This window comes from Toxorhynchites rutilus, chromosome 2, assembly GCF_029784135.1.
Source record: "Toxorhynchites rutilus septentrionalis strain SRP chromosome 2, ASM2978413v1, whole genome shotgun sequence".
Lineage (NCBI taxonomy): Eukaryota > Metazoa > Arthropoda > Insecta > Diptera > Culicidae > Toxorhynchites > Toxorhynchites rutilus.
The window spans coordinates 93700406-93772494 of NC_073745.1; the positions used below are offsets into that span (position 1 = coordinate 93700406).

The 72089-nt window shown below is 38.3% G+C and overlaps 5 protein-coding genes across 5 annotated transcripts; 3 read left to right on the forward strand and 2 right to left on the reverse strand.

Moving 5' to 3' along the window:
• Positions 1-12133: 12133 nt before the first annotated feature.
• Positions 12134-13225, forward strand: LOC129765944 (serine-arginine protein 55-like). The gene has a single exon (XM_055766400.1). It carries the CDS (start codon positions 12134-12136, stop codon positions 13223-13225), a length of 1092 nt encoding a protein of 363 aa, XP_055622375.1.
• Positions 13226-18105: 4880 nt separating this feature from the next.
• On the forward strand, positions 18106-19206 carry LOC129765945 (serine-arginine protein 55-like). The gene has a single exon (XM_055766401.1). The coding sequence runs from the start codon at positions 18118-18120 to the stop codon at positions 19204-19206; it is 1089 nt and encodes a 362-aa protein (XP_055622376.1). The 5' UTR covers positions 18106-18117.
• Positions 19207-23882: 4676 nt separating this feature from the next.
• Positions 23883-25019, forward strand: LOC129765946 (serine/arginine-rich splicing factor 5-like). The gene is made up of 2 exons (XM_055766402.1): positions 23883-24712; positions 24788-25019. The coding sequence occupies exons 1-2, from the start codon at positions 23883-23885 to the stop codon at positions 25017-25019; spliced, it is 1062 nt and encodes a 353-aa protein (XP_055622377.1).
• Positions 25020-31814: 6795 nt separating this feature from the next.
• Positions 31815-32996, reverse strand: LOC129765947 (serine/arginine-rich splicing factor 5-like). The gene has a single exon (XM_055766403.1). It carries the CDS (start codon positions 32994-32996, stop codon positions 31815-31817), a length of 1182 nt encoding a protein of 393 aa, XP_055622378.1.
• A 9372-nt stretch (positions 32997-42368) lies between these two features.
• Positions 42369-43523, reverse strand: LOC129765948 (serine/arginine-rich splicing factor 5-like). Its single transcript, XM_055766404.1, has one exon. The coding sequence runs from the start codon at positions 43521-43523 to the stop codon at positions 42369-42371; it is 1155 nt and encodes a 384-aa protein (XP_055622379.1).
• Between the last annotated feature and the right edge of the window lie 28566 nt (positions 43524-72089).

The window sequence follows — 72089 nt, forward strand, 5'->3', positions numbered from 1 at the left end:
GATCGAAATACGATCTGTAACAATAACAAATGCGGAATCCGCGTTAGCATGCTATCTTTTGTTTAGCTTACTAAGATAAGCAACGATCGCTAACCATGGGTGCGCGAAGAAATAAATTGAACAATAAAATCAGTTGAAAACGGTCACTCATGAAGTCTGGTTTGAATACTAGATAATTGGCGCCCGAAAGTGAAAGTGTGAACATTTAAGTGCAATCTGGAGGAACTGCAATCCAGATACAGTGCAATTAAAAAAATACTGCATTGTTCTAATCCCAATCGGAAGCCGGGTGAAGGTCTCGTTAGTAGCAAGCCAGCGAAAGAGACAACGACATCACTCTGAGAGGAACAATGAAACTCACTTGGATATTCCTAATAACCGCCATCCTAGGAATAGAAATAATCGACGTCAAGGATAAGGCGTATCTACTTTATGAAGAAAAGGAATGTATCGTCTCAAATGGTGAAGTTATTCTAATCCATCAAATCAACATTACACAAATAAAACATGTAATCGGGGAATACGAATACGTAACAATGACACGAGGTATTAATTCAACATTTAGTTATGAACTACAGGATAAACTTTCAAAATTAAAAGATTTATTTTTCAAAATATACACCCCAAGATTCAAAAGATGGGAAATTTTAGGACAAGTTTAGAAATGGCTATCAGGTTCACCTGATGCCAATGACCTAAGAATCATCAATAATACAATGAACAACATAATAACAGAAGAAAATAAACAAGTTATAATCAACGATCAATTGACGATAAGAATAAATGGCTTACAGACACAAATAGATGAAGTTATACGAGAAAAAAACATGATATATTTTTATCTCAAGCTGAGCCACAATCTGGAATATTTGATACAGGAATTAGTTTATATCACACAAGCAATTTCATTCGCAAAACAAGAAATAATATATCCAGACATATTTACAAAAAATGAATTATTGAAAATAGAAAATAAGAGTAATTTATCAATCTCAGAGATAATTCACTTTGGAACAGTCAAAATTACTTCTAACAACATAAATATGCTCTTTATATACAAAGTTCTAAGGGAAATAAATAAAATTCAACTTTATAGAATTTTACCTATCGAAAATATGAAAAGAGAGTACAGATTGATTGACAAAAATGGTACACTATGGAATAGTTGTACACCACAGGAAAAATATGAATGTAACCAATATTTACTAGCCCCTAAATGTACTGAGGATGAAGAAATCAATGAAAATATTTATACTGACACATTGATTATTATAAGAAAACCTACAAACATTACAACCATTCAAGGTCAAATTACAATTTTTCCACCTAAAATACTGAAAATAATAGAAGAAATGTGTATTGAAAACAAGACATTTATCGTACACGAGGCACAATATCAATTTAAAATAATACAATCGAACAAAAACACAACCTATAACAAAATAATCAATGAAAAAGAAATTGAAAGAGAGAAACTAAATTATATTAAACTTAAAACAGAGAGCCTTCATTTTAAATTTCACATCGTATCATTTAGTTTGACAACCATAATAGTGTGTCTAATCGTCACAATTATTATAATTAAAATAAAATTTGGACGCACAAAAATAGAGACTACTATAAAACTGAAAGATCTAAATACAAAAATTAGACGAATAAGAGGAATAGACGAATGCCAGGAGGATTCGCCAATCTAAATGGGGAGGAGTTAGAACACACACACACACCTATAGATTACACATACATATGAATCCCTACACTGTATATCACACACATACATCTTTAGATTTGTATTTACAAATTATAATGTACCGAATATCAATATAACGCCACCCTACGGTAGAACGGTCAGACCGAGATCGAAATACGATCTGTAACAATAACAAATGCGGAATCCGCGTTAGCATGCTATCTTTTGTTTAGCTTACTAAGATAAGCAACGATCGCTAACCATGGGTGCGCGAAGAAATAAATTGAACAATAAAATCAGTTGAAAACGGTCACTCATGAAGTCTGGTTTGAATGCTAGATAATTTTAACACTAGGTTTTCGATATCTCTTATATCAGTCAAAGTTGAATGAAATTAATCCGACATTATCCGTGCCGTAAAGTTTACAATTTTTCTCTGCATGCTTCAGGTGTACATTTACCAAAAGCATACTTTTTCAGAAGTTTCGCTTATTTTCCAGCCAATATGAATTTTAACACATACATTATCAAAATTGTAACCTAAATGTCATTTTTTAGGTGCACGTTCCTTCGATACAATTGGATTGGTTTTGCCCAATATACGACCAATAAAATCATGGCAAAAACCGCGAATACTGTTAAAATAACCCAACCTATTGTTTTCTATTTGATAAAACTAAAATAGTTGAATATTAATTTATTTCATATTCATTTCCATTTCCATGCGAACCGATTCGGATCCAAAGTCACTGATGGGTGAATACTACTGGAGAAAAATTTCACTTATCGACCTTTGATATTTTCTCGCGCTCATAAGGATTTGATAGTCTAATTCCGTTCACTTAAAATGTGATCGTAGGATATAATCAACAACATGCTTCGCTTAGTTTTCCTGTTAGAAGACGTTAGTAGTAATAAGCAAGAATTCGCTAGTAACTAGCATTGAAAGCCTAATCCTTTGGGTATTTATCAGAACGTCATTAATTTCTATGATCAACGGCGCAAATTCGATGAATCGTTTTTATAATACAAACTTCTGCTACTCTGGAAAGTTTTTTGGTGACTTATACCTTCCGAAATGTTGTGCCGAACGGTTTTTTGACATTTCATTTCCTTGTATAGTTACAGCAAAAACTACAGGGAAGTTGCACTGCTGTATGCGATTTTCTCCAAACCATGTTTTTTAGTTATTGATTAGTACGTATATCTTAGAATCTCGATGGACTGCTATGGCTGATTTTTTTTTCATCATGTAAAAATAAATTATCGGAATTGTTCAAATCGTTCGAAATTGTTCGAATCGGTTCGAAAATCAGCCAGATCGGCGCGCTAGATTTTGAGATAAACGTAATACCTGCAAGGAAATGTTTTAGAGAGAGAGAGCAACCACGCGTGCAGCTGCCAACGGCATAACATCTTAACATAATAACTACATCTTCGAATATACCTTAACCAATCACTAAAATGTCCCAACACCCAAACTTCAGGATAACACCCGAAAAAAAAATCAAGGAAATCCGTTGTTTTTCCACCTTCCAAAGTAGGGTCCCTCTCTCAAAAATACCTCAATACCTCATTTGAAATTAATGAATTCTAGCGTGAAATCTACTGTTATCGAAAGCATACAATACAATTAAATGTGCTCTGAGAACAAATTTATTTCAAAACAAATGTACTTCTGAAAGAATGTAATGTTTGCAGCGTAACGATGATTTCTGTGGGAATTGGCTCCAGAAACATATTTCTAACCTTAGTGTGTCTCAATATTTAACACATACATGTGATGCATTTTCTGGTTTTCTGAGAACAATCTTGTAGTGAATCAAGTAAAAAAGTAAAGTGAATCAAGAAAAATGCAAAACTGTTCATGCTATGGATAAAAACAGAATCAGGGGAGAGAACTAAGGGCAAGACTCCCGTCGAGATTATTTTGCTTGCTACAATCATACAGCAGGTTCATCAGATCACGACAGCATCTAGACGAAAAAGAGAGAGCTGTTTTTCCGTCTTGTTGTGCTGTGATCTAATCGTCTGCAATGTTACGTTTACTACTTAGTAAGACGATCATTCCTTATATGGTGTGATGATGATATTAGATTGAACTGATCATCACGATGAGAGGGGCTGAATTTTCAGAGCGGTGATTCAACGGAGGCTGATTTAAAATAAAGCGCATGATTAAATGTGCTGATCACATTACTGTTGGTCCGCAACTACACCTTTCTCAATCCAATTAGTGGGTTAGAGAAAGTGTATCATTCCCGTGTGCGAATCACCTTTAAAATTCAATAACGCCAGCCGAACATATGTATCTAACATTCCTCGTCCTCTCGTCGAGACCAGCAATGTTTCACCTGCTTTTTTGTTTTGTTTATTTTGGATGTTCACTCTCAAACATGTTCCATTCTCTCCCCGGGGGGAGAGAAAAACTCGCCTCAAAGAAAAGCGGAACATAAGCCAACATCTAACACTGCGTAAAGGTGAATGTCTCTATATATGGCGATGAATTGCTGCTGGCTAACCGACGAAGAAGAGAGCCAGCGTAATGCAGGAATATGTCGTTGGCAACGGCAGTTCATGAAATTCATAAAGTTCATCGAGCGATGTGTGTGGGGCAAAGGTGCTATAATTAGTCGAGCAGTCGGGTAAAATTAGATCCATAACAAAAGTTGTGCACCGATCTGGAACGTTACTAACGGACGTGAGAGACCTGCAGCGAAAAGTATCTCCGATTTGGTGGTGCTGCGGCTCGATGCCTGGAACCGAAAAGACGTTTATGTTTCTGAATACGCTGATAGCGGTGATAATGTTGGCCACGTAATTTGCGCTTGCAGTAAGTAAGCGGTAAATTCTGCACGTGCACGTGGGTAGCAAAAGTTGTTAATTTCAACCGATGGAATATACTGAATTGCGAATAAGTTCACTTTTACTTACGCTCAATGCCATAAAAGTGTGAAGAATTTTCCTGTTCAGTTAACGATAATTGTATGTAACGCAACATGCCGCACGCAGATCTATATATATAAAAATGGAGTGATGTCTGTCTGTCTGTCTGATTCTTATAGACTCGGAAACTACTGAACCGATCGACATGAAAATTGGTATGTAGGGGTTTTTGGGGCCTGGGAAGGTTTTCGTGATATTTTGAGACCCCTCCCCCCTCTCTAAGGGGGGCTGCCATACAAATGAAACACAAATTTCTGCATTACTCGGAAATTAACCAAGCAAACGAAACCAAAGTTGGCATGTGAAAGTTTTAGGGTGCAATAAATGTTTCTATGATGGTTAGACAGTCCTTCCCCCACTCAAAGGGGGGGGGGGGGGTCTGTCATACAAATGAAACACAAATTTCTGCATTACTCGAGAATTAATCAAGCAAATGAAACCAAATTTGGCATGTGGAGGTTTTAGGATGCAATAAATGTTTCTATGGTGATAAGATACTCCTTCCCCCTCTCTTAGAGGGGGCTGCCATACAAATGAAACACAAATTTCTGCATTACTCGAGAATTAATCAAGCAAATGAAACCAAATTTGGCATGTGGAGGTTTTAGGATGCAATAAATGTTTCTATGGTGTTAAGATACTCCTTCCCCCTCTCTTAGAGGGGGCTGCCGTACAAATGAAACACAAATTTTTGCATTACCCGAGAATTAATCAAGCAAATTAAACCAAATTAGGCATATGGAAACTTTAGAGTTCAATGAATGTTTCTATGGTGGTTAGATACCCCTCCCCCCTCTCTTAGGGGTGGCTGCCATACAAATAAAACACAAATTTCTGCATTACTCGAGAATTAATCAAGTAAATGGGCGGGACGAAGTCTGCCGGGTTAGCTAGTATATTAATAAAATATATTTTTTAAAAATACGCTTTGGAGAAAAATGAATTTTAATTTTTAAAATAACTTTTTTTCCAGTAAAATGTTTTTTCCAAAAAAACTTTTGGTATTTTTTGTGAAAATTTGAACAATTCCCTACATTTCATCCTTTGACAAGAATTTTGTAGGTATCATAGTTTTTAAGTTATATTTTTTTCGAATATTTCAAGTATGCAATGTTGCTTAAATGACCCATGTCTTTACACCCACAACGTTTCACTACTATCTGAGATGGTGCTGCCAATGGCCAGTCGAGTTGGCATTAAATTCGTCACATGCCTCCAGTTCACGCAGCGCATTCGTTTTTATGTCTTCAATGCTCTGAAAAGGGTTCTACGAATCGGTAAACTGGGTCATTCGCATATTATCATCGTACACCCATATCTTGTATGTTATAAAACCATAAAGTTGATACAAGATGAAGATTTCTTTGCTGGCTGGCATAACATGCGATACGCGCCCTTGATGATCATTCGATCAATGATTGTGCTAAGTGACGACACCACAAGCACTTTAGTTGAGTTGTAAATGAATAAATTAGCTGCAGGGGTGGAAAGCAATGGAATGGAAGCATGTATCATTTTTATTTCTATTTATGGTTTTATGGTCGATGAAATTTTGGAAAATAGAGTCAGAATTTAATCTCATGTTGTAAAATATGAAGCGTTCGTACGTCTGTACAGAATAGAAGCTAACACCAAACGAACTCTTCCGTTTGGTGTTTGAGCCACAAATTCCATCAGCACGAAGCTAATTTACGACGATTTATGTTGGATTTTGTTTTTCAAAACTATTTTGATGTATGTATTCATGTATCTATCAGAGCTTCAATAATTTTGGCTGTTTTCTAATTGATGACATTAAGAAAACTCCATACGTGTAGTTTGAAATTTTGTTATGTATCTGGGGGTGTACAGGGCTTTGACCAGAAGGTCAAAGGTCTAACGCGGGACACAAAAAACAAAACGTTATGTGAAAATAAATCATAGTTTAGCGAGTCTTATTTATTCGTGAAACACCTAACATGTGTCCTTGCAATTAAACCTGATCTGTATTATTTCTTTCTAAGTATCGTCATTCAGTTGTGATTTTTCGGTGGTTTAGATTTTGTTTACGCCTGAAAATCAATGGCTCAGTTAGAGCATTAAAACCTGACAAGCACGATTCAAATTCAAAAATTTTCTTCAAATTACCGAATGGAATGCTCGAAAATTTCAATCCATTTTTCATCCAATTTAGTGTTAACGTATGCATTAAAAAAATGGACTATTTTCGGATGGCGATGAAAGAAAAACTACAAAAAATAAATTAATGGAACAAATTTTCCTTAAACATTAAGTTTATTAAGCCTACAACAAAAATTATTCAAGGCTGTTGATAAGCTACTATCAGCTATACTATCAGTTTCACCCCACAGCAAAGGAGTTGGACATCCTGAGACACTTTGTGTCTGCCAGACATAGCCGATCTGGTATTTACAACATCCTCTCCCTGTCGCTCCTTAAGCCGGGAGATCGAAACAACCGGCCAAATGGTGAAGGAGAATCTGGCCAAAATGGACATTTTTATGCGGAAGCGTCAGACGAGACCGGCAGAATCTGAGCAGAAGGCAATCACCCAGAAGGAATAGCTTCAGGTACTGGTGAAAAACTTCTTTCCGGCGAAAGAAGTGAAAAACTTTTTTTCGTGCTTTTTCGTGGAAAACGAGACGTGCTTGATGCTAGAATTCAACGAATGGCCGGGGACCGGGTACTTTACGTTCCCCAGGTAAGCGATGACGTCGAATATATCATCCACATCAAGTTCTCGAAGAAGGTCCTTCTCTGACAGACGAGAAGGGAATGTCCAAGCCGCTCTTCTTTCGAGTCATATGGTGAACGGGGAACGAGTACGAAGTGCTTGCTGAAACTTGCGAAAGTGACGTGGTCTTTATGCCGAAACGGGGATCAGCCCATTATGCCAAAAGATCACTGGAGAATGGATAATGGATCGGCTGGAGATAAACATTGTCGCGTAGACCGCCAACCTTCCCAACATACCCTAACTGCGGTCTATAGAAAACTTTTAAGCGAATGGACAAAATGGGGAGATAGCTGACTACCAAAGCCACGGAAAGGTAGAAGAACATGTCGATATACATATTTTCATCAGCCATGATTGAGGTTCCGGCCAACATTTGCTATACTTCATCAAACAACCCTGCCTCTTCCTGTCCAGCATACGCTAGTTCTTCCGGCTTATTTAACACGTTAAGTCCTGACCGAGCTAGGGGACCAAAGTTGAACTTTTCGTTTGACTCACGTTGGTCCCTGCGGATCAATAGGGGACTTTCATAAAAATCATGATAAATCTTTATAAAAATCTTAAAAATAAATCTTTACAAAAATCAAATCTCTATAAAAATCAATTTTCCGATTTTGTTGCTATCGTTTCCTGTTGACACTCTCTAAACAAAAAGTCCACTGTCGGTGCGATGAAAATCGTTGAATGCATTGGAAGCGCTCTTGAACAGTTTGACAAATGAAAGTTTTATTTTGAGGTTCATCCATTTAAGAAAATCAACATGATCAAATTGTGATATTGAAATATATTGATATCGCGGGACATTTTCGTGCCTTTGCCAAATGCGGGACGTTTTGCGGGACGTAATCCTACGCGGGACATTTTGTTGAAATGCGGGACGTCTGGTCAGTTTATATTTATGGTAGAGGAGATGTGGCTAAAACGCGCCTGCCAGGCAATTTGATCCGCCTGATTTTCTCGTAAACCAGCAAGAATAGAAATGCAATGGTTATAGGCAATCGTGCTAGCCAATGAGAGAATCCTACCATGCAACTTTTGCATTTGTAACATGCTTTAAAAAAATAAGAAAAATACTTTTCTTCGGAAGCGATTTTCGATGTAATTTCCTACATCATTTCGATAAGGTTTTTGTTGCTTGAAACCGATTCAGAGGCGATAACTGTGAGTCGTATTTATTGAGTCCAGTTCCCAGGGGATATCTCAGATGAAAAAAGAGAAAGAAAGGATTAATTTCCTTCTCAATTTGGTATTTTCCGCATCAGCTTATCGTCGGGCAGTACGGCATACCCTCGATCGAGGCAATTTGCTCGCTTTCGGCCGGATAACATTCTCACGAGAGAAATAGCGTGTATATGAGGGATGCCAGATGATTTTTTCAAATATCTCTGCATGACACAAATAAATGTCTTCAAATGTATTCTCGCGTAACTTTTGAAAAGGTCCAATGTAACATTTTCGTCAACTCGAGAAAAACGAAGTTGAAGACCCGAACATTATTCCGCGAATTGTCTTAAAAGTTATCGATCTTTATCGCTCCTCTCACCACTAGCGATCAAGAATAGCTCTCCAAAACCAATTGTAGCTGTTGTTCCGTGATTTGAGTTTAAAGTTGGAGCCAAGGAGCGAAAAATGTTACATTGGACGTTTTGACTGCCCGCGTTTGCACATTGGACATATTACGTTGCACGATAAGAATTTGAAACTCACTACTAAACAACAATCCAAAAATCAGCATTTCGTTCTAAAGACAGATTATTATTGTTATCACCCGTTGAATTGAACTGAAATCGATAACAACTACTGTAAGAAACAAAAACTCAAAACGACCCAAGTACGACTTCGTGTTGTTTTGACTGCTTTGTTACTTCGGACGTTTCGGGCATCGGAGGAAAGTGGCGTCCGAAGTAACAGCCGGGTGCTTAAAATCCGAATCTGTACATTGGATATTTTATGTATCGGCGATAAAAAGATGAAGAAAATAGATACGTGAACGATTGTTTTTGTAATGCATTCAATGATTGAAGACTAATAGCGTGCATCTATTAACTCGATTTGTTTACATTTGTTACATAGGACCTTTTCAAAAGTTACGCGAGTATTCATAATGACCAAATAATGAGAAAACCATCGCGATATTTCTAAATCATGTTCGATAAATCACACAAACAATTGTTTTCAAATACTTTGAAATGTACTTACATATTTATTTCACAAAATTAAATGTCTTCAAAACGAAAACATATCTTCACATCTGGCATCATGTGCTCAGAGCAGGGCTCTGCATAGTCATAGTCAACTGAGGATAATCAGCTGACTATCTGACTGACTATACCCGTATTCAGTTAGTAATGACTTTTGGCTTCTTCACGCAGTCTCTCCGCCAAAACGACTAAGGGCATCCGCGCCAATGCGTTACTATTCAAGGCTTCTAGCCTCGAGTTTTAGCCGTTGCCAATTTATTAACTCGTCGATTTGCGCACCCGTCGTAGCTATCGCGGTTGCTATAGTATCGCTTCTTTTTCGCACCGCAGTTTGCTAAATACGATAGCTATTACCAGAAGAAATGACAAGTGTCAGTGAAACCCCTTTTCGTCGCGTTCATTTTTTGATCAATAAATGTAATATATACACATTCGGAATAATAATTGAGAGAAAATCACAAAAACGAGCACAAGTCGAATGAAACCCACAACAGATGTTTGACGTTTGTTGAAAATAGCAACGCTTGGCTCGGTTGCTATCGCGTTGCCAAATTCGTTAACTCACTATTCGCGACATAGGAGGTATGGTGTCGCCGTCTAGCGGATTTTATGGATGTATGAGGAAAAAATAAACAAATCGTGTGTTTTTCAACTATACTTTGAGTGCTATTTTTTCTCGAATTCTTTTGTAGTTTATAAAAAAAAGAATACGTAATGATAGAGTGGAGCTTTGTAAAGCAGTTTTCACTTCAGGAACCGTTCATTTATTCCGTTCATACACAAGACAGAATCGAATAAAAGTACCTTCATTGGGATTAGCATACTCAAAGGCAGTTGTAAATTTTAAAACATTGAATGAAAAATATTATGAAATGTTGTTTGTATGGTCAGGTTACATAGTCCGGAGCCGTATATAATCATTACTAAAAGAACTGCTCAATCTTTTCACCAGAACCATTCAAAAGTGGACGCCAAAAGTTGGACGAATTGCCCTAACAATAAGAATATTGCTGAAAAATATGACCGTAGCGCTGAACCTAACTGTCGCTCGATTTGTATAGTCGTTACTGATTATAAATTAATATATTAGCAAAATAATATCGTAATCTTTAATCGAAAACTAATAAAACCCGGTATCTCGAACAGTATCAACGAATAGATTCAGCCGTTGATAACCAACCGTGCCTGAAATCTTCATATCAGCGCGATCCATTTCCTTCCATCTCGTATGTAAAATTACCCTCGACGACCAAACGACCTCCTCCAGCAGCGACATTGAAATATCGCCAGGCCCACAAATACATTGCAAGTTAGGTTTCCTCTCAATAATGGCTCCTGAGAAAACGCGAAATAAATCATTCCTAGACACTGTTTTCGCCTACGATTTTTTACCACTTATACAAAACCCGTTAAACTTTTACTTAGAATATTCATTTGATGTGGATAATATGATTTTCTTTGATAATTTTGGCTCTGAATATGTGTTTATTTTCCCCGCCGCAGAAAGGGCGTTATCTTCTCCAGCAATAAAAAGATGTTTCTAATGTTGCTAATTTATTTATTTCAACCTAATTAGCTTTGCAGAACACTATTCTTTCATTTAACACTTACAATTATCAAAATTAAATTCATTACTCGTGTGAAATTGCATGTTCAAATCTACTACATTTTGTTTTGCGTTTTGTTTATATTTGCTTCATATAAAGTGGCTGTCAAACTCAGCTTCGATGTCCCGCATTCACCGAGAGGTAGATTACTATTTCCCACACCTGAACCGCAACCACCAGTGGGGTTGCTGCGTTATGGTAAGGGCCACGGATTTCGATATCCTGAAAGCATTTTCTCGGAGTAAATTCCAGTGATTATTAATATTTACTAACAACACAACGCGTGAACTTCAATAAGAGCAACATCATTATAATTAATTTTGAATATATTGTTTTAGAAAACAACTCCACGCACAATAATCTGTCTGCATCTCCGTTGCTATCTGATAACGAATTATTCTCTTTTTTTATTTTGAATGTAATAATATTTTTTCATTGAAAAAAACACCTTTTTATTCACGAAACTATAGTTATATGTGGAAGTGTTCAACAAATAATACCGAAAAATAACTCGACATGATAAACTTGTCTTCATAGAGTTTTTCAACATAAACTAGGTGTTTTCCGCCATTTCATAAATCTTTGCGACCTATGCTCATGTTTATTAGATTACACAAAATTTCATGAAAAAATGCATAACCTGCTAAAATTGCACTTTTGTCGAATACGTGGGTAGGTTTTTCGGTCAACCCAGCAACTCAAGGGGCAACTAAACAGAAAAAAAACGATACCTGGCCTAGTGTATTCATTTAAACGATTACAATATACCGCAAACTTTGAAAAATCTACCCGACCGTAGGTAATAATTAGAGATAGTATTCCATATAAAAACCATGCACTGTGGTTAGATTCATCAGACAGTTCCTGAATATCCAACAGATTCAATCAACAGTTATCAGAGACTTGCGTTATAAAAACGTTGTACCGAACCGAACAAAACAATCAATTCGAAATGGTTGGCTCACGAGTATACGTTGGTGGTTTACCCCGTGATACACGGGAACGTGATTTAGAACGGTTCTTCAAAGGCTACGGAAGGTTATGTGACATCATGATTAAAAACGGCTATGCTTTCGTGGAATTCGAGGACCATCGAGATGCGGACGATGCCGTCTATGAATTGGACGGCAAAGATCTATTGGGCGAAAGGGTGTCCGTTGAGCAAGCTAGAGGGAAACCCCGTGGAGGTGATGTACGACGGGGTGGACGCTCTGAAAAGGCCCGGGGTGGATCTCGGTACGGGCCTCCGAGAAGGTCCAAGTATCGTGTGATTGTGAAGAATGTCTCATCAAGTGTAAGCTGGCAGGATTTAAAAGACTACCTTCGTCAAGGTGGGGATGTCATCTATGCCGATACCCATCGGCCAAGGAGGAATGAAGGAATAGTCGAGTTTGAAACGAGGAGAGATATGGAGAAGGCGATCGATAAAATGGATGACACCGAATTAAATGGCCGTCGTATTCGATTGATAGAGGACGATGGAGGTCGCAACAAGCGTGGACGATCTCGTTCATTGGACAGTCGCTCCCGATCACGATCGCGTTGTCGTCCTCGATCACGATCTGGCAGTTCTTATCGCACTCGCTCAGAATCAAGGAGCAGATCAGTGTCGCCGAAAAAACCACGCTACGAACGACAGAAACGTTATCGTGACGAGTCTCGTTCACGCTCCCGATCGCTCAATGGCGATGCGAAGAAATATTGTTCTCGATCTCGTTCAAAGTCAGAACGTCGTTTTCGCTTGCGATCCAACTCAAAGGATAACAAATCACGCTCTCGTTCGCGCTCGTCTGTGCATCTTAAGGAATCCAAGAATGAAACACTACGCCATCGTTCACGATCACGCTCGAGTAATCCTGATATAAAACGTGATCAAAAACAAAGCAAGGATATGGCCCGCTCTCGTTCTCGTTCCAAATCGGAGCGTCGTTCAACCAGTCGATCAAAATCAAAAGACAACAAAGGTCGTTCTCGTTCAATGTCTTACTCACGCTCTCGCTCGCGATCCTCTTCACGTTCCCACTCTGGCTCTAAAACTCGATGAAGAATCTGTCCCGTTCACATGGTAAATACAACGTTTAGAGGAGAGGAGATTACATAGCAATAGAACTGCTGATAAAAATGGAGAAAATTGTATATGTTTTTAGTTACTTAATTATTTTAATTATGGCAAATAAAAATTAAACAAAAGAAAAATGAAAAAAGCTGCGTTTAGTCATTTTGAGTCACCCTTCTCACATTTTTTTTTTCTAGAAATGAAACATTGCTATTTGTTTCAAATCTGATTATATGATGTTTGTGGTTCCCGTTGCCAAGTGGTTAGCCTCAAGCATATCATGCCGGGAGCTTCGGGTTCCATTCCTTTGTTAGCTGAGGGATTTTTCGTCATAGAAAATTCTTCAGACATGCACTAGACACGTGTAGACCTCATTAGATTCTTAGCAAACCAAGGATTTAACTTTCAAGTGTAGAAAACGCGGGTTATTTCGTGATCCATCCGTAAGGCCAGGCGCAAATTGAGACGCGTATAGTGCGAGTAACTTGCCGCGATATAGCGCCTGTTTTTGTGGCTAATGAAAACAAATAGAACGGCGCAAATTGGCCAGATGACGTGAGATTGTGGAGCGCTCGTGAGACACGACTCGCGTGACGCTGTGGCTGAACCACAGTTTCTCGTGCTGGTCGCACCGGTTGTGGTAGTTGTGTTGGTGAACAATCATATAGTGCGGTGAGTTTGGCACTGTGTGGTCGTACCGGTCGGGTGATTGTGTTAGTAAATAAATATATCGCGCAAATCTGTGTGAATCAGACATTGTATGCGAGTGGCACGTTATTTACACCAAACTGTGACTGAATATGCGCTCCACCACGCTACGTTTGTGGCACGTATGAGTCGTGTTGGTAGTCTCATGTTCGTTTACGAGCGCTATACGCTTCTCAATTTGCGCCTTGCCTAACAGACGGAACACGAAACACTAGAAATCTCGTGAGCGTTCCGCAATGTGTTAATAAACTGCTCTCCGGTGATGAGCATACCTAACTCAGCTGTATCAAAGATAATGTCGCCAAATTCGGGAAGTTCGGGAACGAGAGTACTGTTCATCAGAAAAGGTGGACTAAATCTGCTTCTTTCAATATGATGATGATGATGATGTTCCCGCCTCCTTCCTCTACAGAGATTTGAGCAAGACGAGTTATCTAAAAGATAATTTAGTTATTTTTTCAGCATTAAAAATCAGTTAGGCAAACAAAAAAAAACAACTGATTTTATTTATAGATATAAGTTAAAAAAAATTGCAATGTCAAATGACAAGCCAATACTCAGTCATGTCCGCAACAGAGCCGATACGGTCCCGACGAGGCCCTTGCAGCCGAATGGTCCACCAGAGCACAAGCCCAACCACCAGTCTTGTATTGGATTGACTATGAATATCCTCATCCAGAGAAATCGAGAAAATTTCCTTAACGAAAAATTTATGGACCGGCACTTAGAAAACTTTCAATTTAATATCCTTTATATCTGTGCTACGCGCGCGACGCTCAAACTTATGTAGACTACTTTTATTTTTTTTAACTAATATAATATAAAACAACAAAATAAAAATAGTCCATCATCACCAGGATCATGACGGATATAATAGAGAGGACATAAATACAAATTAAAAAAAAGATAATTTAAAAAATTAAGTAGTTTGCAAAATATAATCCGTTCAAAAAAAAACTTCGTCAGGTTAATTGAAAATATTAAAAACAAACTGCAAAAAAAATGCCACATTAAATTATCCGTTCGTATCAGTAACGTCAGTAACAATCGTTATAAAATTTAAAAATAAATCGGTTGGCTGTTAATGAAACACAGCTTTCACGTGTGAAATACAGTGCCTCTTAAATTCTGTAAGTGTTGTTGCACGTTTAATATGTCTTGGCATCGAGTTGAACACATTTATACCTTTGAAATACAACGAATTTTGTGAAGCACATGTCAAGAAATTGGGTGTTCTCAATTCATTCGCGTTTCTTGTGGTATAACTGTGAAAGTCACTTCCTCTTTCAACTCGATCACACAAATATCGAGGCAGCAAACCTTTAATTACTTTGAAAATGAACACCGTAGTTAAATAAACAATCCTTTGCTTCACGCATAACCATTGCAGAGCGTCCAACATTAAAGATGAGGAAGTGAATCTGTTACAATTTAGTATCAACCGCATAATTTTATTTTGTAAACGCTGTAATCTCGATATTTGTGTTTCATTGGCCAGAAATAAAATGGAAGAGCAAACGTCTAAATGAGGAGAGATGATTGATTTGTATAGCTGTATTTTGCTGCAAATAGTTAAATCGTTTTTCAATCGGCATAAGATTCCATACTTCTTGGCAATTTTCTTGATGACATTGTCAATGTGAGTGTTGAACTTGAGTTTGTCATCAATAATCACGCCAAGATATTTAATTTCCCGTACGCGATCAATAGTCTCATCATCAATAACAATAGAGACGTTTTCATTTGAACGATTTCGCGAGATTACCATGTATTTCGTTTTACTTATTTTCGATTTTAATTGCTTATACTTCAACCATCTACTTAAAGAATGCAAATCTCCATTTAAATGTGACGCGACCTGGTTTAAATCATTAGCTGCAATGAATAATACAGTATCATCTGCAAAAAGATTGATATCACAAAATCGTAAAACTCGTCGCATGTCATTAATGTACATAATAAATAAAATGGGCCCTAATACACTTCCCTGAGGTACTCCAAGATTATTCCCTACGGGGCTGGAAATGAAACATTAAAAATAGTCCGTTGAGTTCTGTCATACAAATAACTTTCCAACCATTTATATGCAGTACTCGTAATTCCAAAGCGCTTAATCGTGTTCAACAACAAGGGCCTAGAAATTGTCTCGAAAGCGCGTTTTAGATCCAAGAAAACAGCAATGATGGTCTCTTTACATTCTAAATTATCTTTCCATTTTGCCAACACCAAGTTCAATGCGGTTTCACAGGAATGACCTTCCCGATATCCCGATTGTTCTGGTATTAGCAAAGTAAGTGCAAAGTGCAGAACTCTGTTTTGAGCAGGTATTATAGAGATTTGGATAGCACTCGTTTCGCTAAGTCCTTCATTTCATCAAGTTATTAACATGGGATGTTGCGGATAAAAATGTATCAGCAGTTCGCCATGTTAAATTTACTCTCGTGAACACCTGGACCTAGAACACAGAGTTCTGTTTATGCTTAAATATGACGTAGCTTAGAAGTTGAAAACGATGATCCTCCACTACCAATGGAAGCTTGATCGCTAACCGTTTATGTAAGTTTCATTCAGAATACATATTTCAGTGAAGAAATTCGATGATATGGAAAAATATTCGACATGACCATTCTATGGATAAATATGGAGAACTCAAAATGGGCGGAAAGTTTCAACACTCGCATCAACTCACATTATGAGCTAACGCCCGAATTTAGGCAAAAAGATTGCTCGTTGCGTCGGGGAGGAAGCGACTGGATAGTGCAATTGAAAGAAAACATACTCAATTAAATCGTCAAATTGTTAACTTTTTTTTTACTATATTCACTGTTCATGTTTCAAGCAAAAAAAAATTCTGGATAAATTTTCTGTATAATCATATATAACACAACATATGTCGCAATAACCATTTTGTGTAATATGCGTTTGAAAACTCCTAATGAATCGTTACATTTTTCTTAGAGTGACTCCCTATATAGAAATCAAACACATAGTCCTATGTCAAAATTATTATCATGATTGATTCTTTAGAGTAACCCTTTAGTTATATCATCAAGGAATTAAGCATTTCAAGTAATTTATAAGGAGTGTCCGAAATATGATTCAGAACCGTATCTAAAATACAGAACGTTTACGGATGACACAGGGTTAACTAATCTATGTATTGACGTAGTTGTAACCTTAATTGTTAAGAGATCGGTCAGGATGAATCCATTCTCGCTTAGGGAGTGCGTATCACGCACTTCTCCTATACAAACTACCTAAAATCACAATTTTCATGATAATATGACCAATTTTAATTATGACTGATTTTTTAAAAGTGCGTATTCCAAATGATTGATCTTTCTTTCTAGGAAACGGAAACGGAAACGGAAACGGTCAACGGTCAACGGTCAACGATCAACGATCAAACGACTAAACGCTAACGCTCAACGCTCAACGATCAACGGCCAACACGCAATCAAAAACGAGCATTTGTACAAACATTAATATTTCTTCCGAATACACCAAAAAACTCGTAGATAATGCTAAAGGCAGCTAAAAATAGTTGCAATGAACAGAGGATACAATACTAATGATGGATTAAGAAAATTGGCCAACGCCTTCGAAATCGAGTAAAGATTACAACCAGCGTACGAATATGAGTTTGAGTAAATTTTCATACATTAGTACATACATTCGCCACTTTTAGAGAAATAAAAACCATTATTCTGAAAACAGATAGCAAACCTTTTAACTCTCATATGACACTATGATTTTATCTAAATAGAATGTTCCGAAAGCTTGTTTTCGACTTTCAAAAGAAGGGAGAAGAGATCTGCATGGTAGAGTACGATTACGGATTTGAGTCACTGTATATTAAATTACACAAAATTTCACAATAATGTTATGCAATACCTGATATACTTGCGCTCTTCTCGAATACGCTATGAGCGCGCAGTCTAGGTAGATTATAAGGAGCAACAAAACAAAACAAAAAAATGTTACCTGATCTAGTGTATCCATTTGAATGATTACAATATACCGCAAACTCCAAATAATCTACCCGAGCATGGGTAGTAATTTGAGATATTAATCGATATAAAAGCTTGTACTCTGGCTAGATTCATCAGACAGTTTCAACAGATTCAATCAACAGAACGCTGTGATAAAGAACCAAAAAAAATCAATCGAAAATGGTTGGCTCACGAGTATACGTTGGTGGTTTACGCCGTGATACACGGGAACGTGATTTAGAACGGTTCTTCAAAGGCTTCGGAAGGATATGTGACATCATGATTAAAAACGGCTATGCTTTCGTGGAATTCGAGGACCATCGAGATGCGGACGATGCCGTCTATGAATTGGACGGCAAAGATCTATTGGGCGAAAGGGTGTCTGTTGAGCAAGCTAGAGGGAAACCCCGTGGAGGTGATGTACCACGGGGTGGACGCTTTGAAAAGACCCGGGGTGGATCTCGGTACGGGCCTCCGAGAAGGTCCAAGTATCGTGTGATTGTGAAGAATGTCTCATCAAGTGTAAGCTGGCAGGATTTAAAAGACTACCTTCGTCAAGCCGGGGAAGTCATCTATGCCAATACCCATCGGCCAAGGAGGAATGAAGGAATAGTCGAGTTTGAAACGAGGAGAGATATGGAGAAGGCGATCGATAAAAAGGATGACACCGAATTAAATGGCCGTCGTATTCGATTGATAGAGGACGATGGAGGTCGCAACAAGTCTGGACGATCTCGTTCATTGGACAGTCGCTCCCGATCACGATCGCGTTGTCGTCCTCGATCACGATCTGGCAGTTCTTATCGCACTCGCTCAGAATCAAGGAGCAGATCAGTATCGCCGAAAAAACCACGCTACGAACGACAGAAACGTTATCGTGACGAGTCTCGTTCGCGATCCCGATCGCTCAATGGCGATGCGAAGAAATATTGTTCTCGATCTCGTTCAAAGTCAGAACGTCGGTTTCGCTCGCGATCCAACTCAAAGGATAACAAATCACGCTCTCGTTCGCGCTCGTCTGTGCATCTTAAGGAATCCAAGAATGAAACACTACGCCATCGTTCACGATCACGCTCGAGTAATCCTGATATAAAACGTGATCAAAAACAAAGCAAGGATATGGCCCGCTCTCGTTCTCGTTCCAAATCGGAGCGTCGTTCAACCAGTCGATCAAAATCAAAAGACAACAAAGGTCGTTCTCGTTCAAAGTCTTACTCACGCTCCCGCTCGCGATCCTCTTCACGTTCCCACTCTGGCTCTAAAACTTGATGAAGAATCTGTCCCGTTCGCAGGGTAAATACAACGTTTAGAAGAGAGGAGATTACATAGCAATAGAACTGCTGATAGAAATGAAGAAAGTTGTATATGTATTTTAGTTACTTAATTACTTTAATTATGGCAAATAAAAATTAAACAAAAGAAAAATGAAAAAACTGCGTTTAGTCATTTTGAGTCACCCTTCTCACATTTTTTTTTATAGAAATGAAACATTGCTGTTTGTTTCAAATCTGATTATATGATGTTTGTGGTTCCCGTTGCCAAGTGGTTAACGCATATCATGCCGGGAGCTTCGGGTTCCATTCCTTTGTTAGCTGAGGGATTTTTTGTCATAGAAAATTCTTCAGACATGCACTAGACACGTGTATTTTAGTATAGAAATCTCAACCAAGTAATGTTAATAATTGACACAAGTAACACTATCACTGGTACTACTTTACGGTAAAGTTAAGGGGGACCACGGTCAGGAAAATCGAATTTTGTTTTTTGCATTTTTGGGAATCTTATACCCTCAGAAATGTTGTCATAAAAGGACATTTTGATATTTGTTTTCGTTGGAAAGGTACAACCGAAAGTACAGGGTCACTGGTAACACTGCATTACCCGCTTCGGGACGATAATATTCGGTTACTCGTTTAGTTTTATCGGACACCAAACACTGACACTGACACTAAATAAGATGTACAATTTACAAGAACGTGTATTTTTAGTCAAATCGTATTGCTCGAGCAAACGAAGCCTTAATGAAACTTTGTCCTCTTATGGTAAGGTTCCTCTGGGGGTACGTGAAGGACCGTTGCTTGTTAATAAGCCACAAAATTTGAAGGAAAAAAAGAAGGAAACTCGGATTTTCAACAGCATCGAAGTCGTAATGTTAGAGTTGTGCATGAAGAATTTTGTTCACCGTTTAAAACGCGTTATCGAAAAAGGAAGGTCACATTGAAAATGTCATTAAAAAAGCTTTATTTTCGTTTATTAAAAATAAAAATCGGTTCACTTTTGTAGAAGTTATTAAAATTTGTTGCGTGAGCGTTAAATCTGAAAGACCCTGTATGAAGTCACTTCAAGGGATATACACAAGGGTGCCAATTGAAATGATCATCTCGAAATTCAAATAGATACCCCATTAAAAATGTTCACCACCTCAAAAAAAACACCCTTTGCAAAATATCAGCTCAATCGGACCTAAGCGAGAGTGTCGCAAAGTGGTTAAAGTTTGAGTTTTTTGAAAATCGAAAAATCATCGAAAGAGGAGTAAAGGAAATTGGGGTTTTAAAAAAATGGTTATTGGTTCCAATAAAAATAGTTTTCTCGATTTTTCGTTCGGAACTCGCTGCGAATTGTTTATTAGCACGATAATACCACTAATACAAAGTATTAGCTCAATCGGACTTCATTTACTAGTGTTGCAGACATTAAAATTTAAGTTTTTTTTAAACTGATAAAAAATCGGAAATCTGTGTTTTCAAAAATTGTTTTTGATGCCAAATGTCTTATAATTGCAATAAACATCGATATTTACGTTTATATAACTGTAAATCTTCGTCTTTTTTTCTAGATAACTGCAAATTTCAATGTGTCATGCAATTTTAGGACATTTTGCATCAAAAAAAAATTTAAAAAAAATTGTTTTCGAAACGACAGTTTTCGACGTTTCATGCTATTTTCAGACATTTGCATCATTTTTTTTTAAAACCCCGATTTCCTTTAATTGGGTGATATTTCGATTATCAAAATACTCAAACTTTGACCGCTTCGCGTCACTCTTCCTTTAGTCCGATTGAGCTGAAATTTTTGTATGAGGTAATATTTTGAAATTTTAGGATCGTTTTTTCCCATACATTCAATGGCACCCTAAAAAACACTCTGTCCAACGTCTATAACACCTTGCTGCTTTGTGTCATTGTAAACAAACAATGATTCAATTTATATTCTAGTGTTATGGTATTGGTGACTGCCATACATATGTTTGTGTGCAAGCACTGAGCGTAAACATATGTTTTTGTATTTTTCAAGTGTCAAGTTTTTATAAGACCAGTTACATTTTTCGTTGTTTTAGTAGTTTTGATCAATAAATCTCGAAAAATCGGAAGAGAAAAGTGCACACGGAGAGAGAAGAGAGACAAATCGATGTATTTTTTGGCAGTACAGGACCGAATTGAGCGTTTGGCCATAGGGAAGCAGCTCATAATAGATTATTCCTTGACAATTCCTTGACAAAGCTCTCTGACCGAGATAAGCGGGAAATAGTTAGAATAGCTTCGAATATCTCAAAATAGCTTATGCAAATAAATCAATATTTGAATTTAAATGTTTTTCGTGAGACAATTCATCAAGTTTTGGTAAAAAGTCCTTACATAAAGAGGGCTTAAAATGTTAAAGCTCCTAATCTCACACCAATTTAAATCGGAAGACTTCTGAGTTTTGTCAAAGCTCAACATTAACCGACGCTTCTGGGATCCTCTCTTCTACCGATTTTGGGATCATCGACGTATTAAATTATACGGGAAAGGGTTAATGAGCTCAACTCCGCAATATCAGCGGATATCGAGAAATCCGGTCTGCAGAATTTGGTAACTAGTTTGCCAACACGAATTTTCCAGGTTATTAATCGTAATGACAAGCTTACCAATTATTGACATGTAGATCTGTCGATTGTTTTAAATTTTTCATTGATAATACGTATGAATTTCGAAATGATCTTATAGAAACTGGATAGCTGAAATTATTATATTTAAGCCCAATAAATGAACAAACGACTCTTTTGAACGAAATTGACAACAAAAGTATACTTTATTCTAAGCGTTCAACAATGTATGAAAATATCTTGTTGAAATTCCAACTGTTTGTGTTACAACAAAATATATTCAGGATGGTCTTATAGAAGTTGGACAGTCTTGGTTCTCAGAAACATGTACATATGCGACGCACATCAGTTGAAAATAAAACATCCGGACTATATCCGGACTATATGGTGAACATTCCAATCGAGCTCTCGAAATTGTGTGGCCTTGCGTTATCCTGATGGAACACAACGCCTCTTCTGTTGGCCAATTCTGGACGTTTCTGGTGAATCACTAGCTTCTAACGTTTCATTTGTTGACAATAGAGATAAAAAACTTACAAAAATAAATGAAATTGCACATATTTTACTATTGCAGTATCGGCAGCATAAACAACATTCACAATTCCAGCGACTTGGCTTAAACTACTTGATAGAATCGTAAATTTGAAACTGTATGATCGATGTTACGCGAGATATCGATCACTAAAGCCAGCTATCGAGAAAATAATGGATAACTTTTTCCCCAACCTAATATTATTTTATTCATTTTCATTGTAATAAATTGTTGCATTTGGAGTGCCCAAATCGACTTATGCAAATATCTCGTAGATCTGACAGGAAATGACTGAGCAGAGGAGGCTTATGTCTTCGATTTCAACCAATCAGAACGCGGTGCTACCGTTTGGATAAAGCTTAAGATTTTTCAATTGTTCGATAGTTAGTTTCATTACATATATTAGTTTTTCGATGTTAAAAATGTTACGGAGTTCCGGAAACGATTGACGCAAAAATTTCACCGATCCATCATGAAATGACTGACCCATGAGCCGTTGAAATTGGACAATTTTCACGATTCGATCGATTTTAGTTTTTCAATTTGTACCCCCAATATGTCCCCGAAAGACGTAATCCCACGTCAAAAATAAACCTATCCAGAATAGGTAAGATAGTGGAACTCAAGCATTCTATGGATTTTGTATATTATTATTATAACAGTTCGGCTGAAAAGTTTATAAGGTGACACAGTGAAACTATTTTTTTTAGTAAAATTCAATTTTATTGTTCAACATAATTGTCATCCAGGGCGATACAGCGATTATAGCGATCTTGCAACTTTTCGATACCATTTTTATAGTACACCTTCGGTTTTTCCTCAAAATAGACCTCAGTTTCGGAAAAAAGTTGTATCACTCTCAATGCTGTAACTCTCGAACAAATCGACCGATTGTTGTCAAGTATTGGCACGTATCCATTGAAAGATGGTGCTTTGTGATAGTCAAGTAGTTTTTTGCAAGAGGCGCCATCTAGACGTCAACCTTATGAACTTTTCAGCCAAACTGTTATATCTACATAAATTTTCGTACATTGAATACGTTTTCAGATTATTTTTAGAGAACATATAAACAAGTAGTTGGTGTTGTGTGAAGAGAAAACTAAATAAATTCATATAAGGAAAAATTAACATAGAAATGCTAGGTGTTTTCCGACATCTCGCAAATCTTTGCGACTTATGATCATGCATCATCAGTTTGCACAAAGTTCTCGAAAAAATGCATAACCAAATACAATTACACTTTTTTGGATACGTTAAGAGTGTTTAGTCTGGGTAGGATTTTCGGTGAACACAAACACCCCCCAATGCAAGAGGCAACAAAACAAACAAATGTGTTACCTGACCTAGTGTATTCATTTAAATGATTACAATACACGGCAAACTCTGAATAACCTACCCGAGCATGGGTAGTAATTTGAGATATAAAAAGATTGCACTCTGGCTAGATTCACCAGACAGTTCCTGAATATTCAACAGATTCAATCAACAGTTATCAGAGACTTGCATGATAAAACCGTTGTAAAAACCGAACAAAACAATCAATTCGAAATGGTTGGCTCACGAGTATACGTTGGTGGTTTACCCCGTGATACACGGGAACGTGATTTAGAACGGTTCTTCAAAGGCTACGGAAGGTTATGTGACATCATGATTAAAAACGGCTATGCTTTCGTGGAATTCGAGGACCATCGAGATGCGGACGATGCCGTCTATGAATTGGACGGTAAAGATTTATTGGACGAGAGAGTGTCCGTTGAGCTAGCTAGAGGAAAACCCCGTGGAGGCGACGTACGACGGGGAGGGCGCTCTGAAAACGTCCGGGGTGGATCTCGTTACGGGCCTCTTAGAAGGTCCAAGTATCGTGTAATTGTGAAGAATGTCTCATCAAGAGTGAGCTGGCAACATTTGAAAGCCTACCTTCGTCAAGCCGGGGAAGTCATCTATGCCGACACTCATCGACCAAGGAAAAATGAAGGAATTGTGGAGTTCAAATCGAGGAGAGATATGGAGAAGGCGATTGATAAAATGGATGACACCGAATTAAATGGCCGTCGTATTCGGTTAATAGAGAACGACGGTGACCGCAACAATCGTGGACGTTCGATAGACAGCCGCTCCCGATCACGATCCCGTCGTCGTTCTCGATCACGATCTGACAGTTCTTATCGCACTCGCTCAGAATCAAGGAGCAGATCGGTATCGCCGAAAAAACGACACTGTGATCGACAGAAACGTTATCGTGAAAGGTCTCGTTCGCGCTCCCGATCGCTCAATGGCGATGCGAAGAAATATTGTTCTCGATCTCGTTCGGAGTCGGAACGTCGATCTCGCCCGCGGTCCGACTCGAAAGACAACAAATCACGCTCTCGTTCGCGTTCGTCAGTGCAACTTAAGGAATCAAAGAATGGAACACTACGCCATCGCTCACGATCACGTTCACATCAAAAACAAAGCAAGGATTCGGCCCGCTCCCGTTCACGTTCCAAATCGGAACGTCGTTCGTACAGTCGATCGAAATCGAGAGACAATAAAGGTCGTTCCCGTTCGAAGTCTTACTCACGCTCGCTCTCTCGATCCTCTTCGCGGTCCAACTCAGGCTCTAGAACTCGATCTGTATCAAGAGATGACAAGAATTGTTCCCGTCACAGGGTACATACAAAGTTTAGAGGAGAGGATATTACATAGTACTGCTGATAGGAATGAATCAGAATGAATCAAATTAAAGCCAATTAGCTTGTTATATATGTTATATATATCTATATATGTATATTAGTTATATATGTTTAATTACTTAAATACTTTTGGCAAATAAAAAAAAATGAAAAAAAAATTAGGAAAATGCGTTTACCCTTTCTCACTAGTTTTTCCAGAAACGGAACACTTCCGGCGGGTTATGCAATTATATTGATCAATTACATATAAATATTTTGTTCGTTGTGTTGAATGGTCAGTCATGATTGTTTACTCATATTGTCTTGTTCAGAATTTTTTAGGAACAAGAATAAAAAAGAGATTCTTCGTCATGAAAGGTTTTCAGATTTGCACTACACACGTGAATTTTGGCATAGAAATCGTTACCACGTATTGCAAAAAAGTGACACAACTCACTTCTAAATCTAAAAAAAGGAAAAAAAAAAGGTCAATTTTTGACAAAAAAAAAAAAGTGAGGGATTGTATCTAGGACACGACCGCATATTATCGACGTAGAACAACGCAATTATATCATGCAATCCACTTGTTTACCACTTCGAATATTATTTAAGAATGCATCGAAATTTTTGTAATAGATTATGTTCTTCGTTACAAATAAATTTGATAAACGTCCTTTTACGTTTGATATGATGCCTAGAAGTACCAAAATATTTGAACGGAAAAATTGTCAAACGATCATTGTAGTTTACATTTCCCTCTGAAATTATTGCACATCTCATGTTTACGTAGTTCTCGAACCGCGAAATTTCATTCACCATATGAACAAAATAAAGTATTTTAAATGACAATTTTTCCAGAGTTCTCAGTTTAAAAGTACCTTTAGGGAAACATGTTTTGTTGGGGAAACCGTAAATCGGGCAAATCAAAACTTGGCAGCTAGGGCGTTTAAATAACGCTTGACATTTTACAGTTATTCAATCGTTCATCACATGAAAAATAACATTTTATTAATTGTGATAGACGCGTAGAAATATTTCCTATCAATTGATGCAAACATCTTTCCGATCTGTTAAGAAATGTTCGAGTTATAAGCATTCGTAATACGGGTAGGGTTAGCACACAAATCGGCAGAACAAAGGTATGAAAAAAAAGGAAGTTCTCCCAGTTTTCATGAATTTGAACCGTTTAGAGATTGATGAATTGTAATGTATAGCATATCAAACAAATCTTAGAGGATTTTCCGATTCGATTGGTATGCAAATCATGAGAATTCGTGAAAGTGAAAATAGTGATTAACGTTAATTTTATTTCATAAAAACGTGACCTGTTTTCTGATTTGGCACTCTTCCTGAAATATTTAGTTCTACGTCAAAAAAAGAATTTTCAAGACAACAATAATGCAATTAATGCAGTTTTAAGACATTTGACATAGAATTTTTTTGGAAAACAGAGATTTCATGAAGTACCACCCAGGATGATTTTTCGGGTTAAAAAAAATATATAGGAGGTTGTGTTCAGGACACGACCGCATTGTTGACGTAGAACTACACTGTAGTTTAATTCCAGTCGCTTGTTTATAACTGCGAATATTCTTATATAATGCCACGAAATTTTAGAAATAACCATTCTACCAGTTTGGAAATATTTTTTGCTTGAAGAACCATTTGACGATTATTGATTGATGATTCATTCTTGTCCTCTGAGAACAATACATATTCGAGATAAGCGCAGTCATCATCCTTAGTGGAGAAAGTTTTGCGAAACCAAATCACAGACGAAATTCCAGAACATTTATTTTCTTGGTGAGCTGACGATAGCCTAGCTTGATGATTCCCCACACAATTGTGTAGCTCAGAACCTTAATGCAATGAAGTAAGTTATTGGAATGCTAGAGACATCAGCGAGTGATACTTTAAACTTCTTTAGTTCATTCATCTCTAACCTTCAAAAAGGCCCTTGGAAAACTTTACTTTTCCCTCGTATTACTCCTCCACTCCTCACCGTCCAGCTCGCCCAGCAACGATGTTGTTCAGTCGGTGTCCTCACGAAGAACGAAAGTTTGCCTCAGCGAGATCCACTGTTTATACTCTAAGCAAATATTCCCCTTCGTTAATTTTTTTTTCCTTTATTCATGGAAACTTTAAGTCTTAGATTTCCCCTTCGTTGCTCGTCCTTAAGTTGCTCGTTATTGACAGCTCTGTTCGGGAAAACTCACAGATGGACAGAACAAATGTATGGGAAAATGGAAACGCTGATAGTTTTCATGAATTTTAACCATTCACACACCATGAGATTGTAGTGTATAGCATATCAAACAAATCTTAGTGAATTTTCGATTCGTTTGGTATGTAAATCGCCAAAATCCGTTCGCGGCAAAAAAAGTTATTAAGGTTAACTTTATTTCATAAAAACGTGACCTGTTTTCTTATTTGACACCTTTAATGAAAGACGTAGTTCTACGTCGAAAAAAATTTTGACGTCTGCGACACTTGAAAATGAAGGAACGATTGAGCTAATATTTTGCATTAGGTATTTTATCGTGCAAATCAAAATTTCGCAGGATGTTCCGAATGGAATATCTAGATAACCTATTCATTGGTACCCTAGACCAAACGTTTTATGTTGTAATGAAAAAAAAAAACGACGGGAGTCGATTTTTGACAAACCTTTTTTTTCGAGATGACAGTAGATCTCAATGTTTTATGCATTTCGAAGACATTTGGCATCAAATTTTTAAAAACACCGATTTCATGTATTGTATCCTTGGGAGGTTTTCGAGGGTCAAAAAATCAAAACTTTGAGCGTCCGTAAATCATGTCTAATTGAGCTGAAATTTTGCACAGTCCAATAAACAAAATGTACATGATCGGTTCTTTAAATTCGATGATGATTTTTTTTCCATACATCTATTACTACTCAGGTTTAGTCCCAGAAAGTTGATTTTTTCTCGAGATAACACCAGATCTCGACGTTCTACGTACTTTTAATTAATTTGGAATGGAAAAAAGTTTTTGATTTTCCTAATTTCATGCAAACTCTAGCAATCGATTTTTTCAATCTTCTCAACGTCCCAATGCATTTGCAATGACTCTCTCAATCAATAATGTTGAATCATTGTATCAAGCTTCAAACTACAAAATATATCATAAAATAAAAGAGACGATTTTAGGACATTAAAATTTGATGCGGGGTGATTTGGACCGTCTGTGGGGTTATTTGGTCCAGTGCGTGTTTCATCGAAAAAAGCATAGTTATGTTTATGTAAAGTAATTTGAGATAATATTACAATCAGTAACAGTGTTTTGGGATCGATACCAGGTATCTTGGTCAGATTCCAGATCAGAAAAATTGCATTGAAACCATTTCGAATTCTCCATTCTCCATTATCACTGTTATTCGAGCATTTTCAAACACTTTCGATGCTTGGTCAGAGAAAATCCATCCTTGATGGCCTGCGATGCTCATTCAAGCTCCTCCTTCTTCCAACGTTGTCTTCCAATCCTTCTTTTTGTAATTCAGCGGCATATGGATTCAATTATACCAAAGAAAAGCCTCAAACCTGTAGGACCAATTCACCCCACAGAAACGTGTCCATGTCACCCCACAGAACATGCAAAAATTAAAATGCAATTAATTTCATTTATTGTTATCAAACTTACAGTTTCGCTGCATCAAATTATTTCTCTTCTGTAGGCGAACAGAACTTTACTGCACGATACATGAAAAGTTTGTTTAATCAGCGGAAAAAAACCTTAGAACCACGATCGGAAAACTCACATTTTTTGACAATCAAAGTGCTTGCTGTGTTCATGCTACCTTTTCCCCCACCTGTTAAATTTTACCAAAGTTGTTTTACGTTAGGTACATACGGTTCAACAATAGAAGGAGATGAAATTATAAAAAATCCATTTTGAGCCGTACTTTTTGAGATAGGTGGTCCGAATCACCCCGTATGTCCGAATCTCCCCCCCTCAGCTTACCCAACTTAACTTATATTTATGTTCTGATAGAATACAACACCTGATCTGTTGGCCAATTCTGGACGTTTCGTCCCAGAAGGTCGATTTTTGGTCAATTTTTTTTCGAGATAACACGACGCAATTTTTTAGACATTTGGCATCAAAATACCCCGATTTCATGTACCCCCCACCAAACCACTTTTTGCCAAAAATGCCTTTTTTTCAAAAACTTATAACTTTCGAACTACTGGACCGATTCAGATGATCAACATATCAAATTCAAGCCAATAAGCCATCTTTTTAAAAAAATTAACATGTGCAAGAAATTTGGATTTTGTTTTCGGATTTTGTTGCCTCTCTGATTCTTGAATCCAATTCAAAATTCAAGCTTTTTGCAAGCATTGGCTTTAATTTGATATGTCGATTATCTGAATCGGTTCAATAGTTTAAAGGTTATGAATTTTTGAGAAAAGTCATTTTTGGAAAAAAAGCAAGAAAAAAGATTTCTCGGACCACCCTAAAATAAAAATGGGCACAATAATGAAAAAAACTGCGCTACTAATATCTATATAATATATCGATAAGGAATGATTGTATTTATTCAAAAAATGTTAGTTTCGTTCTCTTTGGCGAAATATTAGTCCCGTAGATCGTAGATCGGGACTAATTAAATGGCCGTCGGCATTTAATTGGCAGATCGGGACGTAGATCGGGAAAGTAGACTAATTAAATGGCAGATCGGGACGTAGATCGGGAAACGTTAATTTTTTCATTAGGGTGCCCATTTCCATTTGGGAGTGGTCCGAAAATATTTTTCCCCTTTTTATCCAAAAATTACTTTATTCAAAAATCCATAATTTTAGAACTATTGAACCGATCTAGACTATCGAGATATCAAATTAGATAGCCTTTCTTAAAAAAACAAACTTATATTTACGAAAAGATTGGATTTTATTTTCGTCACTATTAATTGTGATGTGACGATTTGATGAAGCGGCAACATTTGAAATCCCTGATTCTGCATATTGGATGACATTGGGATTAAATGTGGGTTGGTCAGTATCTTAATAACTACACGGTGCGGCATCTTGAAGAGCAAATGAACAATTCTCGGAAATATCTCACACTTACTAATTCGCCATTTTAGACATTATTTTTTATTCGTCTGATTAAAGTAGACTGTTGAGTTCTAATATAATTGTGGGTTACCATTTTTTCAAATTTTCGTAGAAAAATGATAATGATTCATCTACTGATTTCACAAGTGTTTTTTTAATTACCTCAATCCTTTAAAATCCAGCGCCCTTTTCAAAAATTTTATTTTTAAAAAAGTTTTCACTCTCGTAAAACACTCAGTTTCCAGATTCAAATGATAATTGGGACCCAATGTCTTGGAAAAAAGGTAATGAAGATGGTCGAGTTTCGAGCGACATAGCATGCGCTGCCATAACTATTTCGCAAATAGTGACGTCAGTCGTTGTGTTTATCCTTGATTGCCCACCACATCCATATAAAAATGCTTTTTTCAGGAAGTAACTTATCAATTAAAAATGTAAATTTTTGTAGAGCTCCCGCTGAATATGAGGCTAATATGAATATGAAGTGAATATTTGTGAAATATCGTCGAAAAAGACGGATAACGTGGGGGAGTGAAAATGGCACATGGAAATATGCCATTTTCACTCCCCCACGTTCATAGAAACAAACAAAGTTTCATTATTTTACCGTTATGAAGTTGATGTTTCGAAGGCCCTCAGTGTCGGTGTGTATGTTGTGAGATAATAATTGCCAATTAATCAAAATTTCATCGAAAATGTTACTGCCTTCGAGAACTAAGCATACGAATGCTCTCTGGATCTTTTTACCACATGAGTAATCGAAATAAGCCACGATATAATTGTCATCTGCTAAAAAACAACCAGTTGAATGATTTCATGAGAATTTTGGCTCAAATTATCATGCAACCGTAAGTACTTTCAACATTGTTTTGTTTCTTCCATATACATTCCATATTGAATGCAAATAATTACGACACGATATTTGGCTTGCCAATACAGATACATTTCGCCTACTGCTCCACCTCTATATGTACCTCATTGATTGGGACCAATATCATATGGCCGATCCTTCATTTGTGGTGGCAATACTTAGACCAAGGCGCCTAGAAGTATATACTAAGGTGGGCCAACTTGCTAAAACCACTCTTCAGCCATCTTGGAAGTCTACTGTGTTTTGTTTGTAAACAAAACACAATACGCTATTGCCGAAGCTCGCTCGTGATCAGTCTGTCTCTTTCACGCTACAAGCAAATAATTCCCCTTCTACTTTCTTCCGTGCTGTTTTCATATACCGCTCCCCTAACCAACTTAGTGACGAAACGGCCTCACCTAGTACCATAGACCCGTCTTGACTTAGACGACGCATTTCTATACCAAAATACACATGTCTAGTGTATGTCTGATGAACTTTCTATGACGAACAATCCCTCGGCTAACAAAGGAATGTAGCCCGAAGCTCCCGGTATGATATGCGTGAGGCTAACCACTTGGCAACGGGAGCCACATCATATAATCAGATTGTAAAAACACAGCAATTGATATTCTTGTATCAACTTATTCCTGTTTTTAAAAAAAATAAACAGGTCGATTTGAGTGATACAATCACATTCAACAAAATATTTATATGCAATTGAACGATAGTGTCGTGACAAAAGTGTTTCAGAAAAAAAAACTAGTGAGAAATGGTGATTCGAAATTGCTAAACGCACTTTTTACATTTTTCATTTACTGAATTTTTATTTGCCAAAATTAAAGTATTTAGTAATTGAAAATATATAACTAAACTAATTAAACTTGATTTATTCCTATCATCAGTGCTTATGGTGATGTCCTCTCCTCTGAACGTTGTATGTACCTTGTGAACAAGACCGGTTCTTGTCATCTCGAGATACAGATCGAGTTCTTGAGCCTGAGTTGGAACGTGAGGCGGATCGCGAACGGGAGCGTGAGTAAGACTTTGGACGGGAACGTCCTTTGTTGTCTCTTGATTTTGATCGAATGTTTGAACGACGTTCCGATTTGGAACGTGAACGAGAGCGGGCCGTATCCTTGCTTTGTTTTTGATCACGTGAGCTAGATATTGTGTCAGGATTGCTTGAGCGTGATCGTGAATGATGCCGTAGTGTTCCATTCTTAGATTCCTTGAGATGCACTGACGAACGTGAACGAGAGCGTGATTCGTTATCCTTTGAGTTGGACCGTGAACGAGACCGACGTTCCGATTTTGAACGAGACCGAGAACAATATTTCTTCGCATCGCCATTGAGCGATCGGGATCGCGAACGAGACTCGTCACGATAACGTTTCTGTCGTTCGTAGCGTGGTTTTTTCGGCGACACTGATCTGCTTCTTGATTCTGAGCGAGTGCGATAAGAGCTGTCAGATCGTGATCGAGAACGACCACGGGATCGTGATCGGGAACGACTGTCCAATGAACGCGATCGTCCACGCTTGTTGCGACCTCCATCGTCCTCTATCAATCGAATATGACGGCCATTTAATTCGGTGTCATCCATTTTATCGATCGCCTTCTCCATATCTCTCCTCGTTTCAAACTCGACTATTCCTTCATTCCTCCTTGGCCGATGAGTATCGGCATAGATGACTTCCCCCGCTTTACGAAGGTAGTCTTTCAAATCCTGCCAGCTTACACTTGATGAGACATTCTTCACAATCACACGATACTTGGACCTTCTCGGAGGCCCGTACCGAAATCCACCTCGGACCTTTTCAGAGCGTCCACCCCGTCGTACGTCACCTCCACGGGGTTTCCCTCTAGCTTGCTCAACGGACACCCTTTCGCCCAATAAATCTTTACCGTCCAATTCATAGACGGCATCGTCCGCATCTCGATGGTCCTCGAATTCCACGAAAGCATAGCCGTTTTTGATCATGATGTCACATAACCTTCCGTAGCCTTTGAAGAACCGTTCTAAATCACGTTCCCGTGTATCACGGGGTAAACCACCAACGTATACTCGTGAGCCAACCATTTCGAATTGATTGTTTTGTTCGGTTCGGTACAACGTTTTTATAACGCAAGTCTCTGATAACTGTTGGTTGAATCTGTTGGATATTCAGGAACTGTCTGATGAATCTAACCACAGTGCATGGTTTTTATTTGGAATACTATCTCTTATTATTACCTACGGTCGGGTAGATTTTTCAAAGTTTGCGGTATATTGTAATCGTTTAAATGAATACACTAGGCCAGGTAACGTTTTTTCTGTTTAGTTGCCCCTTGAGTTGCTGGGTTGACCGAAAAACCTACCCACGTATTCGACAAAAGTGCAATGGTAGCAGGTTATGCATTTTTTCATGAAATTTTGTGTAATCTAATAAACATGAGCATAGATCGCAAAGATTTATGAAATGGCGGAAAACACCTAGTTTATGTTGAAAAACTCTATGAAGACAAGTTTATCATGTCGAGTTATTTTTCGGTATTATTTGTTGAACACTTCCACATATAACTATAGTTTCGTGAATAAAAAGGTTTTTTTTCAATGAAAAAATATATTATTACATTAAAAATAAAAAAAAAGAATAATTCGTTATCAGATAGCAACGAAGATGCAGACAGATTATTGTGCGTGGAGTTGTTTTCTAAAACAATATATTGAAAATTAATTATAATGATGTTGCTCTTATTGAAGTTCACGCGTTGTGTAAATTGTTGTAAATTGTTGCAACACGATCGGACTTCGGATGCAGGTTATGAACGGTTGGTTGTTGAATCATGAATGTTCTTTATTTTTCAAAATCTTACATAGGTAACCTAACTTAAGGGAAGCGACGCGCGAAACATGTTTTGTAAATAACGAAAGTAAGCAACGAAGTTTGTTGCTCACATCTGGAAACAATAAGTACAAGCAACAGAATTTGTTATGCCCATCTGGCATCAATAAAAATGGATTGAACGACAAGGAAAAGGAAAAGGTTTTGGTGCTGACTGTGTTGCTTCTTTGTAGGTCATGAATTTAGTTGACACGCTGAGTGTTTAATTTATGGCTTAAGCAATTTCATGCCTATGTGTATGGTTTATGTTTTAACGGCAATAATAGGGATGGTTACATGCTATTGAAAATATGACAGTGTATCGTATTACTACACCTCCCTCCTTTCGGAGAATGGTGCAACCATTCAACTAAAAATATAATTTAATACGGTCGCTTCACCTCTTTGTGCTTTATTTTGTTATACATTTTGATTTGATTGTTTTCTCTAATTGTTTGTTTGATTAACATTTATGTTTAACTAACCTAGTTTTATGGACAAGTATTGTTTGATTTGTGATTTTGTGTTGTATTTCTGCGTTACTCTCGTATAAATTTATAATTCTATAGGGTCCATTATCCATTATGAACATTATCTAGTTTTCTTCTTCCTTCAACTTTAAGATATACTGTATCATTAAGATTCAGGTTTGTTGGATCAATTGTATGGTTAATATTTTGTGTTCTTTTTGTTTTTGATTGTTCTATTTTGTTGTAAATATATGTATGAATTATTTGTAACTTATGCTTTAGTTCATATAGATAAGAGTCATGATTATAAAGTGGATCTATAATGTTTAAGTCGATGTTTTCAAATTTGTGTATAGGTTTACCAAAAAAAATTTCAAACGGCGAATAAGCATGAGCTGAATTTGGAGTGGTATTATAACAATAACTATAATATGGGAGCCAGTTGTCCCAATCTGTTTTGAGATCATTAATGAAAGAACGTAGGTATTCATTCAGGCACCTATGGTTTCTTTCTAATGCTCCTATTGTCTGTGGATGGTAAGCTGTAGAACACGTATGATTTATTTTTAAGAGATCATAAACATTATCGAAAATGTCTTTGTATTCAGTTCCTTGGTCAGTGCGGATAGCACTCATGGGTCCATAAACTAAAATACAATGTTCAACTATTGCTTCGACAACTCGCAAGCAGATCGGTCGAACCTATATTTGATCCGATACAGGTGTTTTTTTACATCCGTTTCTAGTGTGTATTTTTTCATCTGGTGCGCTGCGAGCGAAGTAAAGCTCATAAAAAGTGGTGCGCTATCGAGACAATCCGGCAGCAAGACACATCATCACACACGCTACACAGCGGCGGCAAGTAGAAGTTTATTTTCCTCTTTCTTCTTCCATCATTCTGAATAGCTTCTGTGCACGATTTACACCATTGTTTAAACTTTGTGTTTACCAAATCGGCAAGCGTTGGCATTAGGGGTGTCCATTTTGATACATCACCGTTGAACTATTATTGGAACTTTTTTCATTTTCAAATTACACATAATAACAAAAATTGAAATAAATAAAATTTTCAACAATAACTAATATAGAAATATAATTTCTTTTACTAATTTATATTTTCCAAATTATTATATTCTGTTCATATCGAACAGTTGTCTTCTTCTTCGTTTTATTAATATGGCTGAGGGCGGGGAGGATCCCCCATCCACGCCAAAGAATATATCAGATAATGAACCTCCTCCTGAAGAGCAGGAGGATGAAACAGAAGATGAGGAGGAAAATTCTGTTTACGAGATAGAAAGCTCTGAAGATGAGGAAAAAGACGAGAAGCAGGATTTTCGTCTAAAAGAATACCCTGATGGCGCCAAAGGCCCATTTATCGTATACTTTAGACGAAAATCCAAACCTCTTAACGTCATTCGCATCTCAAAAGAGTTGACACAGAAATTTTCCGAAGTTACCGAGATTACTCGGATGGGGCCAGACAAATTACGAGTTGTCGTCTTCAGCAGAACCCAAGCGAATGAAATAACGCGCTGTGATCTCTTTGCGATCGAGTATCGCGTATACGTACCCTGTTGCAACGTTGAAATAGACGTTGTAATAAACGAAAAGGGTTTGACTCGAAAAGAGATACTCGATGGTGTCGGTCGCTTCAAGAACTCTTCACTTAAAAGTGTGAAGATTCTTGCATGCGATCGACTGAAATCTGTGTCACTTAAAAATGACAAAAGAGTCCTCAATCGGACAAACTCTTTTCGTGTGACATTTGAGGGTTCCGCCCTTCCTAACTACTATGCAATAGGGGCACTTCGTTTACCTGTTCGATTGTTTGTACCCCGGGTAATGAAATGCAACAAATGTATGCAACTCGGTCACACGGCCGCCTATTGTTGCAACAAAAAACGTTGCGCAGATTGTGGAGAGAGCCATGATGAGAATCCTTGCCCGAAAGAGCGCAAGTGTCTTCATTGCGGCGGGACTCCTCATGATCTTACTCAATGCCCGGTGTACATACAACGAGGGGAAAAAATCAAGCGTTCCTTAAAAGAACGTTCCAAGCGGACTTATGCAGAAATGCTTAAGAGTCCCGTTCCAACGACTCAGGACAATCCCTACTCCATTCTGCAGAACGACGAGCCTGTTGCTGACGCTCCCAATGCAGGAAGTTCCGGTACATCGCAGGGTGCCATCAGGAAAAGAAAAATTACTTCTTTTCCATCACTCCCCAGAAAGAAAACCGAAACTTCCCAAGTTGGAATGAAAACTCGAATCGAACGTGCTGAGAATAGACCGAAGCAAGTACCTCCTGGTTTAAGCGGTTCTTCTACGCACCAGGGGTCCTCAGCACTTCCCGGAGCAGCACCCAACACGTCTGTTCCTTTTTCGCGGTCGAGGCAACAGCCACAATCTGGCTTGCTTGCGCTTTCTGACCTGGTGGACAACATTTTAAATGCTTTAAATATAAACGACCCTCTTAAAAGCATAGTATTATGTTTGCTTCCGATTGTGAGAACATTTTTGAAAGAAAAATGTGGTTTTTTGGCAGCGTTCATTTCCCTCGATGCCTGATTCAGTGCAAGAGGTCAAGGATTTGACCACTGTAATACAGTGGAATTGCAGAAGCATTATTCCTAAACTAGATCAGTTTAAATTTTTAGTTCACAGCTCTAACTGTGATGTATTTTCTCTCTGTGAAACATGGCTTTCTTCAGCCGATGAGCTGAATTTCCACGATTTCAACATTATTCGCCTCGATCGAAATGACTCGTTTGGTGGCGTACTATTGGGGATTAAAAAATGTCACTCCTTCTATAGAGTCACTCTCCCATCGATGACAGGCATTGAAGTTGTTGCTTGCCAGACACAAATCAATGGCAAAGACCTCTGCATTGCTTCGATATATATCCCTCCCAGAACTATGGTAGGCCGCCATCAGTTCTTTGATACTATCGAGGCAATGCCGGAGCCGCGGGTAATCTTAGGTGATTTTAACTCCCATGGAACAGCATGGGGATCACTCTACGATGACAACCGTGCCACTTTGATTTATGATCTGTGCGACAACTTCAAATTGACAGTTTTGAATACTGGGGAAGCAACCAGAATAGCCAACCCTCCTGCACGGGCAAGCATGCTAGACATATCTCTATGCTCTTCTTCGTTATCCCTGGATTGCATGTGGAAGGTAATCCAAGATCCCCACGGTAGTGATCACCTACCAATAATTTTATCGATCGCTAATGAATCAAGCTCTCGTGAGTCAGTCAATATTTCGTATGACCTCACGAAGAATATTGACTGGAGAACATTTGCGGAAATAATATCTGAAGCAATTGTTTCAATGCATGAACTTCCTCCACTCGAAGAGTATAACTTTATATCGAGTTTGATTTACGAAAGCGCACTTCAAGCTCAAAAGAAACGTGCACCGGCTACCACTTTCCGACGTCGTCCTCCATCACTTTGGTGGGACAAGGAATGTTCAAAGGTCTACCGTGAAAAATCATCCGCTTTCAAAAAATTCTGGAAAACTGGATTAGTGGAATGGTTTCTAAAGTACCAAGCTCTAGAAGCCAAACTAAAAGGTTTGATTAAAGCAAAAATGCGTGGATATTGGCGGAAGTTCGTCAATGGTTTGTCAAGGGAGACCGCTATGAGCACTCTTTGGAATACGGCTAGGAAAATGCGTGGCTGGAACCATACAAACGAAAGTGAGGAATACTCTGACCGTTGGATTTTTAACTTTGCAAGGAAGGTTTGCCCCGACACCGTTCCTGCACAAAACGTCGTACGCGACATTCCACTTCAAAGCGATTATGAGAATTTTTCGATGGTGGAATTCTCAATTGCCCTTCTCTCATGTAACAATTCAGCTCCGGGGTCGGACAAGATTAAATTCAACTTGTTGAAGAATCTTCCCGACTTGGCAAAACAGCGTTTGCTGAACTTGTTCAACAAGTTTCTGGAGCTGAATATTGTCCCGCATGACTGGAGACAAGTGAGAGTGATAGCCATACGGAAACCCAACAAGCCGGCTTGCGATCACAACTCGTATAGGCCGATTGCAATGTTATTCGTAAATTGTTAGAATACAGGATAACATTGTCTACTTCGTTTGGACAAGTGGGTCGAAACGAACAATTTGCTGTCAAATACGCAGTTTGGCTTCCGCCGAGGTAGAGGGACAAATGATTGTCTCGCGCTGCTATCTTCTGAAATCCAAATCGCATTTGCTCGCAAAGAACAAATGGCTTCCGTTTTTCTCGATATCAAAGGGGCATTTGATTCAGTTTCCATAGAAATTCTCTCAGAGAAGCTTCATAATCGTGGACTTTCACCAATTCTTAACAATTTCCTGTACAATTTACTGTCAGAAAAGCACATGATTTTCTCTCATGGCAGCTCGAAATCTTCTCGTTACAGTTTTATGGGCCTACCACAAGGCTCCTGCCTAAGCCCCCTCTTGTACAGTTTTTACGTCAATGATATAGATGATTGTCTAACTAGAGACTGCACGCTGAGACAACTTGCAGACGATGGAGTTATTTCCATCACGGGTACTAATCCCGGTGTTCTGCAAAAGTCGTTGCAAGATACCCTGAACAATCTGTTTACGTGGGCCCTCAAGCTGGGTATCGAATTCTCTATGGAGAAAACTGAAATGGTCGTTTTTTCTAGGAAGCACGAACCCGCACAATTCCAGCTTCACCTATCCGGCAAAACGATCCAACACTCTATGTTTTTCAAATACCTGGGTGTATATTTTGATTCTAAGTGTACCTGGGGGAGACACATTGCGTATTTGAAACAGAAATGCCAGCAAAGAATCAATTTTCTCCAAACAATTACCGGAACATGGTGGGGTGCCCATCCAGGAGACCTCATTCAGTTGTACAAAACAACGATATTATCAGTGTTAGAATATGGCAGTTTTTGCTTCCGATCAGCTGCCAGGATTCATATTCTCAAGCTGGAGAGAATACAATATCGTTGCTTGCGTATAGCCATGGGGTGTTTGCATTCGACACATACGATGAGTCTCGAAGTTTTGGCAGGAGTACCCCCGCTTACTCTTCGGTTCACAGAATTATCCTACAGATTTCTCATCCGTTGCAAGATCATGAATCCATTGGTGATTGATAACTTCGAAAATCTACTCCAACTGACTCCTCAGTCAAGTTTTATGTCTTTATACCATGAGTACCTTACCCACGACGTGCACCCTTCACCAGGCATCTTCAACCAAGTTTGCTTCCCTTACTTCTGCAATTCCTCTGTCATTTTTGATCTGTCCATGCGACAAAAAATCCATGGAATCCCAGATCACCTACGCTCCGATTCTATTCCGCCGATATTTTCGGCAGAATATGGGAAAGTTGGATCTGATAAAATGTTCTTTACTGACGGTTCATTCATAAACGGGTCCACTGGCTTCGGCATCTTCAATAAAAATTCCAGTGCCTCTTTCAAACTCAAAGATCCTTGTTCCGTGTATGTCGCTGAACTGGGTGCGATATATTACGCATTAGGGATCATTGAAACATTGCCCATCGACCACTATTTTATTTTTTCAGACAGTCTCAGCTCAATAGAGGCAATCCGCTCAATGAAGGTTGATAAACGCTCATCTTATTTCCTAACTAGAATAAGACAACTATTGAGTGTTTTGGTCGAAAAATTATTCAAGATTACCTTAGCATGGGTTCCCTCTCATTGCTCGATTCCGGAGAATGAGAAAGCGGACTCGCTACTAAGGTGGGCGCTTTAGAAGGCACACTTTTTGAAAGGCAAATTGCTTATAATGAATTTTTCCACATTCCTCGTCAGTATACGCTCGTAAGTTGGCAGCGCATGTGGAGTGGAGATGAGTTCGGTCGTTGGTTACACACGATTATCCCTAAGGTCTCGACGAGTGCATGGTTCAAAGGATTGAATGTAGGTCGTGATTTCATTCGCGTGATATCTCGGCTTATGTCCAATCACTACAACCTAAACGCGCATCTCTATCGCATTGGGCTCGCAGCAAACAATCTTTGTGATTGTGGCGATGGCTACCACGACATCGAGCATGTTGTCTGGTCGTGTATCCGGTTCCATGCTGCTCGCTCTCAGCTCTCTAGAGCACTGAGAGCACAAGGCAGACAATCGGATATCCCCGTCCGGGATATCTTAGGTAGCCGTGATCCTGATCTTCTGCTTCATCTATACCAGTTCCTCAGAAACGCCAATGTCAACGTTTAATGATGTTTCCTTCGTTGTGTCCCTGTTTCATATCCCTCCTATCCGTTCTATAAACTTTTACTTAGTCGCGGCAATACATACACACACTCTTTACAGATACACGGGCCAAAGGTTGTGCAGTCCACTGATCATTCAACAAGAGCCAAAGGTTGTACCGCTTATGACAACTCTACACGAGCTGATGATTGCGCCGGCTAGTGACCATTCTATCCTGGATTCCTCGAGTCGAGAAAGACGCACCACGCTAGATATGGGGTACAGACTAGGGGGGCGTTGCTGATTAATGGTCAGCTGCATCCCAATAGGAAGTATCCCGTGTCGGGCCTTAATAAAATATATATTTTGGATAAAAAAAAAAAAACTATTGCTTTTGATATTGTAGTTGCTGATTTGTCTGGGATAGGAATTAAAATTGTGTATTTACTTAGATCACACTGTATCGTAACAGCGTATCTATTACCGTTGGACGTTAAGGCAAAAGGTCCTATGGTATCTATTGAAACTATTTCGAATGTGTTAATGGGAGTTGTGGTTTTTACCAGTTTTTCTTTAACTGATGAAAAATGTTTGTTTAATTTACACAATTCACAGGATTTGACAAACTTGCTTACTGTGTGTTTCATGTTAAGAAAGACATAAGAGTTTCTTAATTTTTTGTATAACCTTGATATACCAATGTGTCCTCCTGTAGGTGAACCATGGTTCTCTTCTAATAGCTTCTGTATTTCTGATTTATTTGACAATAATTTTGGTGGGTCGAATACTATTATTGACACAGATTTTAAAATTTTATTTCCAATTTGTTTAAACTCATTCAAACTTATGTAGTTAAATATAGTATCGCTTTTGGAAATTGCAATTGTATATGAAGACTGTTTGAAATAATCATTCATAATTTGAAATATATTTTTCAAATTTTTAATGTTAGTTCTAGTCCTAACGCTAGAGTTAGGCCATTTTTATAATTTTTATCAAAAAGATTCATGTTGCATACCGGTAGTTTTTCATTTTGTAATATTGTAAATGCAACTTTTTGTAATTTATTTATTTGTTCATTATTTGTTGCTTCATATATTCGAAGTTGATCAGGCTTCTCTTTTTTCAATATTTCATTGCACTTGGCTATACTATCTAGACTGTTGAGTTCTAATACAATTGTGGGTTACCATTTTTTCAAATTTTCGTAGAAAAATGATAATGATTCATCTACTGATTTCACAAGTGTTTTTTTAATTACCTCAATTCTTTAAAATCCAGCGCCCTTTTCAAAAATTACTTTTTATTTTTAAAAAAGTTTTCACTCTCGTAAAACACTCAGTTTCCAGATTCAAATGATAATTGGGACCAATATCATATGTCCGATCCTTCATTTGTGGTGGCAATACTCAGACGACGCATTTCTATACCAAAATACACATGTCTAGTGTATGTCTGATGAACTTTCTATGACGAACAATCCCTCGGCTAACAAAGGAATGTAGCCCGAAGCTCCCGGTATGATATGCGTGAGGCTAACCACTTGGCAACGGGAGCCACAAACATCATATAATCAGATTGTAAAAACACAGCAATTGATATTCTTGTATCAACTTATTCCTGTTTTAAAAAAAAATAAACAGGTCGATTTGAGTGATACAATCACATTCAACAAAATATTTATATGCAATTGAACGATAGTGTCGTGACGAAAGTGTTTCAGAAAAAAAAACTAGTGAGAAATTGTAATTCGAAATTGCTAAACGCACTTTTTACATTTTTCATTTGCTGAATTTTTATTTGCCAAAATTAAAGTATTTAGGTAATTGAAAATATATAACTAAACTAATTAAACTTGATTTATTCCTATCATCAGTGCTTATGGTGATGTCCTCTCCTCTAAACGTTGTATGTACCTTGTGAACAAGACCGGTTCTTGTCATCTCGAGATACAGATCGAGTTCTTGAGCCTGAGTTGGAACGTGAGGCGGATCGCGAACGGGAGCCTGAGTAAGACTTTGGACGGGAACGTCCTTTGTTGTCTCTTGATTTTGATCGACTGTTTGAACGACGTTCCGATTTGGAACGTGAACGAGAGCGGGCCGTATCCTTGCTTTGTTTTTGATCACGTGAGCTAGATATTGTGTCAGGATTGCTTGAGCGTGATCGTGAATGATGCCGTAGTGTTCCATTCTTAGATTCCTTGAGATGCACTGACGAACGTGAACGAGAGCGTGATTCGTTATCCTTTGAGTTGGACCGTGAACGAGACCGACGTTCCGATTTTGAACGAGACCGAGAACAATATTTCTTCGCATCGCCATTGAGCGATCGGGATCGCGAACGAGACTCGTCACGATAACGTTTCTGTCGTTCGTAGCGTGGTTTTTTCGGCGACACTGATCTGCTTCTTGATTCTGAGCGAGTGCGATAAGAGCTGTCAGATCGTGATCGAGAACGACGACGGGATCGTGATCGGGAACGACTGTCCAATGAACGCGATCGTCCACACTTGTTGCGACCTCCATCGTCCTCTATCAATCGAATACGACGGCCATTTAATTCGGTGTCATCCATTTTATCGATCGCCTTCTCCATATCTCTCCTCGTTTCAAACTCGACTATTCCTTCATTCCTCCTTGGCCGATGAGTATCGGCATAGATGACTTCCCCCGCTTTACGAAGGTAGTCTTTCAAATCCTGCCAGCTTACACTTGATGAGACATTCTTCACAATCACACGATACTTGGACCTTCTCGGAGGCCCGTACCGAAATCCACCTCGGACCTTTTCAGAGCGTCCACCCCGTCGTACGTCACCTCCACGGGGTTTCCCTCTAGCTTGCTCAACGGACACCCTTTCGCCCAATAAATCTTTACCGTCCAATTCATAGACGGCATCGTCCGCATCTCGATGGTCCTCGAATTCCACGAAAGCATAGCCGTTTTTAATCATAATGTCACATAACCTTCCGTAGCCTTTGAAGAACCGTTCTAAATCACGTTCCCGTGTATCACGGGGTAAACCACCAACGTATACTCGTGAGCCAACCATTTCGAATTGATTGTTTTGTTCGGTTCGGTACAACGGTTTTATAACGCAAGTCTCTGATAACTGTTGATTGAATCTGTTGGATATTCAGGAACTGTCTGATGAATCTAACCATAGTGCATGGTTTTTATATGGAATACTATCTCTAATTATTACCTACGGTCGGGTAGATTTTTCAAAGTTTGCGGTATATTGTAATCGTTTAAATGAATACACTAGGCCAGGTATCGTTTTTTTTCTGTTTAGTTGCCCCTTGAGTTGCTGGGTTGACCGAAAAACCTACCCACGTATTCGACAAAAGTGCAATTTTAGCAGGTTATGCATTTTTTCATGAAATTTTGTGTAATCTAATAAACATGAGCATAGGTCGCAAAGATTTATGAAATGGCGGAAAACACCTAGTTTATGTTGAAAAACTCTATGAAGACAAGTTTATCATGTCGAGTTATTTTTCGGTATTATTTGTTGAACACTTCCACATATAACTATAGTTTCGTGAATAAAAAGGTGTTTTTTTCAATGAAAAAATATTATTACATTCAAAATAAAAAAAGAGAATAATTCGTTATCAGATAGCAACGAAGATGCAGACAGATTATTGTGCGTGGAGTTGTTTTCTAAAACAATATATTCAAAATTAATTATAATGATGTTGCTCTTATTGATGTTCACGCGTTCACGTAAATATTAATAATCACTGGAATTTATTCCGAGATACCGTTTATGAACAATTCAATAAAAAGATTTTTTTTCCTAAGCACAGTGCTGCCGAAGGTGTTGCACTCATTTCTTCATAAAACGATGTCTCAATGCATAATCTTTCGGAATCAAGCTTGATTAATTCAGTGAGAGGATCTCATCACATTTCATTAAACAACAGTATAGTGCTTATAAAAACCCCGGGGTATTGCTAAATTGAAATACTTAAAGCTTTTGGTAGACAAATATGCGAGAAAACTTTGTGTTTTTGTCAGTTGCTGATTTTGGAACATGGGACAACTATGCGTAGAACGGCAGAATGATCACTAAAATTCCACACTTCATAATGCTCAGCGGATGTAAGTCACGTTGACACAATTATGCTGCACTCAATATCGGATATGTCAATGCTCACTCACTGTGTTGCCATTTATGGGATGTTAATTGGTTTCATTTGCTTTTTTATCCACCGACGGAAATTTGTATTCATTATTTTCATTCAAGCGCACTTTGTCGGCTAACAGTTGCTAGAATTTGTTATGCGTATCCACGAGTCGGCCCAATTCATTCGCGAGCTTTGTGGTTAGTGTGAAAATCCAACAAATTGTTCCGGTGAGTTCAGCTTTAAAGTTATACATCACGCTATTATCCATTGCATTTGTTATGGGACATATAAACGCCTGTATGTTGAGTGAATGTGCAATGCTAGAGCTTACGCAGCTTGTGCGGCGGGTATGCTTTGATAGCAAATACAAGAAAAACTGCTCGAGTTTACTCGCGCTATTTTTACACCTTCGAGCTGGTACGCTCTGGGCGATGAGATATTAGGGTTGCTCTAGCAGACCGATCTCAACGGAACCAATATTTTTTGCGGGATTTGGAGAGATTCAATTTTTATTTAAAAATAAAACACAAAAGTTGCAAAAAGGTATGTGGATTTTTTATTTCAACCGATAATCGATTAATATTGGGCTGGGGAAAAAAGTAATGTCGTATATTGTCAATATATGGCAACACTTAAACATATCTTGTGTTGTACTTATCGGATCGGGTCATACTATAAGGGTATTGAAAGACGACAATCTGTGCTACAAGTGTCGTTTTGACAGTGTTGTGATTGTCCTTTTTAGTCTCAAGTTATAGCGCGTCAAAGATGGAGTCCACCAAGCAAGAAATTCGCCATATTTTACGTTTTTACTACCTGCGAGGTAAAACTGCAACGAAGGGGGCCGAAAAAATTCGTGTAGTTCATGGACCCGATACTGTAACGATCCGCACAGCACAGCAATCGTCGTGGAAACCGATAAAATCGTAGAAATCATCCAAGTAGACCGACATGTCAGCACTCACGCGATCGGCCAGGAACTGGGTATAGACCATAAAACCGTTTGGAACCCTTTGCAGAAGATTTGATTCCAAAAAAGCTGGATGTATGGGTGTCGCACGAGTTGACACAAAAAAATCTTTTGGATCGAATCAACGCCTGCGATGCACTGTTGAAACGGAACGAACTCGACCCATTTTTGAAGCAGATGGTGACTGGTGATGAAAAGTGGATCACGTACGACAACCTAAAGCGGAAAAAGTCGTGGTCGAAGTGCGGTGAGCCGGCCCAAACCATCGCCAAGCCCGGATTGACGGCCAGGAAGGTTTTACTGTGTGCTTGGTGGGATTGGAAGGGAATCATCCACTATGAGCTGCTCAACTATGGCCAGACGCTCAACTCGGTTCTCTACTGTGAGCAGCTTGACCGTTTGAAGCAGGCGATTGACCAGAAGCGGCCAGAAATGATCAATAGGTATGGTGTTGTTTTGTACCAGCGTTGGCTCGGGCTCACACATCTTTGATAACCCGCCAGAAGCTACGGTAGCTCGGATGGGATGTCCTATTGTACCCACCGTATAGTGCGGATCCGGCTCCAAGTGGTTATCATCTCTTCCGGTCCATGCAAAACGCTCTTGGTGATACTAAGTTGGCCTCAAAAAAGGCTTGCGAAAACTGGCTGTCTGAGTTTTTTTTGCAAATAAGGAGGGAGGGTTTTATAAGGGGGGGATAATGAAGTTGCCTTCTGAATGGCAACAAGTTTGCGAACAAAACGGCGCATATTTGACTTAAATTGGATAATTTTAAGGATGTTAAATAAAGTGTCAATTTTCGATCAGAAATACAACATTTCTTTTTCCCCAACCCAATATTAGTTCTGCTGACTTTATTTCACTGACAGAAAATTCAAAACCGAACCAAATTTAGAAAGAAATGTAGCGTGAATTTCGAAAAATGATAAACGTTTATTTTATTTTATTTTATTTTACAAACATCAACATGCTTAACATGTTTGCCCTAATGACCGAGAATTAATTATAAAATAATAAAACTATATATCTAAACATAAAACCTATAACAGTTATAACTACTTAAAAACAACAGAATAGAGCGCTTTGAGGGACGAACGGGAAAGGTGATAATCGAAACACAAACTACAAAGATTGAACATACTGGTTACGGGTTCATTATAGTCGTAAATTGTCCGAGACGGTGGAAGGTACAAGTAGTTACGGGTACGTAAATTGCAACGACTAATATTAAAACTAATTAAGTAGAACAATGGGGGGGCAATCGATGTTCGATAAAATTATATCTGATATAAAAAGAGTCTTAGAGGCAAAGACCTCTGTATAGTCAGCTTTTATTGGCCTCCGAGAGCTGCGGTTAGCCGCAAGCAACATGTTGATATGTGCTCACTCCTTCCTGAGCCACGATTGATCTTGGGAGACTTCAACTCTCACGGAACTGCCTGGGGGGAACAGTACGACGACAATCGTTCATCGTTGATATATGACCTTTGTAACAGCTTCAATATGACCGTTTCGAACACTGGGGAAACAACACGTGTATCTAAACCTCCTGCTAAACCAAGTGCTCTTGACATTTCGCTTTGCTCGAATTCACTATCGCTAGATTGCAAGTGGAATGTTATCCAGGATCCGAACGGTAGTGATCACTTGCCAAAATTTCCATCACTATTGGGTCGAATTCTTCTGAATCTATAAACATGGCATTTGACCTCACAAGAAACATTGACTGGAAAAAATATGTGGACGCGATTGCTCTAGCCATCAATTCCAGAGATGGTTTACCTCCATTGGAGGAGTATAACTTCCTTTCTCGTTTGATCTATGACAGCGCGGTTCGCGCTCAAACGAAGCCCATCCCAGGTTCCACTCTTCGCCGAAGGCCTCCCAATCCATGGTGGGATAGCCAATGTTCCAAACTTTATCAGGATAAATCGAACGCATTCAAAGCTTTTCGGAAACGTGGAACCATTGAAATTTTCAGTCGTATTTGGACCTTGAAAATCAATTTAAAAACTTGATCAAAGGAAAAAAACGTGCTTATTGGCGAAATTTCGTGGGAGGTTTGTCACGAGAAACGTCGATGAAAAAATTATGGAAAGTGGCTCGGAACATGAGAAATCGCTCTTCAACGAATGAAAGCGAAGAATATTCACATCGATGAATTTTTAATTTTGCGCGGAAGGTTAGTCCCGATTCCGCTCCCGTGCAAAAAATTGTTCGAGTTATACCACAAGATAGGTGCGATCTTGATTCTGGGTTTTCGATGGTAGAATTCTCTCTTGCTCTCCTTTCTTGTAACAATTCTGCTCCGGGATCGGATAGAATTAAGTTCAACTTGCTGAAAAACCTCCCTGATGTGGCGAAACATCGCTTGTTGAATTTATTCAATCGGTTTCTGGAACATAATATTGTTCCGGATGATTGGAGACAAGTACGAGTTATAGCTATTCAAAAACCCGGAAGACCCGCGTCCGACTTCAATTCGTACCGCCCAATAGCAATGCTGTCTTGTATACGGAAATTGTTGGAGAAAATGATCTTGTTTCGCCTTGATCGATGGGTTGAAACGAATGGCCTACTCTCAGATACACATTATGGGTTCCGCAGGGGCAAGGGGACGAATAATTGTCTTGCGTTGCTTTCTTCAGAAATTCAAATGGCTTACGCCGAAAAAAAACAAATGGCTTCAGTATTCTTGGACATAAAGGGGGCCTTTGATTCTGTTTCAATAGAGGTTTTGTCAGACAAATTACACTCTCGGGGTCTGCCGCTTCTATTGAATAATATGTTATAACTTGCTTTGTGAGAAACATTTGAACTTTTCTCACGGAGATTCGGCAGTAAGTCGGGTCTCTTACATGGGCCTCCCCCAGGGCTCATGTTTAAGCCCCCTTTTGTACAACTTCTACGTAAGCGACATTGACAATTGCCTTACACAAAATTGCCGCCTAAGACAACTTGCAGATGATGGAGTGGTGTCTGTCGTAGGATCAAACGAATCCGACCTGCAAGAACCCTTACAAGATACATTGGACAATTTTTCAACCTGGGCCATTGGGCTAGGGATCGAATTCTCCACGGAGAAAACAGAGATGGTGGTTTTTTCTAGGGAGCATAGACCAGCAAAACCAAAGCTTCAACTTTTGGGTAAACCGATCACTCATGCTATGTCATTCAAGTATCTTGGGGTCTGGTTCGACTCCAAATGCACTTGGGGGGCCCATATTAGGTATCTGAGTAAAAAATGCCAACAGAGAACAAATTTTCTCCGTACAATTACCGGCACCTGGTGGGGAGCACATCCAGAAGATCTTATAATGTTGTATCGAACAACTATTCTCTCAGTGATGGAGTATGGTAGTTTCTGTTTTCAATCAGCTGCCAAAACACACCTCATTAAACTCGAGCGAATTCAGTATCTTTGTCTCCGTATTGCTTTGGGATGTATGCCCTCAACGCATACCATGAGTCTCGAGGTTTTGGCAGGCGTACTCCCACTAAAAGATCGCTTCAATTTATTATCTCTTTGGTTCCTCATCCGGTGTAAGGTTATGAACCCATTGGTGATCGGAAATTTTGAACAGCTGATCGAGCTAAATTTTCAATCTGGGTTCATGAGTCCATATCATGAATTCATCTCCATGCAGGTTGATCCTTCTTCGTATATTCCCAACCGTGTTTGTTTTCCTGACTACATCAATTCCTCTGTGCATTTTGATCTGTCCATGAAGCAGGATATCCATGGAACATCAGATTATCTTCGATCGAGGATCGTTCCAACGATCTTCGATGCAAAGTATGGGGATATCAATTGTGATAATATGTACTTTACTGATGGGTCCTCTATGAATGAGTCCACAGGATTTGGAGTGTTCAACGAATTTTTTAGCATCTCCCACAGTCTTCAGAATCCTTGCTCAGTGTATATTGCTGAATTGGCAGCGATACACTGGGCGCTGGACAGCGTCGCCTCACGACCTGTTGAACACTATTACATTGTAACGGATAGTCTTAGCTCTGTCGAAGCTATCCGTTTCTGGAGCAGGCATCTTGTACAACATTACGATTAATCGCAGGGCAGGCTCCGACCGATGACAGGCTGGGTCCATTGTGAACGGTTGCGGCGAGCACGCAGATTCGTTTGAATGCGATTTAAATAGTCGGCGTGTAAAACTTTGTTCAGACGTTTGTAGGTTTTGTTCACAAAAAAATACTGACTTCTCCAAAAGTCATTGTGACACTTAACAAATTTTCGAAGGTATGATCTTTTCAGTGATTTCAAACGTTGATATTAGCATTTGTCCACGGAAGGTTGAGTTGAATGAAAATAAAATAAACAGAATGACGAGACTCGCCAGAAATTATTGAGGTTTGATGCTTTTTATGGGAGCAGTATCTGCAGGTCATATCGAGTCTACAAACAAAACCGTACGTTTCCATATCAATGCCTACCCCATCTCAAGCTAAGAATATTAAATCGTCTGCCAGAGTAGTGCTGATCAAAAATAAATTGTCGTTCAAGGGGTTTATATTGGCCGGATAGGCCAGATACCGGATAGTTATCGGATATCCTTTTCATCTTTTCGAGAAATTTGCGTGCCAGTGCGCATATGGGAGAGTATGCTATGAAGCATGTTGTGTACAGAGAAAAAATACGGTTTCATTGGAAACATATAGGCGCAAGCCGAGAAATACATACATATATTTATTAGGGTGCCCGCGAAAATGGTCATGTCAAATTACAAAACCGAAATCAAAACTTTGAGTGCTTTGAGGCACTCTAAAATCATGTCCAATTGAGCTGAAATTTAGCACAGGTAATTTTTTTGGGAAAATAAACAAAATGTACATGGTCGGTATTAGAAGGTCGATTTTCGGCCAATTTTCTTTTTCAACATAACACCAGATCTTGACGTTTCATAAATATTTAAGTCATTTGGCATAGAAAAAAATCGATTTTCCTAATTTCATGTACCGTCGAAAATCCGGTGTCCTACCTAGACACAACCTGTTACATTTTTTTCTATTCCCAAATGTTCAATTTTGTTTTTGTTTTGAAACCCAATACTGATCAAACTTATATTTAAATGTGTTCGTATGTGTTTTTTGATGTGTGTTTTTTTTTTCATAGAATTTCAAACATTGCGCGGTAAGAAAATATTTTTCCATTTATTCACCGTCTACATTGTTTTTATTTTCCTAAAGTCTAAGATTCTATTGTATTCGTGTATTCATGAAAAGTGCCCCAAGCCTCATCATCAGCTCTCTGGTAAATATTTTATAAGGAACAAAATTTAAAAAAAATAGATATTTTTTCTGAATCCCTATATTTATAGTGATAAAAGTTATGGTTTTTTCTGGCCTTTATTAGGTATGGAAATGAAAATTTCCTAAATTTAGATTGCATACTATCATTCAATGAAATTTTCGATCTGTCGCCACGATGTTCAATCAAATCTTTTGATCTTAAAATAGCGTTCACGACAAGAGTGAGGCATAGAAACAGCAGCCTTGAGCGTCGGATCTGCCATCCCATCCATTGTTCGAATAGTTTCTTTTATTGCCATTCCAACATAAATATTCTTGTCGTTTGTCGAATGATCTTCAAATGCAGTAGCAATGGACATTGAAACAACGTAGGATTCCTCACAGATATTAGTAAGAATGGTCGATCAGCATGGATCAGCAGAGATTTTTCTTTCAGGCACTATTTTCATTTCCTATCATGAAAACTCCCAATACTTCTTTGCTGTTTGTTAGATTGGGAATGTTCCTGGGATTTAACATTGCAGCAGCTTTGAGGGTCCAATTATCGAAATCAAATCTTTCCCCATCTTTTTTACCTACTCCACGTGTTTTATCTTTAATTTATCTCTCCGAAAACATGTAGCCATCTGTACTTTTGTACAAAAATATATAATCTGTACCGTACAGAATTTGTACAAACAAAATCGAAAATATCTGTATCTTTCCAGATGAATCTGTACGTGTGGCAACACTACATAGGAGTAGTGGGGGATAAGTGGTTTGAATTGAAAGTGAAATGAAAGTTTAAAAATTAACAATTAAAAACTGGAAACTGTTAAGCCTTGAAAAAAGGACCATGGAGTTGCTAAGCTTCATCAGATGCTGTTCAATTCTGATTTTGCTACTTTCGATTTGATGTGTTATTCTGATTCTCGTTCAAACTGAGGAACACATTTAAATACCAATTAGAGCAGTACTGAAACTCTTGAGCTTGAGCTTGATCTCTTTAGCTTGAGAGTTTGAGTAAAAAGGCTTCAGCATCGAAAATCAAACAGGATGAAGATATCGAGGAAGAGGTTGAAGTTGGTCAAGGAGGGAGTTGATAGCTAAAAACAATGCCTCACCGCTAAGTCGGGTTCTCTCAATAAAGTCAGAAAGCAAAATATTTTCCATAATCAACCATCAGGCGAAGTGTAAGTCATGTGTGAAGTATGAGTTATTCATATTTTCCTTCATGTAAATTTCCGAGGGTTTCCTATTTATTATATTCGCCATATAAGAGTCATTGTAAACAAGCAATAATATATGTATTCGCAGTTTATCGGTAACTGTAGAGAACGGAAAAGCCGGGTTTCCTAGCTGGATCATATAACATGTATAACGTCATGAATCGACTTCCATAGATGAATGAAATTTTTTTCACGAGAAGAATACGTCCATGCAGTTACAAGGATAACGTAGACGGATAACTGTACGTAGAAGATGGTTAAGGCCATCTTTACTATAAATTACACTAACGATGTCTAAAGTGATATGTAATTTGAACATACATAGTTATATAATAATACTATTGGAACAGAAATCTATCTTTCTTCATCATTTTAATATGAATCAAGTTTATCACTGCATTTGAAATAATTCGTGCATCATACACGCTTGAGAAAACTAAGTTGACTAAATTGAGCATCGCCAAAAATAATTCGCCTTTTCATTAAGTCCTGTCGCGATTCGGGATGCGCTCTGGCCTACGATTCGTTCACAAATGAGATACGGATGGCCACTTCATTCCTTTCGCGCCGTTTGCCCACCTGCTGTCAGCGACAATTATCTGCATGTCAGTGGTACGCCTGTGCTCGTAACAGCTCAGCTGCTGGTAGTGGTTATTGTTTTTGCTTTTATTTACCGCTTGAACACGAACCTGCACACACTCTAGCTTAAACCGTTACACAAGGTTAAATAACTTCGGTTTCATTCATGATTTGGTGGTTGACCGGGCGCTTGCATGAAAAACGTTTGTCGAGACATATTTGGCAATGCCGAAGTAGAAGACACAAAACTCGCTGTTCGCTTAAGTGGTGACAACTGACCTATTTTTAAGATTCTACATTCGTTCGCCATAAATCACTTCTACCTGTTACTCTTCGCTCGCTTTACAATGGATTCCTTGCGTTATTGAATCTTCGAAGAAAAATGATACAATTAAACTGTGCTCATTACGGTTTCCGAAATTCCGGCGAAACCGTAGTAAACAAGAGTTGAACAACTAAAGAAACGAGCTTGTTCGCTTTCCGGATATGCGAACATCGATTTATCACTCCGGGTGTTATGGTATGACACCTCTCCCGGAAAAACTCTTCCGACAAGCGAACCAGAAACAGTTCCCTGGTTCCTGGCATTTCGTAACTGCCCCCGCGGAGCGCACAAGAAAAGCGCACCGAAAGGCATGTGTCATATATATAAATCTGAATACAAATTGCGACTGAACGCGTGTGTGTGTATATATAGAGATAGAGTGTTAGCTGCATGGGAAAATATGTCAGGTACCGTGAAACTATTTCCAAACTTCGTCATCGTCATCTGCCGATATGGTTACATAATGGTACCGCTTCTCCACTATTTATAGGGTTGTTGGATTTATAACTGGATGGACTTCTTTGTAGACAGTTAGGACAACTCCACTGAGGAAAATGCGAGTAAATGATCCATTCCAAGGGGTTATGCATCTAAGAACTAAATTTTAGATCAAATTTGAGGAGAAAATATGCCCAATATGCCTAAGTATAATAAGATATATTGTCCTCTGTGGCTCGAACGAAATGGCTCCTGCGTTCTGAATGGATGAACTAATAAAATTATATACAATATGCAAAAAAGTTTATCCATTCCCAGTTAAAAATTGGATTTCTTCCCAAAAAAAAAACACCAGAAAATCAAAACACGGGTAATTTTTGTTCATATTTTTTATTATTTATGTAAAAACAAAGCCAATCAATGCGAGCTCTAAATAAAAAATAAATTCTCTTGCATTTGAGACATGATGTGAAAAAAAAGTTGAAAAATAATGCATAAAAAGAATTTCCACCTCTCTGTTTTAAATAGTTTTAGTACTTCGTGTGAACACCTTTGGCTTCTTAAATAACTGCTCATCATCGTCGTGGCATCGACTCAACAAGTTTAACAGTTGTTTTATTTTTTTAATTGAACAGAGATCGGATTAAGGTCGGGAGACTGTGCTGACCACTCCAGAAACTTGATGTGTTTCTCCTTGAGCCGCTGCGAAACCAGCTTTGAAATGTACTTTGGATCTCCCACTTGTTGGAACGTATAACTGCGCCCCAACTTTAGTTTTCGTGCAGATGCTGGTAGTTCCGGCTCCAACGCCGGATGTAGCCATACATCCCCACACCATGACTCATGACTGCAGAAAAACAATCAAAGTCGTGCCCAGTTGGTTGAAAAATCAATGTTGGTAAAGTAACTCACCACCGACAAGATTGATCGCCTTCAATCTTCATTACCACCCCCCACCCCCCCTTATAACCCCCCCCTTCTTATTTGCAAAAAACTCAGACAGCCAGTTTTCGCATGGACCGGAAGAGATGATAATCATTTGGAGCCAGATCCGGATTATACGGTGGGTTCAACAGGACATCCCATCCGAGCTCCCGTAGCTACTGAGAGGGGATTCAAAGATGTGTGAGGCCGAGCGTTGTCCTGGTGGAAAACAACACTATTCCTATTGATCATTTCTGGCTGCTTCTGGTCAATCGCCTGCTTCAAACGGTCAAGCTGCTCACATTAGAGAACCGAGTTGAGGGTCTGGCCATAGTTGAGCAGCTCATAGTGGATGAATCCCTTCTAATCCCACCAAACACACAGCAATACCTTCCTGTCCGTCAATCCGCGCTTGGCGATGGTTTGAGCCGGATCACCGCGCTTCGACCACGATTTTTTTCGCTTTAGGTTGTCGCACGTGATCCACTTTTCACCACCAGTCACCATCTTCTTCAAAAATTGGTCGAGTTCGTTCCGTTTCAGCAGTGCATCGCAGGCGTTTGATTCGGTCTAAAATATTTTTTTGCGTCAACTCGTGTGGCACCCATACATCCAGATTTTTTTGGAATCCAATCTTCTGCAAATGGTTCAAACGGTTTTATGGTCTATACCCAGTTCCTGGCCAATCGAGTGAGTGCTCACATGCTCGTCTACTTGGATGATTTCAACGATTTTATCGTTGAAATCATCAAAATATGGCGAATTTCTTGCTTGGTGAACTCCATCTTTGACGCGCTATAACTTGAGACTAAAAAGGACAATCACAACACTGTCAAAACGACACTTGTAGCACAGATTATCGTCTTTAAATAGCCGTATAGTATGACCCTATGCGATAAGTACAACACAAGATATGTTTAAGTGTTGCCATATATTGACAATATACGACATTTCTTTTTCCCCAACCCAATATATTTCTGTAGTCATAGATTCATTTGACTTAGGCTTATATTTATGTAGAATTTAACTATTTAGGCTTGTGTTTAAAAATGATAAATGATGACTCGGGAGGCGATCTGCCGTAATGGTAACATCCATACTTCTCACGCTAAAGATCGTGAGTTCAATTCTCACTCCCTACATTCTTCCAAAATGGAAGGTTAAAGTGACGAATTTGCCAAAAGTAAAAAATTTGAAAGTCACTATAATTCAGAAAAAAAGTATGACTCCTTGTCTTCTTCTGCATAATTGAATAAACAGAAGAAAAGGGTAGTAATGGCTTTAATGGTATTTTTGTGTACATTATTGAACATAATGTTGTTTCGGATTCTACCACGTTATCTCATCCAACCCGTTTCAAGGAAACAAGTTCATACAGCAAACAGTTTTTTGGGGCTTCCATTTGATGTATCAAAAGAGTAAAAATACAGATATTGATCAATGAAAAAAGTCAATTCAAATGCAATTACTACACACAATTGCCGTGTCCCTAGGCTCAACCCCATAAACTTTTTCGATTTGTACCACCAATACGTTCCCGAAAGACGTAATCCTGTGTCAAAACTACATAATTATATTCAAAACTACATAATTATATTCAAAAAATTAATTTTTTTCGCGTTTTCGTGTATAAATCACACCAAATTAAACGATTATAGTAAATTTGAGAATAATTCCTACAAGAATCATCAGTTGGAGAATATTTATAATTAGACTAGCTGACCCGACAAACTTCATCTCGCCCAAAATTTATTTATAGTTATCACATTCACGTTTTCATAGCGCACGTTCATAGGTCCAGTCGCAGAACTGATCATTCATTTATCTTCTAATCTACCTTTTAAAATTAACTTTTACTATAAAATTCCTAGTACTTCTACCTAAACCCGTCATTATAATATCAGATTATTTTCAGACACAATTTTCGTTCAAGATTTTCCAACCACTTGCAAATAATATGTTTCTCCGTTACATGGAATAAATGTTTGATACAGGAAATATGATAGAATAAAGACAGCCCTAAATCGGACAATTCCTTTCTCGAGTTTTGCTCTTATCAACACATTCGGTGATCTATTTTTATTTATATATATATAGAAGTAAATATAGGAGTGCGATTTATCACATTAAAATCCAGCGCTAAAATGCTAGAATGAAGAGAACAAGAGTACTATATTGTCAAATTGCGTTGTGACACCTTAGATTTGCCACTAATTACAATTCGGTGGGAAGCACCTTTCCCGGAATAAAAAGGGGGTTAAGTTCAGGACCACCTGTCGAGTGAGGATCACATTCCCCTATAGGATGGATATTTGGAAGGGGAAGAGGACGAAAGAGAGAGGAAAGTGATAAGTGTTCAGGATAATAACTAACATAAACATAGTATTTGATTTGCTACAATACGGGAACATTTATATTTCATACAATTTATTGATTTTGTGATGTGACAATGCTTAGGGGAAACCTTTTTTTTTGCACAGAGCGTGTTGTCATGTCACAAAATGCATACCAATTTTAGTAAGGTTCTTGAGAGTTTTTGAAAAACTGAATGTACAGGAATCTACTTTCATTTTTTGTGGACACATCATAGAACAAAGTTCGTTTGTATCTTTTGAAACGGAACTGGAACATTAATGTTCAACAGTCTTAAACCGCAAAAAGTCAGGTGTTGTCACGTCACAAAATAATTGGACTGGCAACAAGCGGATTCAACTATAAAATATTCTCCAACTGATAATTCTTGTAGAAAATCTTCTCAATTCCATTTTGACATAGTTTACTTTTTAGAAATCTTGATCTGCTTGATCTGAAAACAAAACACAAGATAACCTTTGGTGATGAAGAACTGACAGCGATAAAGGATTTGGTTGATGCTCTCGAACCAGTTCTGGTCGCTGTTGAACTGCTATTGCGGTAGAAATGCACCCTCTATGAAGCTGACGTCAGATTGCAATTTACCGTTTTGTCTCATATTCGGAACACTTCATTTTTAAATGTAAATTTACCAAACTTTTCTGTTATAAATAATTGAACAATGAAAACACAGACATTTTTTGATGTATAGTCTTCATTTTGACATCATTTACAGGTATCGTTACAGTTTATAATTTATAATATTAGACATTTTCAAAAACGTAGCAGTCAAAACCAATGATAAAATGTTTGCGTTCGCAAATTCCGTATAAACAAGCATAGTTTATTTTTCAGTTTTTGTAGTGGTTTCAATTATTTTGTTTGTTGTTTTTATGTTAAATGCTAGAGAATGTATGAACCTACAATAAATGGGTGAAAAAAAAAGATATTTTATGCAGAAATCTTCACTAAAATTAATTTTGAAGTAGTGTTCATTTTCAATTTTCACTTCATTTTCAAATATACATCAACTGAACTTTAATGTTATAATTAATTAAATAATCAAAACCCTGAAATTTTTTGAGTTGTAGCCTTCATTTTAACATCATTTACAGGTATGTATCGATACAGCCTATAATTTATAATATTAAACATTTGCAAAAAGTGACAGTCAAAATCGACGATAAAATGTTTGCGTTAGGAAATTCTGTTAAAAACAAGCATAGTTAATTTTTCAGTTTTTGTAGTTTTCTCAACTATTTTGTTTATTGTTTTCATGTTAAGTGCTAGAAATGGTAAGAATCTACAATACATGAATGAAATAAACTGATATTTTATGCAGAAATCTTCATTGAAATTAGTGTTCGGAATATGAATCAAGTTTCTACGCATGATTCAAATTGCAAATACTTCATTTTTAAATGTAAATTTACTGAACTTTAATGTTAAAAATAATTTAATATTCAAAATCCTGACATTCTTTGAGTTATATTCATCATTTTAACATCATTTACAGATATCGATACCGATATAGCGCCCTTGATCCCGAAACCATTTAAACTCTTAAAAAACAAATACAATCAATAATTACAAAAGCAAAATCCATTTTTTTTGTGAGCATAACATTTTTCCAAAAAAGATTAGCTAATTGACTTTAATTTGATATATCGATCATATGAATCAACAGTAGTTTAAAAGTCATGATTTAAAAAAAATGCATTTTTGTTGTTCGGAATATGAGTCAGTGACAAAAACGGTGTTCGGAATTTGAGACAAAAGGGATAAACATATTTTTAGTTTTTCGCTATGAATATGTATTTGCAAATCTATTTAATTGTAGTCAAATGAAAAAGAAGGCTCTATTGTATCTGAAAATCAAATTAATTTCGCGAAAGAGTACCATTTTGAGTAATGAGACACTGTTTAATTGCCATCAAAGCTTAAGTTTTCGGAAAATGAGACAAAACGGTATGCTAAAACAGCTATCGGAGCAACCATTAGAAATTTCGAAGCAGCTGCTTGAAGCCCTGATAGGAAGGATTGTAGAAAGACGTTTCGTACATGCATATTTGTTCCCGTATATGAAAAATCATTCTGCTCGTGATCGTGACACAATTATTTATGACTTTGACGTCTTCTATCAAACGTCACGGACTGCAATGATCAAGCAGGCATTTCAAATTGTTCCTGGTTTGATCAAATTTGACAATGATGATATTGATTCAGTAGCTGGACAACGGGAGGAAAAAAATCCACTGGACGATGCGAAACCTGCAGTTGAACATCAAGGAAAAACTTGAACGACGATTGCTACAATCAAAGGTATCAACGTCCAGCCCAAGCTTAACGTCTATAAACGGATTGATAAAAACCCTCGAACAAGAGTTTTGTACAGAGGGCATCAGAGGCAAATACATGACAATGGTCATTCGGTACTCTCCGTACTGCACGCCGAACATAATGAGATCCGATCTAGATTAGAATACGACAAAACTAACATTCTCTGTGTTCTTAACACATTAAGGACCGCACGTTTTGGGGCAAATTTGTACGCTTGGTGAATACACTTCTCCCCCCTCTATAAGCGAAACACAAACTTCTGCATAACTCGAGAACTAATCAAGCACAATTTGGAATGTGAGGGTTCTTGGGTGCAATAAATGTTTGTATAATGGTATGACACCCCTCCCTCCTCTGGAATGGAGAGGGGGTCCCATAAAAATATTACACATATTTCAACCAAAAATAATCCAACCAAACATGACAATCAGTTCCTTCCCTGATCTCAACGGAGAAGGACGTGTTTTCTTTCTCTACAGAGTGGAAAGGAAGTATCAAGTTTTTTTTTCTATTACTCTTTTGCTACCTATTTTTAAAAAATTGTGTTTTACAGGTATACATACTCGCCAGCACTCAGGATCTAAACAGGGCACCCATCGACTACCTGGACTAACATCGTCACCGGCTTACAGTCAGCTACTCAGCTTGTTGGAGTTACTCTTCGAAAACAGGTAGGCTAAGTTCTGCTTTTTCCTACCCTTTTTTGCTTTTCCTTCCTGTTTTTATCGTCCTCATTAACAAGAAATTAATTTCTTGCTTTCACAATGGAAGTGGATGTTACTAAACACCACAGTCCCCCTGCCCCTCCCATTCCTAATAATGAATCAACTATCCCGAAGCCGGGGAACCACGATCCACCATCAAAAACAGCTCCTCGGATTAAGTCCTATCCTGAATATTCCGATGGACCTTACAATGTTTATTTTCGCCCCCGTCAGAAAGCTTTGGGAATTTTGATAATAGCCAGAGAACTCAAAAAGAATTTCAGCACGGTCGATTCGATAAAACTAATTAGACAGAACAAGCTTCGCGTGGTTGTCAAAGACCGCAAGCAAGCCACTGAGATAACGCAATGCAAACTTTTTACGGAGGAATATTTTGTTTATATTCCTTCAAAAGACGTTGAAATTGATGGTGTCATCACCGACCCTAGTCTAACGTGTGAAGAAATATTACGCGAAGGAAGAGGTCGATTCAAGAATGCCAATATTGATCATCTGAAGATACTTGCTTGCAAGAAATTGCATTCGGTATCTCATTCCGAAAAAGGGAAAGAGTATATCGAATCAGGTTCGTTTCGAGTAACCTTTCCCGGAAAAGCTCTTCCACAATTTGTGGAAATTGAAAAGGTTTTGCTTCCGGTGCGCCTTTACGTACCTAAAGTGATGAGCTGTATGAAATGCAAGCAATTGGGGCATACAGACTCCCACTGCAGCAACAAGATACGTTGTGCAAAATGTGGGGGGATGCATGAGGATAAATCATGCTCTGAAGATGCCGATAACTGCATTTTCTGCAAAGGAGAAGTTCACGATCTTTCTACGTGTCCAGCGTTTAAATCGCGGGAGGCAAAAGTTAAGAACTCTCTCAAACAACGATCCAAGACGACCTATGCTGAAATGCTCAAAAGGGCTGTGGCAAAAGAGACACCTAATCCTGGAGCACAAGAGAACCCTTATGCAATTCTGCCAACCGATGATTGTGAAAATTTTACTTCCATTGAAGAAGCATTCATGTCAATACCGGGAGGCTCAAGAAAAAGAAAAATTTCTGCTCCTCTTACTCCTCCGACTCCTCGTAAGAAGCAAGACAACTTTAAACCAACTGAGAAATCCTCTGGAAGTGATAAAACTCCAAAACAAACACCTCCAAAGCAAACACCTTCTGGTTTTACTTCCCCGAGAACACAAAAAGACGTGAACACTCCGTCCGTGTCTTCCAAAGCTGGGTTATTTTCCCTTCCAAGTATTGCGAGTCACATTCTAGATGCTTTAAACATTCCCGAGCCCCTCAAAAGTATTATCATTAGTTAATGGTTCCTGCATTATTTGCATTCTTGACAGAAAAATGGCCCTCCTTGCAACCATTTTCTCTCTCGATGCCTAATTGTTCTATATATTGCGAGTCACATTCTAGATGCTTTAAACATTCCCGAGCCCCTCAAAAGTATTACCATTAGTTAATGGTTCCTGCATTATTTGCATTCTTGACAGAAAAATGGCCCTCCTTGCAACCATTTTCTCTCTCGATGCCTAATTGTTCTATAAGCGATATAGATACAATTAAAGTTATTCAATGGAACTGCAGAAGTATTAAGCCCAAAATCGAATCGTTAAAATTTTTAGTCAACAATATAAGTTCTGACGTATTTGCTCTTTGTGAAACATGGCTTACCCCTGATGAGGACTTGAATTTTCATGATTTTAACATTATCCGTTTAGACCGAAGAGACTCACACGGTGGCGTTCTTTTGGGGATCAAAAAATGCCATTCCTTCTATAAAATCCCATTACCATCGCTTCTAGGAATCGAGGTAGTTGCTTGTCAAACCACGATAAGGGGAAAAGACCTATGCATTGCTTCTGTATATATTCCTCCCAGAGTTGGAATTTCACGCAACCAACTCGATGGAATTATCGAGATTTTACCTGAACCCAAATTAATATTGGGTGATTTCAATTCACATGGTGTGGCCTGGGGGGCACTATATGATGATAACCGTTCCTCAATCATCTACGATCTATGCGATAATTTCAATTTATCAATTTTGAACACTGGCGAAGCTACAAGAGTACCCAAGCCCCCTGCAAGAGAAAGTACACTAGACTTGTCACTCTGTTCGTCTACTTTATCGTTAGATTGTATGTGGGAAGTAATCCAAGATCCTCACGGTAGCGATCACTTACCAATCCTTGTTTCTATTGCCAATGAGATGTGTCCACAGAAATTGGTCGAAGTTGTATACGATCTTACCCATAATATTGACTGGGAGAAATTTGCTAGTACTATATCAGAGAGCATCAATTCGACTCCTGAACTTCCACCTCTAGAAGAATATGATTTCATTGCTAGTTTGATTTACCACACTGCCATTCAAGCTCAAACGAAACGTTTCCCTGGTGCAAATCTTCGCCGACGCCCTGGTGCTCCTTGGTGGGACAAAGAGTGCTCGGATGCTTATTTCAATAAATCCTCTGCTTTCAAAATTTTTCGCAAAAATGGCTCAATGGAAAATTTTGATAAGTATGAACTTTTGGAGACCAAATTCAAAAATCTTATTGGAGCGAAAAAACGCAGTTATTGGCGACGATATGTCAATGGTTTGTCAAGGGAAACATCTATGAGTACCCTGTGGAACACAGCCAGGTGTTTGCGAAACAAAAACCATACAAACGAAAACAAAGAGTATTCAGACCGATGGATTATTGATTTTGCCAAAAAAGTATGTCCAGATTTTGTCCCTGCAGCAGACATATCTCGTAATACATCGTCTTCCAATAGTAATAACGAGACATTGTTTTCTATGACTGAATTATCACTTGCACTTCTTTCGTGCAATAACTTAGCTCCTGGTTCCGATGGAATCAAATTTAATCTTTTGAAGAACCTTCCAAACGTCGCTAAGAAACGTTTATTAAGGTTATTTAATAAGTTTATTGAGCAAAATATTGTCCCTATCGAGTGGAAACAAGTGAGAGTAATAGCCATTCAAAAACCGAATAAGCTAGCTTCCCACCATAACTCATACAGACCAATAGCCATGCTATCTTGCATCCGTAAGTTATTGGAAAAAATGATACTCCGACGTTTAGACGAATGGGTTGAAGAGAATAACTTTTTATCAGATACGCATTCGGTTTCCGCAAGGGCAAAGGGACAAATGATTGTCTTGCGTTACTTGCTTCGGAAATTCAGACGACCTTTGGTAATAAAAAACAGATGGCTTCTGTTTTCTTAGACATTAAAGGGGCGTTTGACTCAGTATCAATAAGAATTTTATCCGATAAACTTCACAACCATGGATTTTCACCAATTTTAAACAACTTTTTGTTTAATCAGTTATCCGAAAAGCACATGCACTTTTCTCATGGAAATTGTGCCGTTTCTAGGACTAGCTACATAGGTCTCCCTCAAGGTTCTTGCTTAAGTCCTCTTCTGTATAATTTCTATATTAATGATATAGATGATCATCTTGCAGATGGATGTACTTTGAGGTAACTGGCAGATGATAGTGTTGTATCCATATCAGGTACTAGAACTATTGATTTGCAAAGACCGCTGCAAATTTCCTTAAATAATTTATCTACATGGGCTGTGAATCTAGGTATTGAATTCTCAACTGAGAAAACAGAAATGGTTGTTTTTTCTAGGAAGCACCAACCTCCCGAACTTCTGCTTCAATTGTTCAACAAAACCATCGTTCAATCCACAAGCTTCAAATATCTTGGAGTTTGGTTTGATGCTAAATGTACATGGGGAAAACATATTACGTATCTGAATAAAAAATGTCAACAGAGAACAAATTTTCTCCGGACAGTTACTGGAACATGGTGGGGTGCTCATCCAGAAGACCTAATACGGCTGTACAAAACTACAATTCTGTCAGTCATGGAATATGGTTCGTTTTGTTTCCGTTCGGCTGCTAAAACCCACATCATTAAACTGGAGAGGATACAGTATCGTTGCTTGCGTTTAGCCTTAGGGTGCATGCAATCAACACACAACATGAGCCTTGAAGTCTTGGCAGGTGTTTTACCATTGCAGGTTCGGTTTTGGGAACTGTCCTATCGCTTCTTAATCCGAAGCGATATCATGAACCCATTAGTAATTGAGAATTGTAAGAAGCTTCTCGAGTTGAACCAACGGTCGAGATCCATGGATCTGTACTCTCATTATATTTCTCAAGAAATAAAACCTTCAGCAGTCAATAATGTAAGCTTTCCGAACTTTTGCAGATCTTCCGTTGATTTCGATCTTTCTATGAAGGACGAAACTCGAGACATTTCAGATCATCTTCGATCATCGTTAATCCCTAGTATTTTCGCTTCAAAATATAACCATATCAATTCTTCAAGAATGTTTTTCACTGATGGTTCAAGAATCAACGGATCCACTGGTTTTGGTATCTTTAATGAACATTACACTAGCTTTCATAAACTTGAAGACCCTTGTTCAGTGTATGTTGCCGAACTGGCTGCAATATATCATGCAATTAAGACCATTGAGTCCTTACCACCTGATCACTATTTTATTTTCTCGGATAGTAGCAGTATACAAGCCATTCAATCCTTGAAACAACAGGCGAAAGCATCATATTTTCTTATCGAAATTAGGAATGCATTGAATTCTCTTGTTGATAAAAGTATTCGAATCACTTTCATTTGGATTCCTTCCCATTGCTCTATTCCTGGTAATGAGAAAGCGGATACACTCGCAAAGATGGGTAGTATGCAGGGCACGGTTTTTGAAAGACAAATAGCGTATCGGGAATTCTTCTCCATTTCCCGACAGCAGTCACTCACCAGTTGGCAAAACCAATGGAACAGAGATGACCTTGGGAGATGGCTATACTCTATTATCCCCAAAGTTTCAACGAAGGCCTGGTTTAAAGGGTTAGATCTTGACAGAAATTTTATTAGAACTATGTCCAGATTGATGTCCAATCATTCGGCGCTGAATGCGCATCTCTTCGGCATAGGTCTTGCTACTAACAATTTATGCAATTGTGGTCAAGGATATCATGACATCGAGCACGTTGTTTGGTCATGTAATGAATTTTGCAATGAAAGAATTAAACTGGTTGCCGATTTAGAGGCTCAAGGAGTACACTCACGCATGACAGTTCGCAATATCTTAGCTGCTCGCGACCCTAATTTTATGTTCCCCATATGTCTTCCTAAGAAGCGCTAATGTTATTATTTAGGTCACATCTCCTACTCCTACTGTCCATTCTCCCTTCCTTTCCTTTTACACAAGCAGAACTTAGTACCCGTTGAGATAAGATCATTACAGGAGCTATTAACATAACAAGGAGGCACTCACTACCAAAGGATACCGTTGCTACATCAACTGGCGATGTAGTTGTTACGACCCACCACAGGCACAGTTCAAGACAAGGATAATACCGACGAAGCAACGAAGGAATAAATTATATTTTTTTTGTATATTGCACTGTAGTTTTAGCTAATTAGACTTAAGTTGATAATTATGTAGTTATAATATATTCAAATAGTTTTAAAATGTATTGCTTGATGGTGGCTCTTTATCCACTTGAGCCTAATTAAATCAATAAAGGAAAAAAAAACATGACAATTGAAAATTTTCGGAAAACTCTGAAGGAAAAAGAAAAAATTCGGAAAATTAAATTCCCATATGTTCTACAATTACATATTGACAAGTGCTGTTAGTCCATTTGATGTTTGCGCTAGCGAAATTGATCTTTGTTCGAAAATGGAAATGAAATTTTCATTACCGAATAACCGGTTCTTGAAATTTTGGCACGGTAATGCAATCCCTACACGTCACGATGGAATGGGTCAAAAGTTTTTGGTTTTTTGTTACTTCCAATCGATTTCGTGCTGGAGCTAATGAGAGCTTTGCTAGAGTAAATGGAAATAGATGACAGTAATTGGATAATTAAAACCAGAGATTCATACATTTACCCTAATTTATAACAATATATCCACCGTTGAAATAAGGTCTTTCTTGTAAGAATAAGTATGTGTTTTATGGTTTGGCTCAACGCCAAACATGGTTCGAGTAATGCTCATTTCTGTTTGTGATGTTTTCGGAAAGAATACCACTGAATACTCTTTTTAGGATAACGAATTTCGAAACGAGTGAGCGAACATATTCAACGCGCATAATAATGTCACTAAAAAAAGAGACCTCCTCAAGATGCTAAGATTACGACTAATTATCCACAGAAAGTTGTTCGCAAGCTGTTGTTTTCCGGAAGAAGAAAAAAATTCTGTGGCAAAAAACTTCGACAATTTATTGCACACTCTTGTACACACTGTCGTCATTCTGTGACACTTTACTTTCCTTCCTGGCAAGCGTCTGGATTATGATTTCAAGCACTGCCCGTGCCAGTCAGCAATGTGCCGAAAGTCGGTACTCTCTAAGATTTCAGTCATGTTGTTTGCGGAAGTTGAAGATTAATTCGGAATGGTGGCAAAGTATGCCATTTGGTTTCGCAAAACAGCGCCTGAAAAGGGAAAGTTTTTCCGCCTGGGTATGAAGTGCAATACGTAGGTACGCGATTCTGGCGATTTGGCCAAGAAGGATGAAGGCAACTGCCGCCCCCGTCGTCCCAGTCCCATTGGCCAGCAGCAGCAGTTCGTGGTGAATGATAAGATACTCGGGAAACGTACACTTAATAATTCTCCGCCAGAAGTTCTTAGAGAGACACATATTCGCCGTAGGAGCTGACCCGGAAGTTATGGGATAACTGGAATCATTGCAGCGCGCTTTCCGGACATGCTTGGCCCGCTTGGCGTGTTTTTGCTTTGTTATGGCGGTAGAGTTTTGCGAAGATATGACGCCGCCGAACAATGCCCTGAGTGATACCGAAAATCGTTGAAAGCCACAAGGATGCTGTGCAACATAAGGTCATTGGTTGGCTGAGGAGATCGTGAACGTAGAGATAACTTAATCTGTTTCAAATTTTAGCAGTTTATAACGGAACGAACCGAACAATGCATATAACAAGAGCTGATATATTCCCTGCAAAGGTATTTCACAGTGGTTTCAAGCGTTTGGGGATATGAGATTGATTAAGGAAAGCGTCACACTTTTCCACTTTTTATACAGAAAACCCTCTACGAAAAGTCCACATTCAACTCTAGTGTCAGTTTATGTCAAATATAAAATAGGCTCAACAACCAGATTCAGTCAAGGTGACACACTCAGACGCAACGACAGTTATGATGATGGAAAACATTATCTGTGACATGCAGCATAAGTTTGGATGTGTGATGCCTAGCAACACTTTTATTTTTGTTCGATTGTTTCCAACGTGGCAGCTTTATTCTATATCTTGTAGTGAATTCGGTTGAAATAGTATAAAATCATAATTTTCATAGGGAAGAATATTTTAGACCACCCCCACATCTTAGGTAACAAGCGAACGAAAATAGATGTACCCTTACTTTATTTGGGTTGTGTCGTTCGATATCGCATATGAGTAATGCGGGAGTTATAGCTCCATCAAGTGCGATTTTCACTCGGCCTCAGTCAAAATATTGATGAAAACAATGCTAAAATTATACATTAATGCAGTTTCAAGCCAATGTCATGGATGCAATCATCAATTACACGGCCAATGTTGACCAAAACACTTCACGATTGTCGTTCCAGAGCTAATCCGCACGGGATCATTAGGTTAATAATATGACAAATTAATAGTATCTTGCTAGCGACAATATTTACAGCCGCAAATATCGTGTTCAGCAATAATTCACGTGCAAATAATGCTGGCTCGGCTTCTCTGGGAGTGCGGTCCATGAGTGTTTGGAAATTTGTTACTTCTGACATTCGCAGGGGCGGATCGTGATGCTCTGCTCAGACAATTTGTAATACTAATGGGGCAGGAATGTTCGACCGCTCCGGACAGGCACCTGGATGACTTTTTTTACACCTATCATGGTTCAAAAAAAAATGCAGAATTGTTTTTTTTTCCATTTTGCTTTTAATGTATATTTTAGTTAAATATATTATGTGGATTTTTACTAATATGCTGAGAATAATGCAATTAGGGGTGGAGTTATTGTCCACAACATATATAACCAGAGAGACGTAGGACCAAGGACTGTCAATGTTAATATATTGTTTTACCCCTAAAATGATTTTTTGACTCCAAAACTCTCTATGAATATTTTGTGTGGTTCTGAATAGAACTGTGAAGTTGTCATTTGTGATGGTGTGGCTGAATTCGATTTTTGTTGTATATTGATGAGTTTGTATTTTATTTCTACGTAATTTCTCACGTTTTTCACACATTCTTTTGGCTACCTTTTCATTTTCCTAGTTTGTTTTATTGAGGCATGGTACTTAAACGTGTAATCGCTGGGTATGTTTTGGCGATGATGATAATGTGTCTTGAATTAAAGAGGTTTTGAACTTTGTAAGTTCATTCGCATCTAGCCGTCAATTGGGAAAACTCGACCTACACTCTCAGCCATTATGTGACATCTCATCGCCGCCGCAGTTCCATGCAATTTGAAGACACACGACATCGGTGTTTTTTTAACCCATATGTAATGAACCTCTCCCTTAGGTGATTTTACGGTATTCAAAAAACTGAAACACTGAACTTGTGGAATATCCAAGTAGTTTTGCAGCCTCTCTTAGTAGAATTACATCTTCAATCCTCCCAAAAACATCATTCTCGAATAATCCACAAATATAACTAGACTGCATCTTACGTAGAATGCCGATGCGGAACAAACTATCACCTTCAGCCTCCAACCGAAGAAAATAAATCTTCGCTGCTCTTTAACGCAACCTTCAATCCGGAAAGAATGCTCCAATTCACGAAAATTGAATGATCGATCGCAAAAAAATCACCAAGAAGCCAAAAAGAAAACTTCAAATTCATACAAGAACTTCCGTTAAAAAAAATTGTAAGGAGTATTGTATGTACGACCGCATATTTTCGACGTAGAACTACGCAGTTATATTATGCAATTCACTTGTTTACCACTTCGAATATTATTTTAGAATGCATCAAAATTTTTGTAATAGATTATGTTCTTCGTTACAAATGAATCTGATGAACATCATATCAAACATGATGCCTAGGAATACCAAAATATGTCAACGGAAGGATTGTCAAATCGATCATTTTATTTTACATTTTCCTCTGAAATTATTACACATCTCATGTTTACGTAGTTCTCGAACCGCGAAAATTCATTCACCTCTAGTATCTGAAATGACGATTTTCCCAGACAGCTCAGTTTCAAAATACGTTTTAGAAAACATATTCTGGTCTGCATAACGACAAACGAGTATAAAAATACTCAACACCAAATAATACCCCCGACTTGCATGTATTTGAAAATCGGATTCCCCCAGGCACATTAGTTTTGAAGTCCGTGTTAGGGAAACACAGCTCAGTGGGAAAAAAAATACCCCAACTTGCATGTTTTGACCCCCAGGCACATTGGGTTTGAAGTCCGTGTTAGGGAAACACAGCTCAGTGGGAACAAAAATATACCCGACTTGCATGTATATTTGCAAAGTGGATTTCCAAAGGTACATCGATTTTGAAGTCTGTGTTGGGGAAACCGTAAATCGGGCCAGTCAGAACTTAGCAGTTAGGGCGTTTAGATAACGCTTGACATTTTACAGTTATTCAATTATTGATCTCAAATCAAAAATAACATTTTATTAATTGTGATAGACGCGTAGAAATATTTCCTATCAATTGATGCAAACATCTTTCCGATAAAAATATATATTTTGGAAAAAAATCTTTCCGATCTGTTAAGAAATGTTCGAGTTAGAGGCATTCGAAATACGGGTAGGGTTAGCACACAAAGTGGCAGAACAAATGTATGGGATAAAAAGAAGTTCTTCCAGTTTTCATGAATTTAAACCGTTTAAAGATTAGCGAATTGTAATGTATAGCATATCAAACAAATCTTAGAGAATTTCTGATTCGATTGGTATGCAAATCATGAGGATTCGTTCACAGTGCAAATAGCTATCAATGTTAACTTCGTTTCATAAAAACGTGACCTGTTTTCTGATTTGGCACCCTTCCTGAAAGACGTAGTTCTACGTCAAAAATCATTGAAATCAATTAGCTTTTAATTATTTCGGATATTTCTTTAGAATGCATCAAGCTTTTTGAAAAAAAAACTTGAAATGTGTGAATGTTTTGATGGTGCTTAAAAGGACAGTGGTATTATGCAAGCAGCTGAAGATGGTTGATTCATTCTTGTTCTCGGCGATTATATGTTGTTACACCAGCACAGTTATTCCAAATTGTAATGCGGTGTCTCAACCGAACAATGCTGCATAACTGTGTGTGTTGAATCGATAATTGAGACTCATAGACAACAAAAACATTGCTTCTCCTACTGCTGTTGCTGAGATCTGCTTTGTTATCGCTGACTTCAACATTAAGAAAGGCTTATGTATGTTCGCTAGCTGTTGTGAGACTGAGGTTTACAAAAGTGAGGCCTAAATGCATCTGGTGTCTTTTTTTCCGAAATATATATTTTTATTAAAGCTCATATGGCGTTAGCCTGACAGGGCCGAGAGTTCAATATTTCGACAATGTTTGTCTTACAACTATGTTAGTAATATGTAACCGATTACTCACGGTTGGCTCGAGCTTAGTATTACAAGTGTTCTCATAATTGGGATGTTGCAGTCTGCGATGCTCTCTACGTGCGTCCGACGCGGGATACTTCCTATTGGGATGCAGCTGACCATTAATCAGCAACGCCCCCCTAGTCTGTACCCCATATCAAGCGTGGTGCGTCTTCTCGACTCGAGGAATCCAGGATAGAATGGTCACTAGCCGGCGCAATCATCAGCTCGTGTAGAGTTGTCATGAGCGGTACAACCTTTGGCTCTTGTTGAATGATCAGTGGACTGCACAACCTTCGGCCCGTGCATCTGTAAAGAGTGTGTGTATGTATTGCCGCGACTAAGTAAAAGTGTATCGATCGGATAGGAGGGATATGAAACAGGGACACAACGAAGGAAACATCATTAAACGTTGACATCGGCGTTTCTGAGGAACAGGTATAGATGAAGAAGAAGATCAGGATCACGGCTACCTAAGATATCCCGAACGGGGATAACCGACTGTCTGCCTAGTGCCCTCAATGCTGAGAGCGGGCAGCATGGAACCGGATACACGACCAGACAACATGCTCGATGTCGTGGTAGCCACCGCCACAATCACAAAGATTGTTTGCTGCGAGCCCAATGCGATAGAGATGCGCGTTTAGGTTGTAGTGATTGGACATAAGCCGAGATATCACGCGAATGAAATCACGACCTACATTCAACCCCTTGAACCATGCACTCGTTGAGACCTTAGGGATAATCGTGTGTAACCAACGACCGAACTCAACTTCACTCCACATGCGCTGCCAACTTACGAGTGTGTGCTGACGAGGAATGTGAAAAAATTCGTTATAAGCAATTTACCTTTCAAAAGGTGTGCCTTCTGAAGCGCCCACCTTAGCTAGCGAGTCCGCTTTCTCATTCCCCGGAATCGAGCAACGAGAGGGAACCCATGCTAAGGTAATTTTTAATAGTTTTTCGACCAAAACACTTAATAGATGTCTTATTCTTGTTAGGAAATAAGATGAGAGTTTATCAACTTTCATTGAGCGGATTGCCTCTATTGAGCTGAGACTGTCTGAAAAAATAAAATAGTGGTCGATGGGCAGTGTATCAATGATCTCTATATCACACTCAGCTCAGCGACATACACGGGACAAGGATCTCTGAGTTTAAAAGAGGCACTAGAATTTTCATTGAAGATGCCGAAGCCAGTGGACCCGTTTATGTGTGAACAATCAGTAATGAACATTTCATCGGATCTAAATTTTCCATATTCTGCCGAAAGTATCGGCGGAATAGAATCGGAGCGTAGATGATCTGTGATTCCATGGATTTTTTGTCGCATCGACGGATCAAAAATAACAGAGAAATTGCAAAAGTTTGGGAACAAAATTGGTTGGAGATGTCCGGTGAAGGGTGCACGTCGTGGGTATGGTACTCATGGTATAATGACAAAAAACTTGACTGAGGATACAGTTGGAGTAGATTTGCGAAGTTATCATCATGATCTTGCAACGGATTAGAAATCTGTAGGATAATTCTGTGAACCGAAGAGTAAGCGGGGGTACTCCTGCCAAGACTTCGAGACTCATCGTCTATGGTGCCTTTGTTTCATTAATTTTGTTATTTTCATTGAATAGAATAATATACACAGTGGACAGCTATGATCATTTTCGTAGCAGTATTTATGTAATTTTTTTTTTCGCAGCTACAAAAAGAGGCAACTATCTTTTGGTCGGTAAATTGAGGAACACAAGTTGGACCAATTGAA

Bases quoted from the DNA above. Each gene is read 5' to 3' on its own strand.
- LOC129765944 (XM_055766400.1), top strand. From the start codon at position 12,134: ATGGTTGGCTCACGAGTATACGTTGGTGGTTTACCCCGTGATACACGG.
- LOC129765948 (XM_055766404.1), bottom strand. From the start codon at position 43,523: ATGGTTGGCTCACGAGTATACGTTGGTGGTTTACCCCGTGATACACGG.
- LOC129765946 (XM_055766402.1), top strand. From the start codon at position 23,883: ATGGTTGGCTCACGAGTATACGTTGGTGGTTTACCCCGTGATACACGG. The intron at 24,713-24,787 runs GTCAGTGCAACT...TCAAAAACAAAG, and splicing joins TCACGCTCTCGTTCGCGTTC to CAAGGATTCGGCCCGCTCCC.
- LOC129765945 (XM_055766401.1), top strand. From the start codon at position 18,118: ATGGTTGGCTCACGAGTATACGTTGGTGGTTTACGCCGTGATACACGG.
- LOC129765947 (XM_055766403.1), bottom strand. From the start codon at position 32,996: ATGGTTGGCTCACGAGTATACGTTGGTGGTTTACCCCGTGATACACGG.